The sequence below is a fragment of the Cyprinodon tularosa genome, unplaced genomic scaffold, assembly GCF_016077235.1.
Source record: "Cyprinodon tularosa strain WSP-4 unplaced genomic scaffold, ASM1607723v1 ctg1388, whole genome shotgun sequence".
Taxonomy (NCBI): Eukaryota; Metazoa; Chordata; class Actinopteri; order Cyprinodontiformes; family Cyprinodontidae; genus Cyprinodon; species Cyprinodon tularosa.
In genome coordinates, this window is record NW_024038208.1 from 1 (window position 1) to 60790 (window position 60790).

General features: G+C 41.3%; 1 protein-coding gene and 2 long non-coding RNA genes across 3 annotated transcripts; all 3 read right to left on the reverse strand.

The window, feature by feature from the left end:
* Positions 1-4648: 4648 nt before the first annotated feature.
* LOC119778768 lies at positions 4649-5083 on the reverse strand. Its single transcript, XR_005280126.1, has 2 exons — positions 4910-5083; positions 4649-4816 (listed from the first exon to the last, which is right to left on the reverse strand). It is a non-coding gene; the product is annotated as an uncharacterized LOC119778768 (long non-coding RNA).
* An 11791-nt stretch (positions 5084-16874) lies between these two features.
* LOC119778767 lies at positions 16875-21011 on the reverse strand. The gene is made up of 3 exons (XR_005280125.1): positions 20674-21011; positions 17058-17211; positions 16875-16975 (listed from the first exon to the last, which is right to left on the reverse strand). It is a non-coding gene; the product is annotated as an uncharacterized LOC119778767 (long non-coding RNA).
* A 452-nt stretch (positions 21012-21463) lies between these two features.
* LOC119778766 (macrophage mannose receptor 1-like) lies at positions 21464-36880 on the reverse strand. The gene is made up of 6 exons (XM_038278140.1): positions 36817-36880; positions 36469-36638; positions 33687-33906; positions 25759-26088; positions 25513-25610; positions 21464-24214 (listed from the first exon to the last, which is right to left on the reverse strand). Exons 1-6 carry the CDS (start codon positions 36851-36853, stop codon positions 24110-24112), a joined length of 960 nt encoding a protein of 319 aa, XP_038134068.1. The 5' UTR covers positions 36854-36880; the 3' UTR covers positions 21464-24109.
* Positions 36881-60790: the final 23910 nt, after the last annotated feature.

A 60790-nucleotide genomic window follows, 5' to 3' on the forward strand; every position in this document is an offset into this window, starting at 1 on the left:
CATGGCTCTGAGCATGCGGGCGGAGCCCGCCATTGGTGATTTCATCACTGCAATGGCTCTTAGAAGGCGGGCGAAGCCCGCCAATGGTGATTTCATCACTGCAATGGCTCTTAGCAGGCGGGCGGAGCCCGCCATTGGTGATTTTTTTCATCGCTGCAAGGGCTCCTAGCAGGCGGGCAGAGCCCGCCAACTGCGCTTTACCCACTGCGGTTCAATATGGACAAACCATATTACCCTTGTGCATCATACGCTGTGCACGTCTATTTCCCAGATTTCAGCACAAGTGGCACACAGCTCTCTTTGCCCATGACCTAGCCCTCTTTCCTTCCCTCAGCAGCCCTCAAAGGCGTAAGCAGTTGGTCTGGGGAGCCCCAATGTCACTTGCCAGGGCCGTATTGGCCCAGTTACCCAGACGGGCAGTAGGTGGCCCCCCTCAAAATTTCTTTAGAAATTTTCTAGTTTAAAATGCCATTATTCAAAATGTTGTGTGGAGAAGATTTCAATTGTTGTTTATAGTTGTTCTTCTTCTGTTTTGTGTTGGTTAGCAATCAACTTCCGGAGGGGTATTACCGCCACCTACTGGAATGGAGTGTGAATCGGGATGTGCAACCAGATGGAGACGACACGTTCTGCTCATGCGCTCCTGTTATCAGAGAACCGAGCCAGGGAAAAACCGAGCCGAGCCCACCTCTGGAACTGGTCTGCAGTTATCCTGGTTCGGTTGTGTCTAGCTCTGTTAAGTTCAGTTTGCTTTCCATTTAGACACAATGAGTTATCTCAGTAACTGAGCTCGGACTGGTCTCGCAACAGTTTTTCAAAGGTAGTGTAAATGGGGTATATGGCAATAGCCCTACTGCTCCACTTGTGAAAGTAAAATCTGTTGGGCTCTTATTGGCATCAAGACAATTATTCGTATTGCAAAATTGCCAAGACAGGACACTGTTAAAAAAAAAAGAAAATCCCTTTATAATCCCACAATGAGGAAATTGTGGTTTTACAGCAGGAAAAGGTTATAGCAGAAGTGGTCACACAAGGTGGGCCTCAGAAAAGTGTATAAAAATAACAGATAAGAAAATAAATCAAATAGAGTACTGTACTGTATGGAGTTTTACAATATAAATACTGGAGTAATAATCAGTAAACAACTGTGGACATTTTTACAGTAATGAATGGAACAGTGGTGGTTCTAGAGTCTTCCAGCTGCTGGGAGGAAGGATCTATGATAACGCTCCCTGGTGCATTTAGGGTGCAGCAGCCTGTCACTGAAGGAACTCTCCAGTTCAGCACCAGCTTCATGCATGGGGTGGGAGACATTATCCAACGGGTCCAGAGGGCATCTAATCACAAAGCTGGCCTTCCCGATCAGCTGATCCAGCCGCTTTCTCTCAGCAACATATAAGCCACTGCTCCAACACACACTCCAAAAGACCTCAAAAGTCTCCAAAAGACAGGTACTCGAAAAGACATAAGTCTCCTCAGCAGGAAGAGTCTGCTCTGACCTTTCTGATCCAGAGCCTCAGTGTTTGGAGTCCAGTCCAGTTTGTTCTTCAGGTGAACACCTAGGTACTTCGATGAGTCCACTATCTCAATGTCCGTTCCCTGGATGTTCACCGATGTCAGTGGGGAGGATCTGCTTCTGTAAAAGTCCACCACTAGCTCCTTGGTTTTCCCTGCATAAATCATAAGGTGGTTCTGCTGGAACCAGACAGCCAAGTTCTGGGTCCCCTGTCTGTCCTCTGAGTCTTCTCCACCTGTGATGAGGCCAACTATGGCAGAATGGTCAGAAAACTTCTGGAGGTGGCAGTGTGGAGAGCTGATGGAGAAGGCTGCAGTGTAGAGGGTGAAGAGAAACGGTGCCAGCATTGTTCCCTGTGGGACCCCGTACTGCAGACCACCCTTTCTAAGACACAGCCCTGTGCCCTCACAGTGAGGTAGTCCAGAATCCACTGGGACACGTGCTGGTCCAGGAGGAAGATGATTGCATCATCTGCCCCAATCCCAGGACGGTAAACTGCAGTGGATCTAATCAAGTCTTCACCAATCAAGTCTTCACTAACCATTCCAGGGTCTTCATCAGGTGTGAAGTCAGTGCTACTGGCCTTTAGCTGCTGAGGTCCTTTGGAAGTTTTATCTTTGGCACCAGTACCACACAAGACGTCTTCCACAGCTGTTATTCTTCTGCCAGCCTCGGGCTTAAAGGGGAACGCCTTTTTTTTTTTTTTTTTTACATTGGGCCCTTGATTTTACATTATTCCATCATGTTCTACTCACCCATAGTAGTTTAGTGTCATTTGGAGCCGTGCTGAAGATATTCCATTAGGTTATATCCAAGTAACGTCTTCCTATGGGCAACGAGTTGAAGGCACAAACTAAACTGTTCATAATTTATCATTTATTGTACGCCAGCATTCATAACATGTAGGTTAGGGTGAGCCCTAACCCTAACCCTGATTTTCTTCCTCAGTTCTTTCTGTGCTGCTCTCAGCTCCTCCTTGTTCCCTGATCTAAAGGATCTGCACTTTTTTTTCAGAAGTGCCTTTATCTCAGGGTTGATCCATGGTTTGTTGTTCGAGAAGACTGATCTTTCTGATAGGCACAGTGTTGTCCACACAGAAGTTAATGTAATTGGTGATGCAGTCTGTGATACTATTGATATCCTGTTGATTAGGAGCACATAGCTCTTCCCAGTATTGGAGAAACAGTCCCTCAGAGCCTCTTCAGCTTCCTCAGACCATCTCCTCACTGTGTGTTTCTCACATGGTTCTTTGTGCACCCCAGGTTTGAACACAGGCTGGAGATGAACCAGATTGTGGTCAGAGATCCCCAGGGGAGGGAGAGGTAAGGAGCTGTATTCCTCCTTAGTGTCTGCATACAGTAGATCCAGTGTTTTGTTGTCTCTGGTCTGGCAGTTAACATACTGTGTAAATGTGGGAAGGGTGGAGGACAGGGAGACATGCTTGAAGTTCCCCATAGATCTTCGAAAGAGCCTGTGGGTGCTGAGGTTGGAGTCTGATGATGGTAGTCTGCAGGACATTACGGACTGTTGCTGCATTAGCAGAGGGGGGGAGACATACACACAGGGCCGGCGATTGCTATAGGCGAGCTAGGCAATTGCCTAGGGCGACAAATGTGTTGGGGGCGCCCACTATACTTAGCGTCGCCCTTAGGCTTACTTCCCATTAATCATAGAATTAGAAAAAAAAGCGAATTAAACCGGTTATGAAGCGTCCGTCAGTTTGACTTAACCTTACGTATATATAAATAGCAAAATATGAACAAATAAATATACCACCGTTTTTTTATTTATTTTTTCACATTTAAGAGAAAATCGGAAAAGATTCTGATCACTTTTCAAGCGCCCTCCAACCCGGAAGTCGTGACGTCAATCACTGCAGCATGTACACCAATATTTTGGAATGAAATTGTAAGCAAACAGATATTAAAAGTAAAACAAGTGAATTCTGACACTTAACTTTGCTCGCGACTCGAGGATGGCTGAACGGAAAAGACTCCCCTCTCCTCCTCCAGCTGCTGCCGCAGTCGGCCCGTCTTAATCATCCACTCAGAGTACCACTGGTAAGCGCACACAGACTCTGTAGCTTGTCCGGTCAGTTAAAAATAGTAATTGTGAAATCCGTGTTGTAATCGGAAGCATACAAGCTAGTTAGCTTGAAAAGTAAATAAAGTTTCAGACGTGCTGCGTGATGATGTGTTCAGATTGGCTCAGTAAAACGACAATTAGGTTATCATGATGCGTTCAAGTGTAACGTAAAGAAAACGGGAAATTTTGTTTTTGGCGAAAAACATGAGTAATACAGTTGTATATGCTCTATATATAATTAAACTACTGATGCCAACATTTATTAAAAATTACATTTAATTTAAAATACAATTATTTATTTGTTAAATATTTTCCTAATCACTAAAAACATGATGAAAAGTGACAGTAGACAATACATTAACCAACAATTGTGAAAATATATTCTAGTTAGTTTTATGTCATTTCCAAGTGGCCTATTACATTAGCCATGTTTATTGAAGGCTAGAAACGTTTTTGTTATGCTCACTTGTTAAGCAATAGAAGCAATACCAGTTCTGTTAATAAAATTTTGTTGCATCGTCTTTCCACCAAATAACAGAAAAGTATCGATAGTGGTATCGATAAAGACTCGGATCGATAAGGAGTATCGATAAAGGTATCGATATCATTAAATATTAACGATCCCCATCCCTAATGTTGACATCATTTTTTCTCAGTATATATGCAGCAGAATTATGTGCTATATTATTAGCTTGAGAATGGGTAGAAGATACTAATATAAATAAAATATTTTGTAGTGATTATCTGCATTGAGTGTTCAAAAGGGATGTACAAATAATCATCAAAATATATAAAGTTATGGCTGTTCATCATAGAATATGTGAACAAAAAAAAGAACAACTTCAAACTTTTAATTTTGTAATGGTATTCATAAAAGCACTTTTGTTTGTAGAGGGTTAATCCTTTCTTTAATCACTAATCAATGTCAGAAATCAGGGTAAATATACCTGATATATTTTATTTAGAGGAAAATTTTGTTTATCTCATTTCTATTTATGTTCAAATTGTGAGGGCTAGGTGCTGGACCCAAAATGCAGACAGCCAGGCTAGGAGAAAGGTGCAAAGTTTATTCTTTGGTTCACAGGCTGACAGTGAAGGAAGGTGTCTCTGGAAGCAGTGGCAGTTGGAGGTGGCAGGCGAGCTCTCTGCAGCAGTTTGAGTTGAGGGAGGTGGGTGGTGTGGCTTGGTAGCTGGAGACAGATCAGGAGCTGGATCCTGGGTAGACAGAGCACAGGTAAGATTAATTCTTCCTATTTCAAAAAATCAGAAGAGATAATTTCCACAAGGGAGAGAAGTTGGCACATCTACCAACAAACGGTGACCATCAGGCAGTGAGCACACAGGTGGCCAGGCTTCAAATACTGCTCCAGAAGAAGATTAGTCTCAGCTGTGTGCAGCCAGCAACTCCCAAGCCACACCTATTAGAGAGGGAGAGAGAGGGGGAGAGGGGACTACCTAAACTGCACATTAACAGGCTCAGACACCACACAAATGATTTAATTGAACTGGAAAAGAAAATTTAATTTAATGTTTATCAATTACTTTTTTATGTAGTCCTTGGTTGAAGAATTTCTTAAATTTATTATTTTTTATTGTTATTTGGTAATTTCTGAAATTGATTTATTTAATATTTGTTTAATGTGTGTTAAATTTGTTAATTGTCTGAAATAAATTCATTCAATGATTCAATCCAGTTTTTTAGTTATACTTTACCTAAGTGTCCTTACAGATGGTTAAAAGTGTTTTTGCACAGTCCTAACTTTGAGTGTGTAATAAATTATTTAAAATAAGAGGTACTGAAACCTATTCTGGTATTTGTCTATGCATCACTCCATGCTAAGTTACAGTTTTTTCTGAAGGCTTAAACACAACCTTGATTCTTATAGCACAATTTCTAAAACTATTAATACTTATAGCAAATCCACTCACTGAGTTCACAAAACTATAAGAACAAACACTGCTTTGCACTCAATTTGCAATTTTGTAACACACACTTTGCACAACTGTAGGCACAATTCACCGCACAGCACTCTTTGTGGAACTGTAAACACAACTCAATGAAGCACTAAACAGATGCTGAAAACAGTACTGGTATTTCGCACGGCAAAAGTGAGGGGGGGGGGCGCAAAACTCAATCTCGCCTAGGGCAACCAAAGGGCTAGAACCGGCCCTGCATACACAGCTATCACAATAATAGTGTGTAAATTCCCAGGGTAGATAATTTGGCCTCATGCTAACTGCTAACAGCTTAATGTCCTTGCTGCAGAGCGTCTCTTAGATTGCAAGGTTTCCAGAGTTTTACCATCTACAGGTGCTGGTCATAAAATTAGAATATCATGAAAAAGTAGATTGATTTCAGTAATTCCATTTAAAAAGTGAAACTTGTATATTATATTCATACATTACATACAAACTCATATATTTCAGATGTTTATTTTGTTTAATTTTGATGATTACAAATGACAACAAATGAAAATCTCAAATTCATCATATCAGAAAATTTGAATATTGTGAAAAGGTTCAAAATTGATGGCCCCTGGTGCCACACTCTAATCAGCTAATTAACTCAAACCACCTGCAAAAGCCTTTAAATTGTCTTTCAGTCTAGTTCTATAGGCTACACAATCATGGGGAAGACTGCTGACTTGACAGTTGTCCAAAAGACGACCATCGACACCTTGCACAAGGAGGGCAAGACACAAAAGGTCATCGCTAAAGAGGCTGGCTGTTCACAGAGCTCAGTGTCCAAGCACATTAATAGAGAGGCGAAGGGAAGGAAAAGATGTGGTCGAAAAAAGTGTACAAGCAAGAGAGATAACCGCACCCTGGAGAGGATTGTGAAACAAAACCCATTCAAAAATGTGGGGGAGATTCACAAAGAGTGGACTGCAGCTGGAGTGAGTGCTTCAAGAACCACCACACACAGACGTATGAAAGACATGGGTTTCTGCTGTCGCATTCCTTGTGTCAAGCCACTCTTGAACCACAGACAGCGTCAGAAGCGTCTTGCCTGGGCTAAAGAGAAACAGGACTGGACTGCTGGTGAGTGGTCCAAAGTCATGTTCTCTGATGAAAGTAAATTTTGCATTTCCTTTGGAAATCAAGGTCCCAGAGTCTGGAGGAAAAGAAGAGAGGCACTTCATCCACGTTGCTTGAAGTCCAGTGTAAAGTTTCCACAGTCAGTGATGGTTTGGGGTGCCATGTCATCTGCTGGTGTTGGTCCATTGTGTTTTCTGAGGTCCAGGGTCAACGCAGCCACATACCAGGAAGTTTTAGAGCACTTCATGCTTCCTGCAGCTGACCAACTTTTTGGAGATGCAGATTTCATTTTCCAACAGGACTTGGCACCTGCTCACAGTGCCAAAGCTACCAGTACCTGGTTGAAGGACCATGGTATCCCTGTTCTTAATTGGCCAGCAAACTCTCCTGACCTTAACCCCATAGAAAATCTATGGGGTATTGTGAAGAAGAAGATGCAATACACCAGACCCAACAATTCAGAAGAGCTAAAAGCCACTATTAGAGCAACCTGGGCTATCATAACACCTGAGCAGTGCCACAGACTGATCGACTCCATGCCACGCCGCATTGCTGCAGTAATACAGGCCAAAGGAGGCCCAACTAAATACTGAGTGCTGTACATGCTCATACTTTTCATGTTCATACTTTTCAGTTGGCCAACATTTCTATAAATCCTTTGTTTTTATTGGTCTTCAGTAATATTCTAATTTTCTGATATGATGAATTTGAGATTTTCATTTGTTGTCATTTGTAATCATCAAAATTAAACAAAATAAACATCTGAAATATATGAGTTTGTATGTAATGTATGAATATAATATACAAGTTTCACTTTTTAAATGGAATTACTGAAATCAATCTATTTTTTCATGATATTCTAATTTTATGACCAGCACCTGTATTGTTCACAAACACAGCTAAAGCCCTCCTCCCTTCTTACTACTCTCCCTGCTTCGGCCCAAAGTAGATGAAATCCATCCATGTTTACATGAGAGTCCCGGATAAGCTAGGTCTGCGACAGGAATAGAATGCTAGCATATGTTCTGTCTTTTGTAATTCAGCAACACTCAGAAATAGCTGTGCCAGCGACCCAGAGACAATCAGACTCACAGGACACAGACTGAAAATACATGAAACCTTCAAGTATTAAAGCACAAATAATAAAGTAAAAATCTGTGAATCAATTAATTTTGAAATATATCATTAAATACATTGACTTTGGCTGTCGACAAGACAGTGGGGCAAAAAAGTATTTAGTCAGCCACCAATAGTGCAAGTTCTCCCACTTAAAAAGATGAGAGAGGCCGGTAATTTTCATCATAGATATACCTCAACTATGAGAGACAAAATGAGAAAAAAAATCCAGAAAATCACATTGTCTGATTTTTAAAGAATTTATTTGCAAAATATGGTGGAAAATAAGTATTTGGTCAATAACAAAAGTTCATCTCAATACTTTGTTATATACCCTTTGTTGGCAATGACAGAGATCAAACGTTTTCTGTAAGTCTTCACAAGGTTTTCACACACTGTTGCTGGTATTTTGGCCCATTCCTCCATGCAGATCTCCTCTAGAGCAGTGATGTTCTGGGGCTGTCGCTGGGCAACACGGACTTTCAACTCCCTCTTTTCTATGGGGTTGAGATCTGGAGACTGGCTAGGCCACTCCAGGACCTTGAAATGCTTCTTACGAAGCCACTCCTTCGTTACCCGGGCGGTGTGTTTGGGATCATTGTCATGCTGAAAGACCCAGCCACGTTTCATCTTCAATGCCCTTGCTGATGGAAGGAGGTTTTCACTCAAAATTTGACGATACATGGCCCCATTCGTTCTTTCCTTCACACGGATCAGTCGTCCTGGTCCCTTAGCAGAAAAACAGCCCCAAAGCATGATGTTTCCACCCCCATGCTTCACTGTAGGTATGGTGTTCTTTGGATGCAACTCAGCATTCTGTCTCCTCCAAACATGACGAGTAGAGTTTTTACCAAAAAGTTCTATTTTGGTTTCACCTGACCATATGATATTCTCCCAGTCATCGTCTGGATCATCCAAATGCTCTCTAGCAAACTTGAGACGGGCCTTGACATGTACTGGCTTAAGCAGGGGGACACGTCTGGCACTGCAGGATTTGAGTCCCTGGCGGCGTAGTGTGTTACTGATGGTAGCCTTTGTTACTTTGGTCCCAGCTCTCTGCAGGTCATTCACTAGGTCCCCCCGTGTGGTTCTGGAATTTTTACTCACCGTTCTTGTGATCATTTTGACCCCACGGGGTGAGATCTGGCATGGAGCCCCAGATCGAGGAAGATTATCAGTGGTCTTGTATGTTTTCCATTTTCTAATAATTGATCCCACAGTTGATTTCTTCACACCAAGCTGTTTACCTATTGCAGATTCAGACTTCCCAGCCTGGTGCAGGTCTATAATTTTGTTTCGGGTGTCTTTTGACAGCTCTCTAGTTTTGGCCATGGTGGAGTTTAGAGTGTGACTGTTTGAGGTTGTGGACAGGTGTCTTTTATACTGATAACGGGTTCAAACAGGTGCCATTAATGAAGGTAACGAGTGGAGGACAGAGGAGCCTCTTACAGAAGAAGTTACAGGTCTGTGAGAGCCAGAAATGTTGCTTGTTTGTAACTGACCAAATACTTATTTTCCACCATATTTTGCAAATAAATTCTTAAAAAATCAGAAAATGTGATTTTCTGGATTTTTTTTTCTCATCTTGTCTCTCATAGTTGAGGTATATCTATGATGAAAATTACCGGCCTCTCTCATCTTTTTAAGTGGGAGAACTTGCACTATTGGTGGCTGACTAAATACTTTTTTGCCCCACTGTATATGGGACAAACTTTTGCTGCTTGTGAAAAAGGATAATCACTGATGCAGCTTAAAGGGATTCCATCCATCATCCATCCATCCATCCATCCATCCATCCATGCATCCATCCATCATTCATCATCCATCAATCCATCCAACCATCCATCCATCCATCATCCATCAATCCATCCATCCATCCAACCATCCATCCATCCATCCATCATCCATCAATCTATCCATCCATCCATCCATCCATCCATCCATCCATCATCCATCAATCCATCCATCCATCATCCATAAATCCATCCATCCATCCATCATCCATCCATCCATCCTTCATTCATCCATCCATCATCCATCCATCCATCCATCCATCCAGGAAAAGATGGATGGATGGATTGATGGATGATAGGTGGATAGATGATGGATGGATGGATGGATGGATGGATGGATGGATGATAGGTGGATGGATGGATGGATGGATGATGGATGGATTGATGGATGATGGATGGATGGATGGATAGATGGATGGAGGGATGGATGGATGGATGATGGATGGATGGATGATGGATGGATGGATGGATGATGGATGGAGGGATGGGTGGATGGTTGGATGATGGATGGATGGATGGATGGATGGATGGAGGGATGGATGATGGATGATTGATGGATGGATGGATGGAGGGATGGGTGGATGGTTGGAATGGATGGATGATGGATGGATGGATGGTTGGATGATGGATGGATGATGGATGGATGGATGGAGGGATGGGTGGATGGTTGGATGATGGATGGATGATGGATGGGTGGATGGTTGGATGATGGATGGATGGATGGATTTATGGATGATGGATGGATGATGGATGGATTGATGGATGATGGATGGATGGATGGATGCATGGTTGGATGGATGGATGGATGGATGATGGATGGATTGATGGATGATGGATGGATGGATGGATGGATGGATCGAACTGAAATTGTGTTCATACTAGGGATGCATGATATATTGCTGTTGGCATCTGTATTGACTGTTATTCATATTTTTTATACATTAATGTTTTGAGCCCTTTATGAATAATGCACTTCAAGGCATCTGTCTAACTACCCAAAAATATAAATTTCAGTGTATTGTGGTACTCATGTGAAACAATATAAAAGCATTCAATAAATATATATTTTAGGTAGTGGTGGGCATCAGTGGTGGCTGGCCAATAGAGGGAGCTAGGGCAATACCCTACCCAACCAATGACCCTGATTAAGACATTAAAAAAGTTAGAATTCAATTTTAAATATTCTGTAACATATTAATATATATTTTTAGATGTGCAACATTAATATTTAATATTTAAAGTTGCAGGAGTTGGTGATGCATTAGAGAGAGAGAGAAAAATGGCAAAAGAAACATCCTTTTCCAGGACCTAGTTTAGCTTCAAGGCTAGGCTAACTGCATGCAGCGAGGCTAACTGCATGCAGCCAGGCTAAGGCTTTATCCTGCTTTCTGTGCCTCCTTTTCAAAGGTCAGGATCTGAGCCAGCATGGATAAAGACAGCTAGGACTGATTTAAAGCACTTTTTAGAAAAGGCAAAGAAGAACGAACAATCTGGGATTCACATGGAAAATAATAGAATATAGTCTACTTTCTCTACATGTTTGTTCATTTGCATAGTTGTTCTTAAATAAATACATTCTCAGAAAGTAGTTTTTATATGTTAAAAAAATATAAAGCTAATAGCGTCTTCAGTATTAAGACACATGGTTCATTGTTTTTTTAGCTTTTTGACAAAATATTGGACAAAACAGATTTACCTTCACAGCCACAGAAGGCCAAGATTTATGTACAAAAATATCCTTAATATGAAATTATGTTTAGTTTTTATAATGTTTTTTGTTGTTGGCATTCATATAAATATACTGGTGTGATAACTTAGTATGCGTTTGATTGGTTTTTGGTATACGTCTATTTTGAATTTATAGCCCCCACTGGAGAGAACTCTACCAGCCACCAGTGGTGGGCATAGATTTATTTTTCAAATCTAGATTAATGTCATTGTCATCTTGGAATTAATGTAGATTAATCTAGGTTCTCTGATTCTGTGCGCCTATGAGTAGCTTGACCAAATTACGGTGGCCCAGAGGGCACATGTGATTTCCTCTTCGACCTTAATGGCGCAACCAGCGGAGCAGGTGACGGTGTTCTGGACAGCATCCCATCCAAGTGGCAAAGACAACGGAATTTGAGGGACTTCATTTTTAAGAAGGCAAAAACTAATACTTCAGGTAAGTCAAGAGTTAGAAGATATCACCTTTCATAAGTTTACCATTGTGTCACCAAATATGTAGAAGTCCTCATCTCTGGACATAGCAATAGCATGCACATCTAGGTAAACTAGTTTGAAACGCAAACATTTTTCTGTCTTTAAAGTTGTCATGACACATGGCAATTAGTCTAGAGTGTACAGGCATTTCTGAACATTCAAAATCTGCATTCTGGTTGTGAATCGAACATGAAATGAATCTGTAGACTGCTGCTGTTTTGCTAGGTGACAGCCAGTATCTAGAAGATGTTGGTGAGACAAGTGGAACTGTGGCCGATAGCAGAGGAGGAAACTTGGAGGAGAGAATCGAAAGTTTGAAAAAAGCATTTTAATTAAGCAATTTCAGATGCATTTTAAGATTATTATCTTGAAATAACTGCCAAATGTGATGTTAATGTATGGCCAATGGTCATAAATGAATTGAATGTTGACATCTCACTACAAGGTCACTCGTGTGACTTGCAGAAAGCCTGTCGTCCAATCAATGGTGAATAGCTTCAGCTCCACCGACCTGTTAGAATAGTTTTAATTCATTCATTGCCAGCATGTAGGCTAGCTTACTTTGAATTGGCCAATAGAAGCAATACTGATTTTCTGATAAACAGTCTATTTTATAAAATAAATACTCTAAATGAATATGCAAAAGATGAGCATTAGATTTTATATAGGCTTATTAAATTTTCAGGCTAATTCGAATTTGTCTGCAGTTTTCTCAGATTTCTAAAATAGTTTCAGATGTTTCTATTTAATTATTTCAATTTGAATAAAAAAAAATACATGACTTGAAAGGATTAATTTTTAATGTTTTGTGAGGTTTTGTTCTAAATCTTAATAGATTCATTGCCAAAAGTTTTTCTAAAGTAAAATCCAAGAAGTGGCCTATGAAGCTGATGGGAAATAAGTCCCTAACTATGGACAGCAGTGATAGCCATGCCAGTCCACAGACTGACTGCAGTTCTACTGCAAGGTTTCTTGGTCAAGGTCAATGACCGGCGTACCTGACATGTTACAACCAGACCATGCATAGTGCTTTAGGTTATTAGACTATATTAATTAAGCTATGTATACTTCCAAAAAATAAAATGAAAATTCCACCACCCCCTTCTTTTTCTTTTATTGACAACTCGACTACTGTCTGTAGCGCAGCTACGGTTTCATTAATAAACTCAATCAGTTGACTTTGCTCACTGCCCGCTGGCTGCTTTGTTCATCTGTGACTGATCGGCTGGATCCCCCAACTTTGTGTCGTGTTCTTGGTTTAAAAAAAAGCCAGGCAACCCATTGTAAAGCAACTCCGTCACTTTATTTGAGCCTCTCAAAACCAATGTTAAGTACCCAGAGCACCCTCCATAATAAAACAAAACGGTTTATAACAGATAACACCACACGCCATTTTCCAGAAAATAATGCACTACATGAACATTCACATCATTCTTGAACTCATCAATTTTATAAGGTCAAATTTCTTCATTTATGTGAGCTGAACACTTCTTTTTCTTCTTCTTCACCACTCTTTATATGAACCCTTTTCAAAATCATAAGTTCAGTTTTTGGGGATTGATAGCAACTCTACCACATCTTGTTCTGATAGGACCTGGGGAAATTGTCTTTGGGTCTGACTTTCATTCTCAGGCTGGTTTGGTGTGGGCGAGGCACCCTCTGTAGGACTTGTGGGTTTACTGGGGCATTGCACCTTTGGTGTAAAGTCAGGTGGTGGCAATAGGTGACGTCTTCCTCCTAATGGCACCTGAAGAGCTCTAAACCATCGGCTGCTGAAAAGTCTTTGAACAGCGGGCTTGAGAACTGGGGACCGTTTTCGCAGTAGAAAAGCTCTGGAATTCGATGTCTGGAAAATATCCACTTGAGGTGCACAATGACATCCTCTGATCTTGTAGGAGTCAGCTTAGGTATCTTCACAAACATGGAGTAGTAGTCCAGAAGTAAAATAATTACTGCCGTTTAGGGTGAAAACATCTGCGCCAACCTACTTCCAGGGTTTCTCTTCTAGCTCATTAGGCATTAAAGGCTTCACAGGGTTGGCACAGTATTTTATGCATTCAGTGCAGTTTTTCACAAGTTTGTTGATTTGACCATTCAGACCAGGCAACTAAACTGTCTCTCTGGCGTGTTCTCTTTATCTGGACATTCCCTGATGTTCCTCATGTAGGGGGACAAGGACAGAATTCCACATAGCGGTTGGATCATCAAGTCTGGTTTCTTTCAAAACAGTCCATTAGAGTTTCTCTATGTGGCCAATATTCTTTAATAGGTCCATTAAGAAAGGTGTAGTCTGGCTAGCCTTTCAGACAAAATGAAATAAATTCTCTACATATACCATCTGTTTTAAGCTATTCTTTCAGCTGTGTGATGTACACTAAGTTAGTAGGTAGGCTTCTGATTATTTCCTCCACATAAATGTTTGTATCTACCAATAGCTCAGCATTAGCTCTAGAATCTGGAACTTGGTTAAAAGGCGCACGTGAAAGTGTTTCTGCTGTAAGCAGAGCTTTACCTAGAGTGTTTGAGATAGGGTACCTGTACCTCATGAGCCGGAACTGCTGGGTCCTGGGAGTAAGCTCTGTAAGTGCTTGTTGTACTAGCAGCCTGACAAGTGACTTATGGTCTGTTTCTAATGAGAAATGTCTACCAATAATAAAGCATTTAAATCTTTCAAATTCCCATGTCAGTCCAAGCGTCTCCTCCACCTTTGCAACACTCTGTTCAGTCTCTGTTAAGGAACGTGATGCATATGCTACAGGTCTCCACTGCTCACCCTCTTTTTGAAATAGAACAGCTCCCAGACCATAGGATGAGGCATCTGGGAAATTTTTAACCCTTTATTTGGGTCATAAAGTGTGAGGACAGGAGTCGGCTTCAGATCATTTTTGAGCTGATTAAATGCTTTTTGTTCTGCACAGCACAAAACCCACTGGTTTTTCATTGACATAAGGGCTTATCTTTGTCTGCCAGTCCTGGAACGAATTTGCCCAACTGATTAACAATCCCAAGGAAACTGCATAGTTCACTGACGGTTCCTTCATTACTCTCACAGCTTTTATTTTGTCCAGGTCAGGTGGAAATTCATCTGTGGACAAGTTAACCCTAACCCTAACCCTTTACTTCGTGTTCACATTTCAGATCAGTTCACATTTATCCATATTTAATGTGACTCCGGCCTCTTGTAGCTTCTTAACTACAGTGTGAAGTTTGGTGTTGTGTTCTAGCTGGTTTTGACCCTAAATCAGGCTGTCGTCCACTTGACAAACCACACCTGGCAGTCTATTAAAGTGTAAGCATCCAAAAGGCATCATACATTTTGTGTAGTGTGCTGACTCTTGTGACAGTGGAACCTGCCAGAAGCCTATGTTTGCTTCTGGCTTACTAAAAAACTTTTGCTCAAGCCAATGATCCAAGTGTCTCTTCAACAGAGGTAAGGATGTATTTTTTCTGGCACACTACTTCATTAAGGTGAGTGAGGTCAACCCAAATGTGCATTGATCCATTTTTAGTTGGCACTGGAACCATACCTGAACACCATTCAGTTGGCTTTTCAACTCTGCCGATGATTCCCATTGACTCCATTCTCAATAGTTTCTGCTTTACTTTTTCCAGCAAAAGGATGGAGACATGAGGCTGACTGGGGTTCAAGGAGACAGAAGCAGAGATACAAAAAGCAACTGTAAAAGGCGGCTCCATCCAGGAAACACACAGCCAGGCAGACAAACTCTGAGCCAAATCCCATTTCAGAGGATGAAGAGAGCACATCCAGTTAGTCACAGTCAGAGAAACAGGACTACACTGGAAAACAGGCCAAGCTCCAACATCTAGAAACAAAGGTGTTGATGGCAGCAGCACAGCTGATATTTCTCTCCAGGATGGAGTCACAGCCAAACAGGATCAGACCAGATGAAGCTACTATGAGAAAAAGCAGAGAGAGCAGAACGTTAGAGATTGAACTAACAGATTCTGCAGAGTGGGAGAATAGAGATAGAATGAAGCAGAATGATGAAAAAGGGGTCCCTATGTCCTCCAGCAGTCTAAGCCTATAGCAGCAGAACTATAGAGATAGATCAGGATAACCTGAGCCACTCTAACTAGAAGCTTTATCAAAAAGGAAAGTTTTAAGCCTAGCCTTAAAAGTAGACAGGGTGTCTGCCTCACGGACTAAAACTGGTAGTTGGTTCCACAGGAGAGGAGCCTGAGAACTAAAAGATCTGCCTCCCATTCTACTTTTAGAAATTCTAGGAACCACTAGTAAACCTGCAGATTGAGAGCGAAGTGCTCTGTTAGGAACATAAGGAACAATCAGATCTCTGATATCAGATGGAGCTTGGCCATTTAAGGCTTTATATGTGAGAAGGAGGATTTTAAATTCCATTCTGGATTTAACAGGAAGCCAATGAAGAGAAGCCAGGATAGGAGAGATATGATCTCTCTTTTTCATTTTCATCAGAACTCTGGCTGCAGCATTTTGGATCAGCTGAAGGCTTTTAACTACAGTTTGTGGACTTCCTGATAGTAAAGAATTACAATAGTCCAGCCTTGAAGTAACAAATGCATGGACTAATTTCTCAGCATCACCCCTGGACAGGAGATTGCTCATTTTTGCAATATTCCTCAGATGAAAGAAGGAAATTCTAGAAACCTCTTTGATCTGGGATTTAAATGACAGGTCCTGATCAAAAATAACACCAAGATTTTTTACTTTATCTGAAATCAGTTTAATCCCATCCAAATGAAGTGACTGACTAATCAGCTTCTTTTTCAAAGACTCTGGTCCAAAGACTATAACTTCTGTTTGGTCTGCATTCAGAATTAAAAACACTTATTTATTGAACAGTATGTAATAATTTCACACTTAAAGTAATTTCAGAAGTTTGAATTATGAATATGACTGGACTTTTCCTTTAAATACAGGCACTCCTGATTGTTGAAAAAGCTGCCTACTGCTACGTACGGATGAAAACAGAGCAGCAGGCTCTGCAGAGGCGTGCTGACGGCATAGCTAAGGTTATCCCACAGAACCCATCAATCCTGCTACCCAATGTCTGTGTCATAATGGGCTTTAAAGATCTGACCCACATGCAGAGAAACACTCAGAGACCAAGGGTAAAAGTCAACAGGTTTATTGAAGGTTTGCAAAGAAACACAGACGGAGAGAGATATTCTGCTGAGTTATGATGTTGGACCTCAGCAGACTGGTGAACCGGAACCGGAAACTCTGAAGGGAAGATCACTATGATCAATTCAGGGACCGAGGGTAAAAAGGACTGAGGCTTGTATTTTGCTGGAGAGGCAATTACGCTTTGGGGGGCTCTTTGTTATTCCTTGGATCCAGTTTGTGGGGTTTAATCCAGAGAAGAAGGAACTCGTTGGAGAGCGGACAGGCAGGCTAACGTTGGACCCAGAGGAGTAAAGGAGCGGACTGTCAGCTGGTTATCCAGAGGTGGACTCTTCCTGCCGAAGAACAAAGACAAAACAAGCTTAGACTCAGACAGACAAAACTGCTATCGAATGTCTGTATGAAAGTGTAAGACTAAAGAACTCTTTCACATTTTTTATGTGTTTTTAGTCGTTTTTGTGCAGGTTTTACAAACTCATTTTTTATAGATGGAGTTTCCCAGGACAAAAAAAAAAAATACCAAAGGCCTGATTTTTATTTTTTAATCAGCACAGCACATCATAGCAACAGACTTTATGAATTACCCAACCTTAACTCGCACCAAACATGAGCATGAGGGTACATACTGTCTGCAGTTTTTACACAGATCAAGGAGTTCTGGAACTACATTTTCATCAAGCTCACCTCTGCTCCTCTGGTGGTCGTTAAATGTAGCAGCTGCTTGCAGATCACATGTCTATCTTGTTTATATACCTTCAGTTAGGCCAAGCCAAATTTAACCCACAACTTATTGAGTTAGGGGTCAAATTTTAGTCTTTTTTTGTCCTGTTTTATTAATATAGCTCTGGGAATAGATGTCCTGGAGCTAGCTTATAGCCAAACTGCTCAGCTTTTACAGGCAGAACATTATGACTGTTGCCATAAGGATCAGCTTGATACTTCTACATGAAATCTAATTGAAGATGATTTAGGGAATAAAATCATATACAATGGAAATGGAAAGGGAGGGGAGAAAGAAAGAAAGAGGGGACAAGAAAAAAGGGGAAAGAAAGCTAGACATGAGTAAGAGTGAATGAAAGGAGAGAAAACTAAACAACAGAAACAGACACAGAAGATCTACAGTAAGTCTTAGAAGTCTGCTTCCACACCTGGATGAGAGAAGAACAGAAAACAGAGAGCATAGCAAATAGAAGACAACAGGGAACCATCAAAGTAACTTCAAGGGCAGCACATATCCTTTAGAAATTAATGTGTATGGAAGGCAAAACCTATGGTGATTATACAGTATTAATCAGGGTGGTACATGTCATGATTGGTTTAAGCCAGTGGTTCCCAAAGTGTGGGGTGCGCCCCCTAGGGGGGGCGCAATGCCATTGCAGGGGGGGCGCGGGAAGCAGTATGGATGAATGAAGAAAAAAAAAAAAAAAACAGCGCTTGCTTGACTGAGCATAATGGACAGTTGTGACACTGCAACCCAGATTTGAGAAGATCTACAGCAAAAAGCAGGCTCACTACAGCCACTGAAAAGATGGGAGGATTAAAGTACAAAGAAAAAACTCTCAGGGAGCTGTTAAATGTTTTCACTCCATTTTGCACAGAGGCTTTTTTAATGTATAGATTATAGCAAAGTTAAATATTGTTACAAATAAAAAAAAAGAAATACAGGTGCTGGTCATAAAATTAGAATATCATGAAAAAGTAGATTGATTTCAGTAATTCCATTTAAAAAGTGAAACTTGTATATTATATTCATACATTACATACAAACTCATATATTTCAGATGTTTATTTTGTTTAATTTTGATGATTACAAATGACAACAAATGAAAATCTCAAATTCATCATATCAGAAAATTAGAATATTACTGAAGACCAATAAAAACAAAGGATTTATAGAAATGTTGGCCAACTGAAAAGTATGAACATGAAAAGTATGAGCATGTACAGCACTCAGTATTTAGTTGGGCCTCCTTTGGCCTGTATTACTGCAGCAATGCGGCGTGGCATGGAGTCGATCAGTCTGTGGCACTGCTCAGGTGTTATGATAGCCCAGGTTGCTCTAATAGTGGCTTTTAGCTCTTCTGAATTGTTGGGTCTGGTGTATTGCATCTTCTTCTTCACAATACCCCATAGATTTTCTATGGGGTTAAGGTCAGGAGAGTTTGCTGGCCAATTAAGAACAGGGATACCATGGTCCTTCAACCAGGTACTGGTAGCTTTGGCACTGTGTGCAGGTGCCAAGTCCTGTTGGAAAATGAAATCTGCATCTCCAAAAAGTTGGTCAGCTGCAGGAAGCATGAAGTGCTCTAAAACTTCCTGGTATGTGGCTGCGTTGACCCTGGACCTCAGAAAACACAATGGGCCAACACCAGCAGATGACATGGCACCCCAAACCATCACTGACTGTGGAAACTTTACACTGGACTTCAAGCAACGTGGATGAAGTGCCTCTCTTCTTTTCCTCCAGACTCTGGGACCTTGATTTCCAAAGGAAATGCAAAATTTACTTTCATCAGAGAACATGACTTTGGACCACTCACCAGCAGTCCAGTCCTGTTTCTCTTTAGCCCAGGTAAGACGCTTCTGACGCTGTCTGTGGTTCAAGAGTGGCTTGACACAAGGAATGCGACAGCAGAAACCCATGTCTTTCATACGTCTGTGTGTGGTGGTTCTTGAAGCACTCACTCCAGCTGCAGTCCACTCTTTGTGAATCTCCCCCACATTTTTGAATGGGTTTTGTTTCACAATCCTCTCCAGGGTGCGGTTATCTCTCTTGCTTGTACACTTTTTTCGACCACATCTTTTCCTTCCCTTCGCCTCTCTATTAATGTGCTTGGACACTGAGCTCTGTGAACAGCCAGCCTCTTTAGCGATGACCTTTTGTGTCTTGCCCTCCTTGTGCAAGGTGTCGATGGTCGTCTTTTGGACAACTGTCAAGTCAGCAGTCTTCCCCATGATTGTGTAGCCTATAGAACTAGACTGAAAGACCATTTAAAGGCTTTTGCAGGTGGTTTGAGTTAATTAGCTGATTAGAGTGTGGCACCAGGGGCCATCAATTTTGAACCTTTTCACAATATTCTAATTTTCTGATATGATGAATTTGAGATTTTCATTTGTTGTCATTTGTAATCATCAAAATTAAACAAAATAAACATCTGAAATATATGAGTTTGTATGTAATGTATGAATATAATATACAAGTTTCACTTTTTAAATGGAATTACTGAAATCAATCTACTTTTTCATGATATTCTAATTTTATGACCAGCACCTGTATGTTTAAAATAACACAGACAACAAAGAATCCTCTTCTAATCTACAGTATAGAACTATGAAAAAAATACAGTTACACAAAAGTGTTCCACTGTAAAGATGGTGTAGTTTGTTTTGTTGCAACCTGAAGTGTGAAATAAACTTCAGTGGAGTTTTAAAACAAAATATGTGTATAGATTTATTATATGTGGTTGAACGATGTGTGTGCCCAGTTGATTCTTTCTTTTTTTTTTTTTTGTTGGGGGGGGGCGTGGACATTTTATTGTAATCCAAAGGGGGGCCCAGAAGAAATTCTTTGGGAACCACTGGTTTAAGCGATCTGACCCACATGCCGAGAACCATTCAGAGACCAAGGGAAAAAGTTTAACAGGTTTATTAAATGTAGATGAAATACAGAAGTTGGATCTGGAACTCAGTGGACTGGTGAACCGGAACTGGAAAGTTTGAAGGGGAGATCACAGTGATCAGTTCAGGGACCGTAGGAAATTTGACTGAGGCTTGAATGTAACTGGAGAGAGACTCACATTTGAGGGGGCTCATGACAATCCTTGAATCCAGCTTGTGGGGGTTAATCCAGAGAAGAGGGAACTCGTTGGAGGGCGGACAGATAGACAAGCGTTGGACCCAGAGGAGTAAAGGAGTGGACTGTCACTTGGATTTTCAATGAGGACTTGAATGGATCATGTAGAGGTTTTCCCCTGCTCAGCGTGTACTCAGTTAATCCTTCCAGGGAGAGAAGGTCCAGGAATCCAGTTTCTCAGAAAGGCTTCCTGCCGAAGAGCAAAGACAAAACTAGGTAAGACTCAGAGAAAGAAAGCTTAGGTTAGACTCTGCTAATCTCAGCTTGGCTAGAGTACCCAAAACTGGCAAACACTCTGGCGTCGAGGTGGTGACAGCCCACTGCTCAAATACTCCTTTAGTAATGATCCAACAAGCCGCAGGTGTGCAGGGAGGCCAAACATAGACAGGGTACCATCTGGTGGTGGAGGGAGAAGAACACACAAACAACCTACACAAACTGGATTCCTAACAGTATATATCTGTAGCTGCAGCTTAATATTTAGTGTGTAGGCATGAACAGCTGGAACCAAACTCCCATGGTATGTATGCATGGGCATGCTTGTGTGTATAGGACTCAAAAAGCGTCTTCGGAAGGACAATATGCTAAATAGCAGGTGTTGGTGGCCCCTGACTCACCTGTAAGCATGCTAGCAAACACAGGCACCTGTCACTGGAAGCTAGCATAAGAAGGGGAGGGGGAAAATAAAAACAGAGCTGTTTTAGTTGGTGAGGGTAAATGAAAAGCACCACCAGCATGTTTTAGTTCAGTTTATTCAACAGCACAAAGCAAGTAATCAGGATTACTGAGGGTACAGACAGTTGATCCAATGGCATTGGACATTTGATGGTGTCATCTGCAGAAATTTAATTGTGAAATCTGTGAGTCCTAAAAAAGAAAAGCTTAACCAGAACTGAATCAATGCATGAGCTAGTGTGAATTCTGCAGGTCAGACATGGTGAGAACATTACAGCGCTTTGATAAGACATAGCTTTCAGTTTGGTATGTGTGGTTTTTGAAGGAAATTACATATTTGGAGGAATATGTTTATGGCTTAGGATTGGAGACCTGCTCTAACTTTGGATGCAAGATTATTTGAGGTTGTTTTAATTCATCGACTGCTTCTTTAGATGCCTGCACACAGAAAACACCGGGCCTGAATGTTTAGAAAGGGATGTGATATTGTAGACACAAGTAAGAAAAGTTTAATAGGAGCCAGATATTACTTTCCTGGAAGAGAGGCTGTTTTTTTTCCTAAAGTAGGGTGTAAGACTGCCAGGTCCTCTTTGGGGAAATAAAGTTCACTGAAAAAGAGCCCTAAGAACCATTCAGGGAGCTAGGAAAGATGAGTTAAATCTATAGACTCTCCTATCATTATAAGGCTGGTTAACACACAGAGGGCTTGTGGTGTTAAGAAACTGGCCACATTAAATTATTTTAAAGGAACTCTTGTCTTTTGCCAAACTCTCATGATGCTGCAGCATTAATTGGCAACTCAAAAAGGTCTTTCCCAGCTGCCTTTGAGTTGTACATCAGAAGAATTGTAAGGAGGAGTTGCACCTCCAAATTACATCTTAATAACAGTTCATACCTTATCACAACACTTGAAGGGCTGTGTTGTACGGCCTGTTGAACTCCAAGTGGAATGTCTGTCTTCTGTATGTCTGGCGAGAGTGATTTCAGTTTTCTGTTGTAGTTACATTAAAGTTTTTAAAAGGAGTTAAAGATGCATGCATACACGTTTCAATTGGCTGCTTGGGTCATTTGAGTTAAAAGAATGTGCACATGAAACTTGGTTGCCATGGCGTATTTGGAAAGTAATGTTCGTTTCTGAATCTGGAAAGTGTGGAGTGCTTGTACAATTGATAACAGCTGCTTTTAGGCTACGGTGTGGTTCTGATGATTGACACTATTTGAAATTGTGTGGGTGGCAATAAGAAGTCTAGGTGTGCACTCAAAACAGATCTGTAATCAGATTTGCTATGTACAGATTGATGTAACATCTGCCTCCACAAACTATTAATAAATCGGAGATTTGAAACCTCCTTTGCAGAGTTTTCTCCCCAGGAAGGTTAAAATGGGTCTAAATAAAAAGGAGGTAAAAAAAAAGGGTCTAAAAAAGGCGATACGGCAAAGAAGAGAAAAGAAAAACATTTATGCTGAAAATGTCCTTTAAAGAGGTGCTGTGAATAAAATCACAGCTCTATCAAGCAGCTGTATCCTCATGCTGGAGGGACATTAAGTTACTCTCCCTACAGTTCCTCTGCCAGACATAAGGTGTCGCTGTTGGCAAAGAGAAAACTTAGAGGGAGTAAAAGCAGGAGTTTTATCTCTTTGGTTAACACAATGCGAGCAAGAGCCAATCATTTCCAAACACGACACTCCCTCCTATCTTGAACTGTCCAGGCTGCCGTAGAACCATATTTTCTGCATCCTTAGATCTCAGCAGAAGTTTACTGAATCATCCTTAGATGCTAATCTTTGTGTCATGCTCATTTCCTCTTGCATTTGATGAGCACTTCTATCCAGTGAGCTTCGGTTTCAGCCATTCTCTCTAGATTTACTACTCTGATCTTACACATAGAAAATGGCTGAGAGTATTTCAGAGGCAATTTATTTATTTTTTTTTTACAAATTCATTAGAATAAGAGGAAGACCGAAAAGACCAGAGTGTATTTGGAAGATTTTTTCATGTGATGGCAGAAGAGCAGTTTGGATGGTTTTGGGCATTCGTACATATTCAGAAAAGTTAATGGGCATTTTTTTCCTACATCTGAGGAATCTGTGGTTCTCCATCTCTTTAAATATTTCACTGTATTGCTTTTTGTTTTGATATGATTCTGAGAAGGTTCAGTACGTTTCTACAGCAAACATGGACATGAACATAAATCTGTTCTAGGACCCTAAAAAACCTGTATTCATCTTCTAAGCATGTTTCCCTCATTTCAAACCACTATGTCTAATACATTCAGCATATTATCTATACAGGGTTTCACTTGACTAAGCTGTTGAGTGCAGGAGGGGCTCATTAATTAGGGCAACATTATGGCACAAATGCACCTGAAGACATGTTTTGATTTTTAGTCATTATCTGTTCTTTCCAATTCAAAATCTTGGGTAAAAATGTTTTTGCCTTTTGTTTCCACCACTCCCTAACAAAGTTCTGTCAGAACAATGATCTTTTACACTGTTCTTTTCTTTTCTCTGGCGTCTGCTCTTTAAGATGCTGAGATGATCAAAAGGAAGATCTGGGGAAATGTGCAGAAGGGAAGTAAAGAGCAACAGCTGAAACCTTCATTTAAGTTTGACATTTGAATATGACAAATTATTTGAAGAAACATGAAAATAACAAATAACCAAGCCGCTTTCAGAGAGCAGATCTTATCCTCTTAAAGTAACGTCTACTTTTCCTTGTGGAAAACCTTTCCATTTGGCTGCTTTCTCCAGCGCAGGTTTCTTATTTTCATGTCTTCATTCAGCCCCTGCTCCTTCAGCTTCTCCTTCAACTGAAAAACAATAAACCCAAATTATTCTCCTGACCTGGTATAAGGTTCACTAACTGTTCATTAATTGATTAACTGCAGTACTTTGACATCAGAACGTCACTTTTTTAATATAATTATATCTCATTTTCATCTCCCCTTCCATATGTGGCACTTAATCAGACACATAACTGATAGTTTTTAAGCTCATCTAGTTTGAACAGTCTTCTGTATTTCCAATTATCATCCAGGTTCTGAATATTCTCATCCATACAGACCCTGTCCTACTCAGCAGTCACTGCTCCACTGAAACACATTGGAAATTCTTCTCTCTATGTGTTCATAATAATGTCGTCTCACAACAGCTAACAGTAACTCAAAGATGCGGACATCTGTTATTACTTCCATCAACACACTGTCTGCAGTCTAATGGTGGGTAAGACTGTTGGCTCATTTCAGTATTCTGAATGGTCATACATAAAAAATCAGAACCAAGCATAAAAAAATGCAATGTGAAGGTGCCTTAAATTAGTGAGGCCAGTTTCTCTTATGTTTAATGGAACCTTTCAACAAACTCCATTCAGCTTTGGTATCTCCACACTAGGTCATTGCACATTAAAGCCCTGGGCATGCCTTCAGATAAACCTCTCCAAAATGCTTAATTTCCTATTTCTTATCTAACTTAAATTTCTAGTCAGACTTGTGTGAATAGTATTGTTTAATCCTAAGTAAACATATTTAGCCAAAGATCTAAACGCCCATGGAACAAATAATCCAGACAAGGGGAAAAACATTTCTCTGTGTGTTCCAACTTAAATAACTATAAACTATTGTATTGTCAACTAGGAACATAAATTAATACTAATAGAAACAGTTTTAATTGGAACACACAGATACAAACAACTCTTCATGTGTATTTTTCACATTGTATGCTGATGTGATACATGAGGCCCCCAATATGTCACAACCATGACTCCATGCTCCTTTTCAGCTCTCAGGTTTTTTTTCTGAGCACATGTTAATTCTGGACCTGTTTCTCATGTAAACGTTTGTCACCCTGAGGGTGGAACCAACCTGAAACAATTGGTGTTTGAAATAAACATGTTCATATGAGTATATATTACAAGGGAACATTTGGCAGAATTCTGCTTTATACTATTGACAGCTGAAATGTGTTTGATGGAAGACATTGGATTAACCTTACAGAGAGACCAGACCCTTCCACAACCTCCAAAGGGTTTAAGAACTGCATCTACTTAAATTAGAGTTTGCATCTTACAGGCAACTAGCGACTCCTTGGAGGGAATTATGACAGATCTAACCTTGTTCAGTAACTCCTCCTCTATGGCGGGGTCATTCAGATCCACAGAGGATGGTTTCACCAGCTTCAATTTCACCACTCGCCTCAAAACTGGTACATCTGCAAAAACCAGCAGCTGTCATTAGCAATTATTCAGCTGAAGAGAAGATAAAATCCAACATCTGCAATTTACAATAAAACTGCACCCATTTAGGAAGTGGAGCCACCACATCTACAAAATGGACCTGAAGGCATGACCAGGGCTTACCCCAGTAGCAGATAAATACCAGCCGTTCACCACAGTCCCTGTCCTGCCACACTCCAGAGTCTGCAAAGTCAATGGATGCACAGCAGTCCTCCGCTCCGTTGGGTTCTCCCTTCCTCCAGTTGGTGAAGTGTGCTCTGGTTCCATCTGACCATTTCCAAGCATCTCGGTGAAGACCAATCCATAGTGATCCTGATATATTCAGGCCCTGAATCTGCTGGTTCTCTTCCAAGTTTCTCACAATGGCCAGGTCATTGTGATGTTCTTTGCAATACGTGTCAGCCTGGACCCAGTTCATTACAGTGTCGATGTAGGAAAATGTCACATCTGTCCCTAAATGTAGATTAAAGGGATGCTTCAGGAAATTTTGAAAACCATTTTTGTCATTTAATTCAATATAATAAAAATGTATTAATCCAAATGGAAATTCAGTTTCAGTAAAGCCCGCCTAAGAAGACACAACCACAAAAGGGTAAAACACGGACATTATGGCAAATGGCCTGTACTTATAGAGCGCTTTGAAAAAGACAAAGTGTACATGACATTTCTAGTTCTTAAAGTGCAGCAGTGATCAAATATAAACATTGTGGGAGAAAAAAAAACATAGTGCAAAAAAAAACAACAACGCATTGATATGTGTGATATATGTGGGGTGACAGTGGCGTTGGATGTGGGAGTTTGCCCTGAAATCGAAGGATTGACGGTTCAAGCCCCGACTCCGACTTTCATTGTCGTTGTGTCCTTGGGCAAGACACTTCACCTGCATTATCTACTGATGGCGGTCAGAGGGCCCGGTGGCGCCAGTGTACGGCAGCCCCGCTTCTGTCAGTGAGCCCCAGGGCAGCTGTGGCTACAATGTAGCTTGCCACCATCAGTGTGTGCGTGAATGGGTGAATGAATGTAGTGTAAAGCGCTTTGGTCAAGTCTCCTGACTTGAATAAAGGCGCTATATAAGTACAGGACATCTACCATTCACCATTTATGGTCTGTTTGATGCAGAGTCTGTGACATGATTTGGAGTTTTTCAACATTCAGCTATCTGATGGCAATGGCGAAGAAGCTGCTGCAGAACCTCCTGGACCTGCATTGAATGCTGTGAAGCCCCTTCCCAGAGGGCAGCAGAGAGAACAGTCCATGATGGGGGTGAAGGGAAATCAGTTTGTCTGACCTGTCCTCGGACACTTGCCGGATCCCTGCCTGTCTTTGAACTGAACCTGGAACTGTTCCCTGGCTCCGTCCTGGTCTAGTGGGTTAGAGCAGTGCGCTTGTGTTCAGAGAAGGTTGGAAGTACCCAGTCCGAATCACCACAGCCTCCACTCTGGGTTCCTGAATAAAACCCTTAACCCCTGATTGCTCTCCCTGATCATGGCAGCCAACTGCTCCACAAGGGGATGAGTCAAAATGCAGAAAACTGTTTTTTTTCCCATTGTGGGACAATAAAAGGGATTTACATTTCCCTGCAGTACCTCTTTAGACCTCTGACCTCCTGGCACTGACTCCCGAGCACCGGCTTCAACACCGGCTTTGGCTTCGACCGTAGGATTATCCTGTCTTCATTTTTCTACTTGGTTCTGACCTGCCTGACCTCCAAGACTTCAGTACCTTAGACTCTCTGGGCGGCGCCCGCCACATCTTGTTGGCAGCCGACCACCTGGAGCTAAGCTGATCCTCTGGACCTAGACCCAACTTTAAGACCAGGTTGGTGACTCATATATTTACCATCATCCAGGTCAAGGTGTTAGACATTTTTAATCAAAAATAATTGTTTTCTGCAGTTTTTGGTTTTAATCCGTTCAGAAGTTATATATCCAACCAATCTTTTGGTTAAACCAACCAGTCTATTTTGGCAGTGTTTTACCCAATCTATATTGATAAAACAGCAAACCAAAGCAACTTGATCACATTGGTCAAAATACTAGTTAGGTAGCAAAGCAATTTTCAAAAGCTTAACCCAGCTCTTGAAGCTTCAACCATTCAAACAAGTCTTACAGCAGACCCCACTTGCCATTGTAACTGGTCTGCAGAAAGCAATAGTACTAAATACTAATATTAAATCTAAAACCAGTGGCCTCCTCAGATTCTGGTCATTATAGTGTTTAATCTAACCAAAATTGTTTTAACCAAATAGATTGGTTGTTAAAATAACCAATCTTTTCTGCCCCCCAGATTCCATATACTCCGACAGCGCCCCGCTCCACTCCTCCCCGCTGACGCTCGTACGGAAGCGCTTGTCTTTCATGTAAATCAATGAGAGCTGTTCCACATCCACCGCTGCTCCTCCGCACGTCTCCGTCCACGTACATTTTCTCCGTCTGTCCCCAACAAAATACGGAGCCCAGCTATTTTTTGCCAGGTCAAAATCCGCAATTGCAATCGCACCAACAAGGAAAAAGAACAGCGAACAATTCTGGTTCGTCAAATTAAAATATAGTAGCAACAGATCGGTAACTAGAAATTATAGCATAATTCTTATATATTCCAAAAAAACTAACATCATTTTTTAATGATCGGATGCAAAGTATTGGTTATTCACCAACCAGGAAGCAGATTTCTCATCTCCATCAAAATATTTATTTTATACCGAGGGACTTAAAGTTTAATCAAATCCAGTCAAAAGAAACTTTTTATTGCAGGAATGGATGAAGAGATGCTGAGTTTGGGAGTAGAGAACAAAGTTCATAAAAAAAAAGCAGTTTTAAATGATCCTAGTTATCCCTGTTACAAAAATCTAAAAAAAAATTTATATATATATATAGGGTTAGGAATGAGTGACTCTAATTTAATGCTATTAGAAGTTATTAGTGTACATGAAATATGAAGGAGCTGTAATCACAGTTCCATGACTCTTGTACGTATGCAAACACGCGCACACACAGACATATATGTATATATATATATATATATATATATATATATATATATATATATATATATATATATATATATATATATATATATATATATATATATATATATATATATATTAGTGCTGTCAATCGATTAAATTTTTTTAATCGCGATTAATCGCATCAATGCCTGAGTTAACTCACGATTAATCGCATTTTAATCGCAAATTTTTTTTTACTCTCGATGACATACAAAAAATACATACAGGCTAGGTTTGTGCCAATGTTCTTTTTTTTAAATGAAAACAGGTCACAGACACTGATTTATGCCATAGAAACATATGGCAAGAAGATGGGGAGGCATGTAGCAAAAAATAACAAAAAGGCCCTGAAAACAGGCTGATGTAAAAAGACAGTCTTTACAGTTAATACAGTCTTTTGAACAAAGACAAGCATTTTACCCTACTGCTATAAAATTTAGTACAGTTAACATTAGATGTTAATTAACCAAGATAATAATGAACAATTTTCAATCAATACATCAAAATCAATAGACCGACATCACTAGATGGAGGTAGTCTATGCTCTAGAAAGTTACTTTTCAGCCTCTTAACAAAAATGAGAACACACACCCACCCACCCACACACAGACACACCCACCCACACACACACAGACACACACACGATACCGACCTGTGGCATACACAGACAGCAAGAGTGCCGTAGCAGATTCCATTTCACCTCAGTAATCTGTTTTCTCAGCGTATTTCAGGTTGCTACTAGTTACCAGACACTCAACTTGTTTGTTGGTGGTGGGGCTTAAAGAAAAGGCACTAGCGCTACCCAGTGTATGAGCGTCTTTTTCCCTTGAGGAGCTCCGCTCTGGAAGCCTATGTGAAATGCATAGACTGGGGGAAAATAGCCCCGCCTTCCCATGGGCTGCAGCGGGATGTACTTGGAAAATTGTACCATAAAACCACATAGCGTTAATTCAATTCAATTCAATTCAGTTTATTTATATAGCGCCAAATTCACAACACATGTCATCTCAAGGCACTTTACAGTTCAACCAGATCATACAGTCAAATTGATACAAAGTTTTCTATCTAAGGAAAACCAGTGGATTGCATTGACTCATTGACTCAAATACAATCCCCCACACTAAGCATGCTTGTAGCGACAGTGGAGAGGAAAAACTCCCTTTTAACAGGAAGAAACCTCCAGCAGAACCAGGCTCAGTGTGAGCGGCCATCTGCCGAGGCCGACTGGGGTTCAAGGAGACAGAAGCAGAGATACAAAAAGCAGCTGTAAAAGGCGGCCCCGTCCAGGAAACACACAGCCAGGCAGAAGAGCTCCAAGGCAGCTCCCATGCCAGAGGACGAAGAGAGCACATCCACTCAGTCACGGTCAGAGAAACAGGACCACACTGGAAAACAGGCCGATCTCCAACATCTATTAACAAGGGTGTTGATAGAAGCAGCACAGCTGATGTTTTTTTCCAGGATGACGTCACAGCCAAACAGGAACAGACGAGGCAAAGCTACTCTGAGGAAAAGCAGAGAGAGCAGAAGGTTAGAGATTGAACTAACAGATTCTGCAGAATAGGAGAACAGAGAGAGAATGAAGCAGAATGATGAAATGGGGGTCCCTATGTCCTCCAAAAGTCTAAGCCTATAGCAGCATAACTATAGAGATAGCTCAGGATAACCTGAGCCACCCTAACTATAAGCTTTATCAAAAATGAAAGTTTTAAGCCTAGCCTTAAAAGTAGACAGGGTGTCTGCCTCACGGACTAAAACTGGTAGTTGGTTCCACAGGAGAGGAGCCTGATAACTAAAAGATCTGCCTCCCATTCTACTTTTAGAAATTCTAGGAACCACTAGTAAACCTGCAGATTGAGAGCGAAGTGCTCTGTTAGGAACATAAGGAACAATCAGATCTCTGATATAAGATGGAGCTTGGCCATTTAAGGCTTTATATGTGAGAAGGAGGATTTTAAATTCTATTCTTGATTTAACAGGAAGCCAATGAAGAGAAGCCAGGATAGGAGAGATATGATCTCTCTTTTTCATTTTCATTAGAACTCTGGCTGCAGCATTTTGGATCAGCTGAAGGCTTTTAACTACAGTTTGTGGACTTCCTGATAGTAAAGAATTACAATAGTCCAGCCTTGAAGTAACAAATGCATGTACTAGTTTCTCAGCATCACCCCTGGACAGGATATTTCTAATTTTTGCAATGTTCCTCAGATGAAAGAAGGAAATTCTAGAAACCTATTTGATATGGGATTTAAATGACAGGTCCTGATCAAAATTAACACCAAGATTTTTTACTTTATTATCTGAAATCAGTTTAATCCCATCCAAATGAAGTGACTGGCTAATCAATTTCTTTTTCAGAGACTCTGGTCCAAAGACTATAACTTCTGTTTTGTCTGCATTCAGAAGCAGAAAGTTAAGAGTCATCCAGGTTTTTATGTCTTCAAGACATGCCTGTAATCTATGTAATGGGTTAGCTTCATCTGGATTTATAGACAGATATAGCTGGGTATCATCAGCATAACAGTGGAAATTAATCCCATGCTGTCTAATAATTCTACCAATTGGGAGCATGTATAAAGTAAAGAGAATTGGTCCTAGCACTGATCCCTGTGGTACTCCACAGGTAACCTTTGAGCGTGTTGAAGATCTATCATTAACATGAACAAACTGAATTCGATCAGATAGATAAGATTTAAACCAGTCTAGTGCTGTTCCTTTAATTCCAACAAAATATTGAAGTCTTTCTAAAAGAATATTATGGTCAACTGTATCAAATGCAGCACTAAGATCCAACAGGACGAGCACAGATACAAGTCCATTATCTGAGGCCATGAGAATATCATTAGTGACTTTCACCAGAGCTGTTTCAGTGCTATGATGAGCTCTAAAGCCAGACTGAAACTCTTCAAAAAGTTCATTATGGTGGAAGTGATCGCAGACTTGTTTGGCAACTACTTTCTCAAGAATTTTGGATAAGAAAGGAAGATTGGATATAGGTCTATAATTGACCAAGTCATCTGGGTCAAGAGAAGGTTTCTTAAGCAGAGGTTTAATTACAGCAATCTTAAAAGCTTTAGGTACATATCCCTGTAACAGAGATAGATTAATCACATCTAAAATGGAGGAGGAGATCAAAGGGAATACCTCCTTAAATAACCTGGTTGGAACTGGATCTAAAATACAAGTTGAAGGCTTAGATGAAGACAATAATTTTGCTAATTCAGAGAGTTCAACTGGATCAAAGCAGTCTAAACCCGGTTCAGATTCCATGACTACCTCAGGTACAATCGCGGATAGAGGAGTGCTTATGATCTTATTTTTAATAAGATCAATCTTATTTATAAAGAATCCCATAAAATCATTGCTGCTAAGAGCAGGTGGAATGGACGGTTCAACAGAGCTATGGCTCTGGGTGAGTTTGGCAACTGTATTAAAAAGAAATCTAGTTAATCTCACGTTAAAAAAAATTATCGCCGTTAAAATGGCCTTGCGTTAACGTGATAATAACGCGTTAATTTTGACAGCACTAATATATATATATATATATATATATATATATATATATATATATATATATTCTCTAGCTTTTTCTACGGCTTTATAATCAGTTTCATGCAAATTAATCGCGGTATAATATATCTGACAGAATTGTTTTTATAAGCATTTTTTATTAAAGAATTATAAATGCCACGATAAACATATTTAATTAATTTTAGTGCCAATTAAGGCCTTAATTAAAAAAAAAATTGGTTCATTTCCGCATGTTTTGCTCCTTTGAAGTTAATCATCTCGCGCATGCCCTCTACAATCTCCAAGTAACTCAGACCGGAGCGGACGGGAGCCACAGTGGAGGCTGTAGGCTTTGCTTTGCGCAGGCGGTCTGGAGTGCAGCGGGGCGGAGTGGAGCGGAGCGCTGACGGAGTATGTAGGATTTCCGGGTTAGAAAATATCCAAACTGTATTCAAAAAACTGCAGCACTCCTCTAAGCTGTCATGATCTGCTGTGATAGCTGGTCTTAATTACTCATGCCTTTCACCTACTTCACTCTTTCCGGCTCCTAATTATCATTCATCTCATCCACCTGCCAGTTTCCCTTATATTAGGCTCAGTTCCAGCTAACATAGCCAGATCATTATTTGTTTTCTGTTAGTCTGTTTAGTTTCTGGCACGGTTCGTGTCCTGGATCCTGGCGGCCAGTGGAAAGAGGGTTTTGTGTCTATCTCATCTCCTGCTCATCCACTTTTCCTCCCCTGCTGAGTCTTTAGGGATTTTGGCTCTTTACGTGGGGAGGATCAGTTTTTATTCCAGTAAGCCTGGCTCCAAGATGGAGACCAGTTTGAAGGTCCTGTTCAAGTTCTGGTTACACGTCCTGTCGCGGCTACCCTCTTCCACTGAGACTTTTGAGAAATATAACTCTGTCCACCTTGAATATTGTGTCCTGTTGTTCTGAGCCTGACAAAAAAAAATTCTGTTTGAAGAAATTATCTAATTTATTTTGGTCTAAAATCTGAGGATGGAAACAATCTTGAGTCAATTTTGTTAGCTTTCGAAATAATCATTTCATCTATATGCTAATGAAGATTCTCAGTCATCCCGGTCATAGTCATTCCGTAAAAGTTCAAAAAATATCCACTGGACTTGGTTTCCAAGTTTTGAAGACGTTTTGCCACCTCTCCAGGAAGCTTTCTCAAATCTCATTTCATCCAGTAAATATTTATTAAACAAATTTTTTTTTTCAGGTTTCGGAAAAAACAAATCTGCTGCAAGAACAGCAAGAGTGATTTCTAGAAGTAAAAAGGTGGCTACCTCTTCTGTTACTAGTATTATTGACCTGCCAAAAATGAATCCAAGAGTTATACAGTTCAACTGAAACAAAAAACCTAACCTAATCCTTTAGAAAAGAGAAGTTACCTTTTGCAGAAAACTCAAATTAAATTAAGTTGATAAATACGCTTAAAGAGAAGAAACTGTCATGTTGAGGTCAGTTGAGAGAAAGAGACCACCAGAAGAATTACAAACCCTTCATTTTCACCTAAATTCTCACCGTTGAAATCAGAGCAAACTGGATTTAAGGTCAAAGAACATGGCACATCGTCCCAGAGTCCGTCATCATTTATCGTTGCACAGCTTTCTCTTCCATCACTGTTGTTTGGAGCTCCACTTGCCCAGTTCCTGTACATCTCCTCACCCGGTTGGTAGACACTAGTGTTTGAAAATGACCACCTCCAGGTGTTCAGATTCTCATACAATCCAATCCAGGTAGGCTGAAATCAAGGGTTTACATGTCATTTACTATTTTGTTCATTTAATTAGCATTAAATGAAACCAACTTACATCTGATCAAATCTTTTTGCACTTTCTAACAGTGCATTGAAATTTTTATGTGGTTTGTAGATGTGTCTGGATGAGGATGTTTGTTATCAAGCTAATAAAAGCTCACTAAGAAAAGTTGAGTAAAAAGTGTTCCAATGAATACCGGGCATTAGTCTGTGCTAACCTGTGCTGCTACAACTTATTTGATTCAGGACAAATGTTATTTCTTGCTTTCACATTATCTGATTTCCATGTACTCTTGCCCAGGAGGGTTTTTGCTGTCCAAATATAAATTTGGTTCATGATCTTTGGAGGTAACCTTCCTGATACACTCACGTCATGATCTGCACTGTCTTGAATGCCATTAGACCTAAGAGGCTTCTCTGTAACATAACCATATTTGATGCCTTCTTCAAATGGTTTGTTTATAAAGTAGTGGTACCTGTTGCCCCTAACTAGAAAATCATGTAGTTTTGACTGGTAGTCCACCAGTGTGTAAATATTGAGAGTGTTGGGAGCTGGAGAAGTTCCACCTTTCTCCAGCAGAGTCCGCCGTGGATCCTTCTGAGGGAGCCTCCTGCACAGCTGCAGCCCATCAAGATCATCAGAGGATCCACTACATAAGCTGTCTTCAGACCTTGCCTCAACGCCGCAGTGTTGATCCAGTTGGTCAGCACCTAAGCCTAGAACCTCAGTGTAACTTTGTGACTTTGAATCCAGCCTGGATTCTAACCGTTGTCTCTGTTTTCCAGGAAACCAGTGTCTCCTCTGTGAAGCTCATGAAGAGCTAACCTGCCGAGCCGACCCTCTGAGACAAACCTGAAGAATCTTTGAGAACCTCCATGCAGCTCTGGACTAAGAGCTGGAAAACCCAAACCCAAGGTCTGATCATTATAAGACGTGAGACGCTGAAGCAGCAAGCGGACTCTCCTGATGAACTCCTCTCCAGATCCAACAGTGACTCTCCCAAAGTAATCCTCAAGAACCCTCAAGGTACAATCAGTAATCTTCAGGAAATCAAGCTTCAGCTTGCAACGCTAACTGATCTGTCTCTCACGCAGACTCCGGTGAACCAGTGTCCAGGCCCGATCCTGAACCAGTACATTCTGTGTGCTTGTGCAAAAATAAACTTGTCGAACTTTTATCCCTGTGTCCGTCAGTGGTGTTCTGCATACTTGGGTCGCTATTAGTGAACCCATCATGACAGAGAGGGATGTGTACCATGGGTGGAGTTGCTACAACAGTATTGAGAGTTTGGTAAGAAGAAGTTTTCCCTATCATTGTGCAAGGGGAAGCCTTCCCCACCAACAAGACCCTTAAGAAGATAACAGTGTGGCATTATTTTTAGCAGCTGATATAAGCCAGAGCACCTCATGAGCTGTTTTTGTTCTTACATAGTCACACATCTAATTTCAGCCCTTTCGCACGATCGGCTAATTTTGACAACACCAAATGAAAATGCTGTTCCTGACACACACAGGTGGAGTCACAGCATTGTTTCTTTTCTACTTCTCTATAAAGCACACCCACATTGTTGTGGCCTGAGTATCTATTCTCTTGTGTGACATGGCAACATCAGATTTGGTCAATCTGATCATTTATAAGAAAGGGAGAAATTAATAGTCGCTCTGAATGTGAGAGGGGGAAAAGAAACAGGGGTCTAAATGAGGAAAATTGCTGGAAGGAAGTGAGATACAGATGAGAGGAGTGGAGAAAGTTTCTGCAGGAGGCAGCTAATGTGAAAAATGAACCTTTATGGGGGGTACATAAATCATTAGTGCTAATCTATTAGAGTTAAAACACCCATCTCTTTAGAAGTAATCCTCACCTATTTTGCATGCAAGCAAATAACGTAGGAACTGTAAGCCCAAACTGCATGTGTGATACATTATTTGAAAGCTAACACTTCTAGTTTCTGAAAATATTAATGGAAATAGTGTGACTAAAACAGCAGTAATAAAGACATGCTTGAGAATAGGCATGTCTCTTTGCATTGCATTTGTTCTATATCATGCCAACCACTAATGCAGAAATTTTCAGACCTCTAGCTACAACAGTTCCAGAGCTGTGGGGCTTTGAGCTTTTGGTGTCACCAGTGTCTCCATACCCTATGCAGATATTGCACCAAAAACCAAACATTTGCAGCTAGAAGAGTAATTTACCACATTAGTAATGTATAGAGTGTATTTCTTTGAAGTTAAGTACAGTGCTTTTCCTTAAAAAATAAGGACATTTCAATGTGACCCCAAACTTTTAAACGCTAGTGTATATATATATATATATATATATATATATATATATATATATATATATATATATATATATATATATACAGAAGCTATATATGTATATATATATATATATGTATATATATATATATATATATATATATATATATATATATACACAGAAGCTATATATGTATATATGTATATGACTATATATATATTTTTTCCCATTATCCCAAGAAATTACAGTGAACTGTTGTTTACATAACTGCGATTCTAATTTACCATTTTAGTCGCATTTGCTTTCGTTTCAAGGATCTTGAGAATCTCCATGTTCTTAATGGTTACCAGGTCTGTGTATGTTTCCCTGCAGTAACGCTGGGCTTCTTGCCAGGTCTTTTGCTCATAAACAAAGTAGTATTCACGGGTTGAAAGTGAGTTGATGGCACACAACACTGCAGAGAAACAAACAAGAAGAAAAAGTAAAATAATGTAAGTTCTATCCTATGTAGGTCAAGTATTGAAAAAGTAAACATGAAAATAAAAGATCTCGAGAGACACTTCTTTCAGTAGGGGGTTCAACAAAAATAAAGCCTGTGTTTCAGGAATGTGAAATTATATTTTTAGACTTACCTGATGCAGCAGTGATGAGCAGAAGGAGTTTCTCCATGTTGGCAGACTGGTTCTGTTTCTGACATGGGAGAAGACAACTGCTTAAACAAATATATATTATCTACTGGACATCTGATTATTCAAATGGTTTGCTTTGGATCTGATTGTGCATATCCTGATGGATTGGCAAGTCAAAACAATTCAAACCAGTTTTATTTACATAAACAAGGTCACAAATACTAAGAGTTGTGCTTAAAGACACAGGTTACACCCTGTTTTATTTCTCTGGATGTTTGACACTTTCTGAATTCTAATTTCTTCAACATCCTCTAGTCTTAACAGCAACAATAGCAACTGATAAGAAACCAGTGACATGGTCTTGGCACTGATGGTTGGCAGTTTAATTTACTACTGACATCTGTCTAACGCTTATGCTTATTTTTTCCACTTGGTTCCTGCTGCTATTCATGCTGCTTGTTTGCCTTCCATTGGCGCCATATTGTTCGAGCTGTTTGGTGAGAGTAACTCTACCAATCTATTTATTGTTCTGTGATTCTGATTCTGACCTGTTTTCTGCCTTTAGACATCCGAGTTTTGCCTTGCCCTTGTCTGCTCTGTCAGTTTTGATTCTGCTGGTTATGACTTTTTATCTCCCCAGCTTTTACTGTCGTTACACAGTCACAAGTAGAGATCAACAAAATCTATTTAACCTATCTCCTTGGGAAGCAGTGGGTTGTGCAGTAACTAATGGCAGAATCTATGGTTATGTCAGATATTGTAGCTCTTAAAGTAGGACCCCAATGCAGACAGGGAAGCAGAAACAGTACCGTGAGTTGAAGAATTTAATCATAACTGGGGAAAGGAGACCAAAGCACTTTATATATGCAGTCAATCACCCATTCAGTGATGCTGGCAGTCTAAATCATAGACAAGGATGCCCTGGGGCTGGTCGACAGAAGCAAGGTTGGCCTACACTTTACCAGGCCCTCTGACCTCCATTAGTGGGAAATGCAGGCAAAGTGTTTTTCCAAAGGACACAACGACATTGGAAGCCAATGCTGGGGTTTGAACCGACAACCCTTAGGTTGCAAACTACTGTAACTGATGCCTCTGTCAATGCCAATGAAGGAGGGGGGAGAGATGGCTTGCATAGGATTTCAGTAAAGTGACAGGTGGAATAAATCAACGGATCACGTAGTAGTGGAGGCTGAAAGTGGAAACTAACACATTATAAAATTAATCATTGACATGGAGAGGAGGAGATGGTTTAGCAGACGAGGAGTAACTTTTTAAATCAGATTTCAGTTCATATTATTTACTCTTTACTCTTAGTGATGAACTGGATATTAATAGCTGGTTGTCTAGGTGGTGCTCTGAAAATAATGTGGGCTAGATTAATAATTGGCAATCCTTTTGGGGAAAGCCAGGTCTGATTCAGAGAGACAGCATCCATCCCACCCTGGATGGTGGAGCTCTTCTTTCTAGGAATCTGGCCAAAAGTATTAGTGCTCCAAAACACTAACAACCAAGGCTACAGACCAGGAAGCAGAGTCATAGTTTAACCACCTCTCTGCAGCTTCTCTACTGTTACCCACTCATTACTCCATCCAGACAGTGTCTTGCCCACGACCAAAACCAAATAATTTAGAACATAATCTTGATTAAATTAAATCTTGATAATCTAAACAAAATTATAATATCACCCTAATTGGGGGAAAAGTTAAAGCAATTACATGTGGTTTTTAACATAAGATCTTTCTTTAAAAAGTCTGCTAGTTAATGACTTGATTTGTGATAATCACATTGACTTACGTCGCCTTACAGAAACTTGGCTGCAGCAAGAGGATTATGTGAGCAGGAAATTAGGAAACTCCTTCAAGCTATTTAAATTTTCACATCCCCAGAAGTTCTGGGCGAGGAGGAGAAGTAGCAACAATCTTTCAGTCTGACTTACTGATTACTTTAAAGGCAGTTAATACTTACAACTCTTTTGAACATTTAACCCTTAATTTCCCTCATCCAAATTTGCAAATCAAGAAAACCTCTTTGTGTAACTTTGTATCGTCCACCAGGACCTTACTCTGAATTTTTTTATGAGTTTTCAGAGTTCCTTTCTGATTTGGTGTTGAATATTGACAGGGTCATCATAGTGGGAGATTTTAACATCAATGCTGAAATTGAAGGTGTGAGCTTGAGTGCAGCCTTTATTTCCATCTTAGATGCTTAATGACTTTGTTCAAAATGTGAATAGCCCCACACATTCTCATTTTCATACTTTAAACCTTGTCCTGACATATGGCATTGAACGTGAAGAAATAAAAGCATTTCCTCACAACCCTGTCCTTTCTGACCACTTTTTAATAGCCTTCAGGGTTAATTTAACAGAGTTCACTTTAGCCAATCATTATCAGATAGTGCAGTTATAAATTTTAAAGAATCTGTTTCACTTTCTCTATGCTCTGTGTCGCTGATCAGTACTTAGAACTTAGACTTAGACAAACTTTATTGTAATTTTGTAAACACAGGGTGTATACGAAATGAAATTTTGTTTTGTACAGCTCTCAAGACATTGACATTTTTGGGATTGTCAAGAGCTGTACTGCCGCCTTAGCTGCAGAGGGCAAAAGTTTAGTATATTCCCATTCAAAGGTTTACGATGATGTTGATTATGTTCCTAGTTCTCTACATACTGCCTTAGACAACGCAGCCCCTTTTAAATAGATACACTTTAAAAATAGAAAGCTTGCTCCCTGGTTTAATGCAGAGCTAGGCAATCTGAAGCGAAATGCTAGAACTGGAGAGAAGATGGCGCACTACACGCCAACGGGAATGTAGATTTTGGAAAAATAGTTCACTGCTGTATAAGACGACCCTTCATAAAGCAAGAGGAGCATAATTCTCCTCATTAATAGAAGAGAATAAGAATAATCCTAGATATGTTTTTAATACAGTTGCCAAACTCACCAAGATTGATAGCTCTATTGAACCGTCCATTCCATCTGCTCATAGCAGTGATGATTTGTTTTTATTCAGTTTAAATAAGATTTATTTTATTAAAAATAAGATCATTAACACTTCTCTAACTATGATTGGTTTATATCTGGAAGGTGAGGCAGCATTTGAGGTAGCCATGGAATCTGAACCGGGTTTAGACTGCTTTGATGCAGTAAACTTTCAAAGTTAGCAAAACTATTGTCTTCATCTAAGCCTTCAACTTGTATGTTAGATCCAGTTCCAACCAGGTTATCTCCTCCTCCATTTTAGATGTGATTAATCTATCTCTGTTACAGGGATATGTACCAAAGGCTTTTAAGGTTTTTGTAATTAAACCTTTGCTTAAGAAACTGTCTCTTGACCCATATAACTTGGTCAATTATAGACCTATATCCATTCTTCCTTTTTTACCTAAAATTCTTGAGAAAGCAGTTGCCGAACCAATGTGGGACCACTTACAGCATAAAGAACTTTTTGAAGAGTTTCAGTCTGGCTTTAGAGCTCATCATAGCACTGAAACAGCTCTGGTGAAAGTCACTAATGATATTCTCATAGCCTCAGATAATGGACTTGTATCTGTACTTGTCCTGTTAAATCTCAGTGCTGCATCATATACAGTTAATCATAATATTCTTTAGAAAGACTTGAATATTTTGTAGGAATTAAAGGAACAGCACGGTTTAAATCATATCTATCTGATCGATTTTTAGTTTGTTCTCATTAATGAGAAATCTTCCTGATGCTCCAGGATTACCTGTGGAGTACCATGGGGACCAGTGTTAGGACCAATTCTCTTTATTATATATATGTTTCCAATTTGTAGAGCCACTGGAGTTTGTTTCCAAGTTTGAAGATGTTTCGCTCCCCATCCAGGACGCTTTCTCGATTCAAAATGTCTGGATTGGCATTGAGTTTGGGGCTTTATAAAGTGGACCTAAAACAAAGCCTTGTTTTTGCTTAGAAACATGCAAATTTAACCTGATGAGTAGTAACCCCTTTAGAATGATGGTTGTTTGGTTCTATTGTTACTCTGTAATACCCGAAATCTTTATATGATTCTGAAAGGGTGTTTGTTAAAGGGGATTGTTCACCTGGCTGGAAAGGGGAGGTGCTCTGTTCCACTTTAATGGGATGTGGATTGCGATGACAAATACACTCAATTGCTGAATTGTACGTTTTTGAGAGCAGGAATCTGAATCCACCCCCTCTGTTTAAGGTTTGTTTTTATCTCTTAACTTAACCACCTATTTGCTTTGTCCAAAATAAGAACAAGGCTCCTCTCCTGTGGAACCAACTACCAGTTTTAGTCTGTGAAGTAGACACTGTCTACTTTAAAGTGTAGGCTTTTTGATAAAGCTTATAGTTAGAGTGTTTGAGGTTATCTTGAGCTATCTCGATAGTTATGCTGCTATTGGCTTAGACTGGTGGAGGACATAGGAACAATTATTTTTCATTTTGCTTCATTCTATCTCTATTCTCCCACTCTGCAGAATTTGTTAATTCAATAACATTATGCTCGCTCTGCTTTTTCTCATAGTAGCTTCATCTGGTCTGTTCCGTTTGGCTGTGACTCCATCCTGGAGAGAAATACACCTTTGTTTATAGAGGACTAAGCTCAGCGTATAGTTCAGTGTAGTCTGTTTTTTTCTGTCTGTGACTTACTGGATATGCTCTTTTAGTCCTTGACATGGGGGCTAGCTAGGAGCTCGTCTGCCTGGCTGTCTGTTTCCTGGACGGGGCCACAAGTGGAGCTGGTTGACAGTTGCCTTTTGTATCACTGCTTCTTTCTGTATGTCTGCTTCTGTCTCCTTTAACCCCAGTCGACCTGAGCAGATGGCCGCTCACACTGAGCCTATTTTTGCTGGAGGTTTCTTCCTGTTAAAAGGGAGTTTTTCATCTTTACTATCGATACAAGCATGCTAAGTGCGAGGGATTCCCTTCCAGTCAATGAGTCGATGCAATTAACTGGTTCTCTTAAGATAAAAAAACGTTTCATGAATTTGACTGTATGATCTGGTTGAATTGTCCTTGTAAAATGTTTTTAGATGACGTGTTGTGAAATGGTGCTACATAAATAAACTCAATTGAATATAATTAAATAAATAGGATCATAGGGAAGAATTACTGGTCTCAAGTTACAGACCTAAGATCACTCTACAGACACCAGAAATGTAAGCTCTGGGCTGGATATGGGTGTAAAACTGCTCTGGGGCATAAAAGGATTTTTGCAGGTCTTCAATTGCATCATCGTCATCGTTTTTGACAACATTTCTTTTTAGCACACGTCTTTTTTTAGTAGACAAAAATAGCACAACACCTTCATGAATGTTTTCAATGCCCACAAGGTCAGTGATGACGCACTCTATCTGGTCTGAAGGACAATCTGCATGTGCAGGGTGTATTTACATATATTTGCATATTTAGAAGGTTCCACGTCAAAAGGACAAATATTATTTCCTCATTCCACCTTAAATGGGCTCTGCAAAGGTTTCTGTCTCATCACAGCTAGTTTCTCTCCACCAAGAAAACCTGAGATGATCATTCACTGGTTAAATGAAGAGGTAAATATATTGTGAAATTAACATTTTACAAATGTTATTCTCCACAAACAGTTTTGGGAAAAATAAATATTATTCCCCCGTTTTAATGGCTATATTTCAGAACATCAAGGATTTTCTCCTCATTCCTTCCTAATCTGCTAGTGTCCCAATACTTTCCACCTATATGGGAAACAGTTCATCTGGTCTTTTTGTCTTCGATCCAGGCCATAGGTTATTGATATGATGGCAGATTCTGAGTTGGGAAATCTGAACTTTCCATAAAAATTAAAAAAATATCCACTGGACTTGGTTTCCAAGATTTGAAGACGTTTCGCCACCTCTCCAGTGAGCTTTCTCAATTCAAATGTCTGGATCCGCAGTGACTTTGAGTCTTATATAGACAAAGCCAAAATCTGAACTTCCCTTAGCTCAACACTGATGGTCAACCAATCAGAGAAGCTACCTAGCAGTGTCAGGGTTCTGCCCTCTGATTAAGTTTATTTTTTGTTTCTTTGTATTTGCAGTTGTTTTCTGTCAGTGTTTAGGTCTTGAGTTACTCTGTTGCTCACTTGCGCTTGTTCCATTTCCCCTTGGATTCCTTCTAGTTCCACTCACACCTGCTCCATATTAAACTCATTAGCCATTACTTTGTTCTGTTCCCCCATATATACTCCACATCTGCAGTCACTCAGTGCTGGTTTGTTTTTGTTTTAGTGCTTCCCCATTTCTCCATGTGAGTTTTCCCTCATGTAATCTTATTTTTGGTAGGCATTACTTTGTTTTTTATTTTTTTTTATTTTTTTATTTCTGCCTCAGTTGCCTGATTAAATCAGCATAACTCACCTCTGCCTCCTGATCTCTGCATTTGGATCCTCACAAATCACTCAACCAAGGAGACACGGTGACAGTCAATACTACATGATCTCTGCTTCTGCATATACAAAATTAATACATATAAAGGGGATCAATTCAATTCAGTTTATTTATATAGCGCCAAATTCACAACACAAGTCATCTCAAGGCACTTTACAGTTCAACCAGATCATACAGTCAAGTTGATACAAGTTGTTCTATCTAAGGAAGACCAGTTGATTGCATACACTCATTGACTCAAATACAATCCCTCACACTAAGCATGCTTGTAGCGACAGTGGAGAGGAAAAACTCCCTTTTAACAGGAAGAAACCTCAAGCAGAACCAGGCTCAGTGTGAGCGGCCATCTGCTGAGGCCCACTGGGGTTCAAGGAGACAGAAGCAGAGACACAAAAAGCAGCTGCAAAAGGCGGCCCCGTCCAGGAAACACACAGCCAGGCAGACGAGCTCCAAGCCAGCTCCCATGCCAGAGGACGAAGAGAGCACATCCACTCAGTCACGGTCAGAGAAACAGGACCACACTGGGAAACAGGCTGATCTCCAGCATCTATAAACAAGGGTGTAATGGCAGCAGCACAGCTGATGTTTCTCTCCAGGATGGCGTCACGGCCAAACAGGAACAGACGAGGCAAAGGTACTCTGCGGAAAAGCAGAGAGAGCATAATGTTAGAGATTGAACTAACAGATTTTGCACAGTGGGAGAATAGAGACCGAATGAAGCAGAATGATGAAAAAGGGGTCCCTATGTCCTCCAGCAGTTAAGCCTACAGCAGCATAACTATAGAGATAGATCAGGATAACCTGAGCCACTCTAACTATAAGCTGTTGGGATCCAGAGGCTTGCCCACCAGAGGGCGCCAAGGATCCTTTCCTGAGGGCTTGTGCTTACCTGAAACACCTGTCTTTAATCTCCTCATCAGCCTTGGGCCTACTTAAGGGGGAGGAGACTAACACTCCGGTGCCAGAGTGTTTGCCAGTTGCGGTTAGCAAGCCTGAGCCAACCTGCCTGTCTGATACTCTGACTCCCTGAAAACCTGAACCTGATCTGATTTCTCCTTTCTGCTTCCCAGGTTGAACCTGCCTGAAACCAGAAACCCTGAACAGTTTCTCTGTTGGAAATCTGCCTGTCTGATCTCTGAAAGAACCCTGGAGAATAATTCCTGTCAAAGACCTGCCTGCCCGCTCTCTGAAGAATCTGGAAGGGAAACTCAAATCTGTGATCTGCAAACACTCAAACCTAGCTCTGCCTCCGCCAAGCCCTCAGCCTGCCAACAGCCTCTGGACCCTCAAGGTTCCCCCCTTCAGCCGCTAAGCTCAAACTCCAGAAAAGGTACTGTCCTGCTCACTCACATCCTGCAAATTACCTGGACATCCACTAACTCCCCTGTCCCCCTCTGCAGTGAACCCACTCGTGACCAGTCCTGGATCTGATTAACCCCTGGATCTGTTTATTCATTGTACAGAGTTGTTTCAATAAACCCTTGAACTTTTCTCCTGCTTCAGTGTTTTCTGCATGTGGGTTAGGAACCTTAAGCCAAACATGACATAAGCTTTATCAAAAAGGAAAGTTTTAAGCCTAGCCTTAAAAGTAGACAGGGTGTCTGCCTCACGGACTAAAACTGGTAGTTGGTTCCACAGGAGAGGAGCCTGATAACTAAAAGATCTGCCTCCCATTCTACTTTTAGAAATTCTAGCAACCACTAATAAATTTAATATGTTTTACCTAGAAATTCAGGAGAAATTATTTTTGTGTACTCTGATGACTCTGATTATAACTTCACCAAAATAGCTTCTCACTGAACTTGTCACAGTTCAGTGAGTTTTTAAGACCTACTCTGAGTAGAAAATATTGAAACCTGTCAGTGAAGACTTTTTCATTTTATATTCTGGTTCTTGCAGTTTTTACTCCAAACTTATAAAAAAATTTAGATTCTTTTAACCATTATGGTCGATAGCGGGAAATCCTTAAAACCCTGGTTGGCCTAAGAGAACTTTTATTAGTGGGGGAATCTGACACTCTGAACATCAACAGTATATTTAAGTAATGTCATTATTGTGAAAAAGTGTCTGCCCAGAAGATGTTTTAATGTGTACTGTTGAACTGTAGAGTCAAAGTGAAAGCACAGGCCATTGAACTTTTTTTGTTAACTCCAACATCCAAAGGCCAAACACAAACACGAGAGGCAAAAAATCCTTTTAGGAATACCAATAAAAGGAAAATTCAAGTCTGCCATAAACATCAAATCCATGCAACACCAACAGTTAAGAAAAACACAATGACTAGGGTAAGGTAGGGTGAAGGGTTAGGGATTCTGAAAATAGGGAAGCTCTGTCGCCAAAGATTTTGCAAATAATTGAATAAAAATTTTATTTTTGCTTTCATGGTGTCCAGATTGGTGAATACTGTAAAGCTCATTAAATGTATTCTTTCTCCAGCTAAGCTGTATAAACATGTCATCCTGACTGTTGACCCTGGTTTTCCACAATAGTTTGACCTTAGTATCAACAGGAAGTCTTTCAAGTTTTTTTTTTTCTGTAGGTTGCGTATAAATCAATTGGTGAGCTGGGGAGGACAAAGTAGTTGTTAGATAGAGCACCTGAGAGGCATGGGTGGTCCTGGACTCAAGGAATCAGGCCCTGCATGGCTCAGGAAGTTCATACTCTCCTTTAGGTTCATTTGAAGTGGAGTGAAACCTGTATGTATCCTGTGTAGCAGGAAGAGAGGGCAATATTTCCAATCTTGGATTCTTGTTCACTGACTTTCTAGGAATTTGGGGACAAACTTTGGGAGTTTCTGAAGAAGCCAGTTGGTGTGTGACATTACAGGTAAACCTCAGAGTATTTGGAGGAATCCTTCTTAGACAGGTAATCATTTGTCCAAGGGAATGCAAATGGTCAAAGCCATGAGAGTAGAGACAGGACAAATGATCGAGGGGAGAAACTAGTGTACAGCACCCGAAAATCCAGAGTCAAAGCCAGTTGATCCGAAAACCAGAGACAATTTAGGGAAAAATCACAGAACGGGTCAGGGCACAGAAACAACTCCTTATGAGAGATCCAATAGGGATCCGGTAGGCTCAGAGAATCAGGAAGTAGAATCTTGTAAGAATCAGGCAAGTAGGCAGGTAACAAGAATGCTGGATTAAACTCACCGATGGCTTGTAATAATCTGGCACCAGTGATTGGTCTGAGAGCTGGTTATATAGTCAGAAGAACAGACATATCTGAGGGAGGCTGGTTGGGATCTGACAGACGTGTTGAATGATGAATTAAACCAGCACTAGTGCCAAGAATATTTCAGTATTGACCCTGCTATAGAAAAAATCCACACAGGATATCGATAAAAGCAGATTAAAATATCTTTAGGTTTCTGTCATGGTTTTAGGTATTTGTCTAACCCACATGCTGAACCAGGGTTCCTACAGCATAGGGCAAGTTAAATTCAAGACTTTTTAAGACTTTTTAATGCCACTTGAAATAAAAATTAAAGACCAAATTCACAAGAAACACAAGAAAAACCTGCTTGCAACAACTTAACCCAAAGGTTTATTTTAACATAAACCACTGCACTAATGTTTCAAATTTTGAAAAGCTTCCCATACAGGAAGAAAGCTAAAAACAGACAAATGACAGATATATTTCAATCTGAAAAACTCACACAGAGAGAAAAGATAATTAGAAGAATTTATTGATAAGAAAGTATAGTCTTTGGCGCTCAGACCTCGGCAGGAACATTCATGCTGAATTATGCTTTAACATGCATGAGTAGATGAATGTGAATAGGGATGATCCCCCCGGGCCTGAAACTGGTGGTGGTTTAATCCGAGCTGGTTGACAAGGTGATCTGCTGGGCAGAATTGTGGGACTAGAAGACTGAGGGAGCTGACGCCGGGGCTTCACTCAGACTCGGGATATAGAGGTCCTGCTTGGTGATGCAGGTACCGTGAACTGTCCATGATGAGCAAGCATGAAGCGACAGTGGAGAGGAAAAACTCCCTTTTGGGAAGAAACCTCTGGCAGAACCGGGCTCAACATGGTGGTCTTCTGCCGGACCAATGCGATGAGACGAGGGATGGTGACAACTGGGATTAATACTCTCTGATGAAGTTGAGGTAAAGTCGTGTCATGGAAGACGATTCGGCTGCGATGGCGGAGAAGGGGATGGAGGTGGGTGAATTGTCGTCTGGATCGAAATCCGACATTGCGATTGCAGGATAGCGGCTGTGGTGAGATTTGAGGGAGTTTATAAAGTGGAAGCAGGACGCTGATTGGGCTTCGTGGTGGAGTAGTTCAAAGCTGATTGGCTCGCTTCGGAGACGGATCGGCTTCTGATGATGTGAGGTAAGTCAGAGTTTCTTCAATTGAACTTTCGCTAGAGCTTCATTTCAATCTGAAAAACTCACACAGAGAGAAAAGATAATTAGAAGAATTTATTGATAAGAAAGTATAGTCTTTGGCGCTCAGACCTCGGCAGGAACATTCATGCTGAATTATGCTTTAACATGCATGAGTAGATGAATGTGAATAGGGATGATCCCCCAAAAAGCCGAGGTCGAGGCTGGAGAGTCCGTATGCTCGTAGGGCATACGCTAGGGACAGAATAAAGAATGCGTAATGAAATGCTGAGAAGGTTTGCAAACAACTTACCGAGCCAGGTGTTGATGAGGATGGCGACCACGGTTGACACCGAGAACTTACCGATGATGATTTACCCATGATGATGATGATGAACCCATGATAATGAACCCATGATGATGATGATGAACCCATGATGATGATGATGATGGACCCATGATGATGATGGACCCATGATGATGATGATGATGAACCCATGATGATGATGGACCCATGATGAAGATGGACCCATGATGATGATGATGGACCCATGATGAAGATGAACCCATGATGATAATGATGATGAACCCATGATGATGATGATGGACCCATGATGATGATGATGATGGACCCATGATGATGATGATGATGATGGACCCATGATGATGATGGACCCATGATGATGATGATGATGAACCCATGATGATGATGGACCCATGATGAAGATGGACCCATGATGATGATGAAATGGACCCATGATGATGATGATGATGATGATGGACCCATGATGATGATGATGGACCCATGATGAAGATGAACCCATGATGATGATGATGATGAACCCATGATGATGATGAACCCATGATGATGAACCCATGATGATGATGATGATGATGGACCCATGATGATGATGGACCCATGATGATGATGATGATGAACCCATGATGATGATGATGGACCCATGATGATGATGATGATGATGGACCCATGATGATGATGATGGACCCATGATGAAGATGAACCCATGATGATGATGATGACGAATCCATGATGATGATGAACCCATGATGATGAGGAACCCATGATGAAGATGAACCCATGATGATGATGAAGATGAACCCATGATGATGATGATGATGAATCCATGATGATGATGAACCCATGATGATGAGGAACCCATGATGATGATGATGATGATGATGATGAACCCATGACGATGAACCCATGATGATGATGAACCCATGATGATGATGATGATGATGATGAACCCATGATGATGATGGACCCATGATGATGATGATGAACCCAAGATGATGATGATGATGATGAACCCATGATGATGATGATCCCAAGATGATGATGATCCCAAGATGATGATGATCCCAAGATGATGATGATGATGATTATCCCAAGATGATGATGATGATGATGATGATGATGATGAATCTTGCGGATGAGTCCATATAACATGACGGGATACAGACACATGACGAGACGCAGACATGGTGCATATTGATGCATTGGAAATGCAGCAAAATGGCGTAGGGATGCATGACGAGACACGACGAGACACAGATAGGGAGCATGTAATGCTTTAGGGGATGAATCTTGCGGATGAGTCTGATAATGAATCTTGCGGATGAGTCCATATAACATGACGGGATACAGACACGGACGAGACGCAGACATGGTGCATATTGATGCATTGGAAATGCAGCAAAATGGCGTAGGGATGCATGACGAGACACGACGAGACACAGATAGGGAGCATGTAATGCTTTAGGGGATGAATCTTGCGGATGAGTCTGATAATGAATCTTGCGGATGAGTCTGATAATGAATCTTGCGGATGAGTCCATATAGAACATATAACATGACGGGTTACAGACACATGACGAGACGCAGACATGGTGCATATTGATGCATGAAAAGGCAAGCAAACATGACGAGACACAGACCAGACGTAACGTGACACAGGAGAATGCATATAAATGCCTGTCATAAAGGTGAGATTGCATGAATGCGAGCCAGAATGAAGATAGCATGAATAGCAAGGAGACGGCATGGAAGACTGCATGAAGCAGGGAATAATGAAGATGACTGATAAGGAGTGGGAGTAGAAAATGAGTTAGAGGATAATCGTGATTAGGTCAGAAAATTATGAAAATGAGTTGAACCACCACCAGTATTTGTAATAGAGTTACCTAGAGGCAGAGAGCACTGAGCTGAGAGATTGGTGAGAGTTCTGGGCGGATGAATGAGGTATAGGCTGGTAAGCCATCGGCCCAGCGCTAAGGGAAGCCTCGGAACCCCGCGAGTAGCTGCATGCAGCTGCTCGGTCCAGAACGAATGCCCAGATTACCTACTAGAGGGAAGGCCACGTGATTCTAAGAGTATCCTGAGGTGGTGAAGAACCATGAGTAGACGTAGGGTAACGCTTGGGCGAATAAAAGTGCTGAATGCCTGAACATGACGCGCCGAGATGATGAAACGTTCATGACTGCTGCCAGTGATGCTTCGATGAAGCATGAGAGACTGGGAGGAGGAGTGACTTATTAGTGGCTTCGACTACTACGAAGTTATCGCAGTGGGCGGACGCAATTCCTTCCCAAAGCCCCACGATGCAAGCTAGCTAGGGTTAGACCTCACACAAGCATAATGGGTGTGAATAAAAGAGGCCATGAACCCGTGAACCACCTGTCCTGAAGAACCCCCCAAAACCTACGGATGCGGCATCCGTAAAATTTGAAGCATGGCAGAGATAGATAATGTCGACATAGAAAAGAAATTTGTTCCAATTAGAAGCAGTCAGACCAGAGATCCGAACGGCAGCCTACGTTCAGTAATCTGACCAAGGAGAGGGGATCAAGCAACTGGAAATGAAGGCGCGGAAATCTGGCCTTGAGAAATAAGCGCATGGCAAATTAGCTGACCTAGCAAGAGCGCAATTGGCATTTAGAAATGACTGATTGAGAACATCAGTTTTTTTTTTTTTTTTTTTTTTTTTTTTTTTTTTTTTTGGCCAATAGAAAGATCTCTGGTAGATGGAGATCGGATGATTTAAGGAAAACTGTGACGTCAACTGCTGATGCGACCTGCTGATCGACTCAGGGGAGGGGAGAATAAGAGACTAAATTAAAATATTCCCCTGAATAATTAGAACGAGGCTAGTGAAAATATCAGCATGTGTGTTAATATAAGTATGCCTGATAGGCAGACGAAGCATAAGAGCAAACTCAAATAGATAGAAAATTATGAATGAAAAAATGGCTGAATACGTCTTACCCTAAGGCTGGCCCGACGGGCGTTCCCTAATGTGAATGAGGGGAGGGGGAGGTCCGTCTGAGCAGACAGCGGCAGGGATGACGTGGCAGTGCAGGGATTCCCACGTTGGAGCGTGCGGACAGCGTCGAAGGATTGAGTGAGAGAGTCCGGTGGAGCGGAGGGAGGCTGAGAGCCGTTAAGCACCAGAAGGACTAGACGGGGAGCTGCTATGAATCAGGAAGCTGAAAAGCTCCAAGGCTGCATCGAAACGATGAGAAGGAGCGGGCGCAGCGGTGACTGCTGCTGGGACAGATCCGGGAGGCCTTCTGCGCCTGGCGAGGGGAGCGGGGGACTGCATGTCTTTTGCGGCCAGGAATCGGAGCGGATTGAAGCGGAAGGCGAGGGAGATGAGTCACGAGGAGGTAGGAGGGAGGCTCGTTAAGACATCTGAGCAGAGTCTAGGTCGGAGCCTGGCAATATACCCTTGGAGTGTAACGCAGAAGAAGGAGATGAGCGGCTAGACGGGAGTTTCTCCGAGCGGGGAAAATTGAATTGTCGTCTGGATCGAAATCCGACATTGCGATTGCAGGATAGCGGCTGTGGTGAGATTTGAGGGAGTTTATAAAGTGGAAGCAGGACGCTGATTGGGCTTCGTGGTGGAGTAGTTCAAAGCTGATTGGCTCGCTTCGGAGACGGATCGGCTTCTGATGATGTGAGGTAAGTCAGAGTTTCTTCAATTGAACTTTCGCTAGAGCTTCATTTTAACAATTATTTAACTGAATTCACAAACTTTGTTTTAGCAGGGAACAAAACAGATATTTTTTAGCAGCCATTTTTCTTTGTATGGTTTTCTTAGTATGTTTGATTTGGTGATAAGTGGAGGCGTTGCAGAGACAAGGGTGGAACAAAACTGAGAAATACCGGCTGTTTCTCTGTAACTCCATTTTGACGCTTTGTGTTTCGTGCTTCGCATGTGCGACTCCACTGCCTTAATTCCCATCGTTCTGAGCTTGAATGACTTCTTGCACAAAATCCACTGAGCCTCATGTATGTTCCCTGGTTTTAGCCACGGAGAAAACTCTTGGATGGAGACATTTTTGGTTACATTTACACTTGCTCATAATTTTCAGATAAAAAGTAAATGGCACATCTCCCAAATGTCCCGGCCGCAACAACGCTTTATTGGTTCCGCTATCGGGACGGAACCAATAATGGCGAGCCGTTATTTTTTTTCAAATAAAAAATAGGGTCAATTTTAATTTTTTATTTAGATTACAAAAATATAACTCATAATAAAAATAATCCTATTTATGATGTTTTAAAAATTAAGACCTACGAAAGACTGATTTAAGACATTTTAATACCAATTAAGTCCTTAGTATTATTTTGAGGAATTCAATGCCTTTTAAGACTTTTTAAGGACCCGCAGGAACCCTGTGAACACTCTCAGGAGACAATTCAGTCTTCAATTTTTAGCATTCCCCTCAATTAACCTTCTAGTCTCATCAGTGGGGATTGCAGGTTGGATGAAGGTAGATACATTTTTAACCATTTTCCTCAATGCTGGCGGTTTGTCCCTCTGCGACACATTGTTCAGATGATGCACAGCTTTAATCAGTTTGTGAATGATCCTAACCTTCACTGTGAAGTCTGGGTCATCTGATGGGAATCTGTCAGCTTGGGGTTTGGGCCGCTGTCTGGGGGCGGGGTTACCCAACGGTCTTCTTCCATCCGGGTTCCATCCTTCTGCTCCATAGCGCTGCGTTGTCCATCTGTCCTCTCTGTATGGCTGTCTGGAAGCTGTGAAGTTCCTGCTGCGGTCCTCGTCCCTCTCTCTGAAGCGGTTCTGGTCCTCACGCCGCCATTCGTCCCTCCTAGGAGGAGAACACGCTTCCCTTCTCTCTCTGTAGGAAGGTTGGTTGTAAGAGCGGTTTCCCCACCTCTTTTCATCAGTTCTCCAGCCACCTTCATCCTGTCTGTCCCTCTTCCGTCTCCGGTAATCCACCACGGTCCAGGGATCTTCCTCAGAATAGGCTGGCATTTTTTAATTTTGTATTTATAGTATTTTAACTTAAAAACGGTCTTTCAAAAAATATGAATTATTTATTTATCATCTGGGAAAAACTGCTGCCTTGTGTTTATATGTTAGCAAAAAGAAAAAAGAAAAAAAGAGAAAAAAACGGATTTCTCTGTTGCCAAAAGGCAGTTTTAATATCCAAAACTGAAAAAAACAAGCCAAAAATGCAACGTTTCGGTTTATAACAAAACCTTCATCAGGCTGGCTTGTTAAAAAAGAGCAAACTTACATTTATGGACTTTACAGCATGAAGCATGTCTGTCTCTCTGTTCCATGTGGAGAAACTAGCTAACAGTCTCTGTGCAGCAGTGTTCAGGTGCCCAGAGCCAATCAGGAGGAGTCTTACACAGGGATCTTGTGTCCCTCTCCTAAGGAGGCTCTCCATTGGTCCATTCTCTGTGCTGCCTTCAAGGACATTCAGGAACCTTACAAAACGTTTTACAGAAGCAAACTACAACTTAAAGTGACCAACATCATCTGTTAGTATGGGTTAGGTGTAGGGTTAGGGTTAGGTGTAGGAATAGTATCACGATGACATCCCCCTAAATCAGTCCATTGACCGAAAAAGGTATGGTTCAGGGAGTCAAAGGCAAGGCACAGGCCGACGCATATCACTCAAGAGCTCATCTCCCTTTTGTTTAGCCCAGGGAGGAAGTACACAGCAAAAACATTCTAAATAAATAAAAATAGTTGGATGCAGTTACAGAATAGGATAGCATGGAGGCCCTTTAACAGGTCCCAATACCATCCCAATTCCTCCATACGATTAAAGTCAGAGTAAATGGTGAAGGTAAGCGTTGATCATATAGTAGAGGTAGAAAGGATACTATAAAATATTCTAAACCAAATAAAAGGAATTTTTGGAACACATCATCAGTAGTGGACCTCAAGATCATCGGGTGTTTCGGCCATTATCACTAGACACCCTCACTCGAGGACGGCCCAGACAGGGATGATCAGTCCCTGCTGTGTGTCCAATAGCCAATTAGGTTTAAAGAAATCTAAAACTAAGTCAATCACAGCATAAAAGAAGAAAAAACTATGAAAGGTCAAAGGTCAAGGTCCGATTTAGGATCCATTACCTTAGTGAAAAAATCTACAATGAAAGGTCAAAGGTCAAGGTCCGGCTTGGGACCCATCAAGATGAGACCATCAAGATCAATACCCGATTGGGCATTGTAAAAGAACCTACGTCCTGTTGCACCCTCGGCCTAGTCACCTAAGCTGGACTAGGGGATGTGTGACTACAACCTAGGTCCCGTTGCATCCTCGGCCTAGTCACCTAAGCTGGACTAGGGGATGTAAAATCCTTTTTGGAAAAAATGACAATTTAAAAGAGTCCAATTGTAGTTAAAAGGGGAAGAAAAACCAAATTAAACGTGTGTGGTGGATGTGGACTGTGCGTTGCCGAGGCTAACCCCCATAGAAGACTGGGCTGCGATTAAGGTCCTAAGCCCTGGACCGCCACACCTTGTGTGCATTGTTCCAATAGGGGAACTCAAGGGGGCCGCATACTCACCTCCTTACCCAGTACCCTTCGGTAAACAGGTCGGTTGTTGACACCGTAAGGTTACTCCGACCTGCCCAGGTAAGGCTGAAGATCTGGGTCCTGTGTCGTCCGCGCCAGGGGGGGTGGAGGGGGGGAGGGGGGGACTTGATCCTATGCTCCATACACCGCACAGTTCTAGGGTCAAGGATGTCATGCCCAAGTCACACAAAAAAAGCGTGAGACCAAGGCATGACATAAAGGCTAATCTAAATTGGGGCTGGGGTTATCTATCGGTAGTACTGCTTCACTCATGGTTTTGTTTTAGGGTCATGAGAAAAGTCGCTTGAAATAAAGTAATATGGGAACTACAGTAGGGGAATTGGTAGATAGCATTAATTAAAACCAGTATGGTGATAAAAATTAAAGGTTTTAAGTGAAAATTAAGTCTAAAAATTACCCATAAGGCACTGCAGGAAAACAGGGTATTATAAGGGAATATTAAGGTAAATTATTAAAAATTTCTATGCTTTTTGTGGTTGGAGGCCTGGATAAGATAAATTAGGGATTATAGGTATTTCTTTTAGGGTTAGGGCCGGGCCCCTAAGACCTTAGGGTTAGTTTAAAGGTCTGGATGGGTGTACATTATTAGTAAAGATTATATAAAGTGTTCTAAAAGGGATTAAGGGTTAGGTTTGGTTTGGGTTAGGGTGGAGGTCAGGGTGAGGGTCATGGGTCAAGGGAACCAAGAACTGGATCCCCCATTCCCCCACACACCCCTCCTCAAAGCACGGGCACGCACTGACCACAGGTATGTTCCCCGGGGCCGCTTCTCCACCTGCCCATGAGGCCACGGCCCACGCTCACCGACAGTCTTTCCCCGCAGTGTCCCACGGTTCAAAAAATTAGGCTTATAGCCTGCATTATGGTAAGTATTTTTCTAGGTTCCAGATTGTTGCGGTAAGTATTTTTCTAGGTTCCAGATTGTTGCGGTAAGTATTTTTCTTTCTCTTTCCCTTACTTTCAGGCAATTGTGTTTCTTTCTATTTATTTAGGCTCATCATCGTGTGCATTCTGGCAACGTTTCGACATCTTTTGTGTCTTCCTCAGGCCTACACACGGTATTCTCTTTCTTAATTTAGCTTAGGCACCCCCTTATCTGATCCAACATCCTTGAAACACTACCGCATAATGAAGAATGCCAAGGCTGAGGCCTTCTTTTTATAGGGTTATGGCTCCTCCCACTACAGGTCTGATTGGACATTCAAAATTACACTCATTTGGTTTAAATAAAATTTGTTTTTTTGTGTTTTAGGTTACAGGTCTAATTGGACATTCAAAATTACACTCATTTGGGTTAAATAAAATTTGTTTTTTTATGTTTTAGGTTAAAGGTCTAATTGGACATTCAAAATTACACTCATTTGGGTTAAATAAAATTTATTTTCTGTGTCTTAGGTTTAGGCGTGACCTTCCCAAACTTTTAGGGTTAGGTTAGGTGACATGGGGAGGGCTTAAGGTGGCTGTTTAGCCTTTCAAGGACACTACAGGTACTAGACCACGGGACCTAGCCATGGCCCTGGGACGCAAAGGACGACCCCGGAGGTGACCCGGCTCCAGTATGCGGCACTGGCCGGTAAGGTTTGGGTTAGGGTGGAGGTCAGGGTGAGGGTCATGGGTCAAGGGAACCAAGAACTGGATCCCCCATTCCCCCACACACCCCTCCTCAAAGCACGGGCACGCACTGACCACAGGTATGTTCCCCGGGGCCGCTTCTCCACCTGCCCATGAGGCCACGGCCCACGCTCACCGACAGTCTTTCCCCGCAGTGTCCCACGGTTCAAAAAATTAGGCTTATAGCCTGCATTATGGTAAGTATTTTTCTAGGTTCCAGATTGTTGCGGTAAGTATTTTTCTAGGTTCCAGATTGTTGCGGTAAGTATTTTTCTTTCTCTTTCCCTTACTTTCAGGCAATTGTGTTTCTTTCTATTTATTTAGGCTCATCATCGTGTGCATTCTGGCAACGTTTCGACATCTTTTGTGTCTTCCTCAGGCCTACACACGGTATTCTCTTTCTTAATTTAGCTTAGGCACCCCCTTATCTGATCCAACATCCTTGAAACACTACCGCATAATGAAGAATGCCAAGGCTGAGGCCTTCTTTTTATAGGGTTATGGCTCCTCCCACTACAGGTCTGATTGGACATTCAAAATTACACTCATTTGGTTTAAATAAAATTTGTTTTTTTGTGTTTTAGGTTACAGGTCTAATTGGACATTCAAAATTACACTCATTTGGGTTAAATAAAATTTGTTTTTTTATGTTTTAGGTTAAAGGTCTAATTGGACATTCAAAATTACACTCATTTGGGTTAAATAAAATTTATTTTCTGTGTCTTAGGTTTAGGCGTGACCTTCCCAAACTTTTAGGGTTAGGGTTAGGGTTGGGTTAGGGTGAGGGTTCGGGTCAGGGTGAGCGAGGACAGGAAGCAAGGAACCCAGCGAACTGGATCCCCCACAACCCATCCCCAACACCCCACCCGCCCCGGTGCACGGGCACATCTGCCAGGGTCGCCACCTGTGGATCCTACCTCTCATTCAGGCCTCTGGGGATGAGTGTGTCCAACTTGTGGATCCATAATCTTTCTGCCCTTCTCCTCTGGGCTGCAGACCAGGTTGGGTTGCATTCAAGCACCAAGGCAGAGACTGCATCCCATCCATGGTGTACAAAGTGTTGCACTAAGGGTACATGTGTTTCTTTGTGCTTTAAAATGTTGTATCTATGCTGGGTGAAGCGTGTAAGGAGGCTGTTACCTGTTTCACCAACATAGTACATGTTGCACACTTTGCATGTAATTAAATAAACACAATTTTTAGACTTGGGGTGTCCTGATCTGTCTGATTTAAAAATTGTTCTGTTGAATTTATTTTGTACCCAGTGCAACTGTTTGAAGAAACCTATGTGACCTTTCACCTTAGGTTTTTTCAAAGGTTTGACCTCAGCATGGACGAGGAAATCCCTCAGGTTTTTATTTCTTTTGTAAGCCGTGATTATTTTATAATTTGGGAGTAAAGAAGTGTCAGATTGAAATTTAGTAAAATTCTTTTTGATTTTATGTGCAAAGTGTCCTGCTGAGGAGGAGAATGTTGTGATCAGAGGGATCATGGGTGATGCATCAGGGGGTCTGGATTCAAGGAAGTTCCCCTTGCATGCTCTCAAGAAGGATCTGGAATATCCTCTCTTACGAAGGGCAGAAAACAGAGTGCTAATTGCCTCCTCAAAATCTGCTTTCTGTGTACAAATTCTATGGAATCTGAGGAGTTGTGATTTAACTAGGCCAGCAAAAGTGTGCCTAGGATGATAACTAGTTTTGAATAACAGAGCATGTGTGTCTGTAGGTTTGAAGAAGACTTTAATATCCAATTTGTGTGTTTTATCAAATTGTTTCCCTTTATATGTGGTGGTGTCCAGGAAATCTACGGCTTTAACGCTGGTAGTGGACTTTACTTTAATTGATGGGTTATGTGTGTTCAGGTGCTGGAGGAATTCCTGAAATTCTGCTTCCGAATGAGTCCAGACCCCCCAGATGTCATCCAGGTACCTGAAGTAGTGCAGTGGGGCCTTCCTGCACGTACTGAGGGCTCCTGTTTCCCACTCAGCCATGAAGATATTTGCATATGCCGGTGCAAACTTTTTCCCCATGGCTGTTCCCTTGACCTGTAAGAAGAATTGGCCATCAAAGTTGAAATCGTTTCTCTTCAAATTAATTTCTAGCAATTGTAGAAGCTCTCGATCTGGTCTCTTCGAATTTGGATGTTTGTGGAAAATGTTTCTTATACAGTTAATTCCTTCATCTATGTCAATATTAGTATATAAGCTATCAATATCAATTGTAAATAGAATAGAGTCCTGAGGTAAAGAGATTAATTTAATTTTTTCCACAAAGTCATATGTGTCTTTGATATAGCTCTTATGTATAATAGAAAGTGGATATAAATAATAATCAATAAACTCTGCTGTGTGATATGTCTCACTGCTACAGTCAGAGACTATGGGCCTGCCAGGAGGGATTTCATGGGGTTTACTCCATTTTTCTGGTTCCTTATGGATTTTTGGAAGTAAATAGAACCTTCTGGCTCTGGGTTCGGAAGATCCACGTAAGTATGTTTTTTGCTTGGCATTAATAAATTTCTTTTTGTATAAATCATCCAATATTTTATTTACTAGTGGTATGGTATTCATATAAATAGGGGTATCTAATTTTTTATAATAGGTTTCATTATATAATTGTTTGTATCCCTCCCATAAATATTGCTCCCTGTCCATTATGACAATGGAGCTGCCCTTATCAGCAGGTTTGATTATAATATTCTTATCATTAATTAGTTCTTTAAGTGCTTTTGTTTCTTCTAAATTTAGGTTTGGTATGGTTTTGATACATCTAAATTTTTTATCTATATATTTTAGGTCCTGTGAAATTAATTTTTCCACCTCAGGAGGAAGAGCAGAAATTGGAGGAGACCAGCTCGATTCCGGCATAAAAGGTAAGTGTATATTAGAATTATTTCCAATTTCATCTTTGTAGTAAATGGCCAATTTAATTCTTCTGTGATAGTTTTGGAGTTCATGCCTCATTTGGATTTTGAGAAGATTCAGCTTATTATTACCCTGGATGGGGATGAACGTCAGACCCCTGTTTAACAGGGAACACTGTGCATCACTGAGAGTGAAAGTTTTAGAAAGATTGCAAATATTTTTATTGACAATCTGAGAATGCCCCTCCTTCCTTTGCAGGCTCTTGGGGCTTTCTATTTTAGCCACTCACCCCAGTGGCTCAGCATGCGGGCTGCAGTGGCTTTGGACCAGTGGACGTTGTCACTGCTCACAGAGAACAGCTGTCTCTCCAGCGCCGGGATGAAGCGGTTGAGCTGTGAGATGTGCATGTTCATGTGAGAGAGGGTCATCTGTTCTTGGAGAGGCAGTGCTGTGGAGAAATTTATTAGGGGAACAAAAATCTCAGCATTTGGACATTTCACCCTGGCTGCTCTCAATGTCTCTCTCATCTCCTTCACAGCTGCCTTCTTGTCCCTCTGAGCCCTGTTGTTGATGCCCAGAGACAGGATCACACGTTCCACGTTCCCCGCCACTGGCGCCTTCTCGAAGAGGTGGGTCATGTGCTTCCATTTGGCACCTGGAAAGCTGTGAACCTGTGTTTCAGGGTATCTCTGGGCCAGCGTGGAAATAGTCTGAAACTTGGCCACATTAGAATCACCCAGAACCACACATTTATTAGTCAGGTTAAGGGACCACTCACGGATTTTTCTCTGTGATCCCATCTGTCTGGCTGCCACAGTTACCTGAGCAGGTGTGGGTTCTCTGCTTCCACCGATGGCGGATGCTGCAGCTGGACCAGGAGGCCTCCCCCTGGTGGTGAAGGTGAGTCGTCGCTGTGTGCTGGCCTGCATCCTTCTGTGCAGGGGCATCAGTCTGGGCCTCAGTGGGGCCCGCCGGCTGACCTGGGATGAGTTGGAGGCCTGTGACAGAGGGGAGGCTGCTGCTGCTGCTTCCCGCTGACTGTTGATCTCTGCTTCGATGAGGTCCTCTAGGCTGAAGTCGTCCCCCATGGCAGGAGCTGCTGCCCTCTCAGGTTGGAGAGGCTGCTGAGAAGAGTGAGGAGAAGTCGTCTGCGATGTTAGGGTTAGGGTTAGGGTTAGGGTTAGGGTTAGGTACAGAGGGCTACTCTCTCGATGACTCTCCCCGCCTCATCCGACGACTGGGCGGTTGCAATGGAGAGTCAAAGGCAGTGCACGGGCCGACGCTCGTCATTAGGGTTAGGGTTAGGGTAGGGTTAGGGTTAGGGTTGGGTTAGGGTGAGGGTAGGGATTCTGAAAAGGAGAGGGGTCCGCCACCGAGGCAGCAGATCCCCCTGTGCACAGGCGCCTCTGCGCCAGCCCCCCCAGGGGCCTACTTCTCATTAAGGCCTGATGGGGTCAGAGTGCTTAGTCTGGAGATCCAGATGCGTTCAGCTCTTCTACGTTGGGCTGTGGACCATGTGCTGTTGGATTGGAGGATGGTGGCAGTTAGGGCCTTCCATCCATGTGAAATAAAATGTTGAACCAGCAATGTGTGTGTGTCTTTTTTCCGGGATATGTTGTATCTGTGTTGTGAAGCGGGTGAGAATAGAGTTGCTGGTTTCTCCCACATATTGCTTCTGACAGGTCTTGCAGCTAATTAAATAAACACAGTTTTTTGTTTTGGGTGTCCAGATGAGTATAATTGGTAAACTGTGTTATTAAATTTGTTTCTGATCCAATTAAGCGTTTGAAAAAGTCATTGTGACCTTTGACCTTTGGAAAGGATGAGCGGTTTAACCCTGGCTCTCACCAAGAATCCTGCAGATTTTTTGTTTTTTTTCCTGTAGGGTA

Bases quoted from the DNA above. Each gene is read 5' to 3' on its own strand.
- LOC119778766 (XM_038278140.1), bottom strand. From the start codon at position 36,853: ATGGAGAAACTCCTTCTGCTCATCACTGCTGCATCAG. The intron at 26,089-33,686 runs GTGAGAATTTAG...ATCTACATTTAG, and splicing joins AGTTTGCTCTGATTTCAACG to GGACAGATGTGACATTTTCC. The intron at 25,611-25,758 runs GTAAGCCCTGGT...TGGTTTTTGCAG, and splicing joins GGTATTTATCTGCTACTGGG to ATGTACCAGTTTTGAGGCGA.